Source organism: Haemaphysalis longicornis, unplaced genomic scaffold (genome assembly GCF_048455015.1).
Source record: "Haemaphysalis longicornis isolate Haplotype H1 unplaced genomic scaffold, Haemaphysalis longicornis Haplotype H1 scaffold_5, whole genome shotgun sequence".
Taxonomy (NCBI): domain Eukaryota; kingdom Metazoa; phylum Arthropoda; class Arachnida; order Ixodida; family Ixodidae; genus Haemaphysalis; species Haemaphysalis longicornis.
Window position 1 is genome coordinate 102,320,110 of NW_027526385.1, and position 72,089 is coordinate 102,392,198.

Consider the following 72,089-nt stretch of genomic DNA (forward strand, 5'->3'; position numbering starts at 1 on the left):
AGCTCCGCAACAAAAATGGTCCTTCGGAGAGTCTTTGCCGTCCAGGTCGATGCTCACGCAAGCACACAGTGCCCGTAAATAGTATTTGTCTAGTTGCTCCACTGTGATCATGTGTGTAGTATCAAGGCTCTACGCATGCACTTGTTGGCTGTCCGTGACTAACAGAAGGGCGACGCGGACCCCGTGTATGCGGTCCGCCCTGAGCAAAGGGCAGCGCCGGCATACAAAACTTATTAAACAAATATATCAAAGCAAACAATGTCGGCTCTTCCAACGGAGATTCCACAAGGTAGAAAGGAAGCTTGATAGTTGGTTTTGGCAGTACACTAAGGCAGAAGATAATGTATTTACTGTTTTTTGTTATGAAGTCTACCTCCAGTGCTATACCCCCATAGAAATCAAACAAGTGATTGCGTAACTTAGGTTTGTATTCACAACTCCGTCAGAAGCCGCTAAAGCTCCCTAGTTTTACCACGCAGAAAACTGTGTGCTTGATGAGATACCCCCAACTAAATAAAAACAATGGTTTTGCGACACGTTATTACATTTAGTACTCTATTAATGTATAGTTTGGACTGATGACATAGAGGCGCGCTGCGGAAGCATTAAACATTTTACAACGCAGAATTTATGTCATGTTCCTGGGAGACACTGCAATAGTTGAGGCAGCTCGTTTGTCGAGGCAGTTACCAGCAAACACTCCTTACCAGCGATTTATAGCAGAGAAGAGTACCTGTCTTGCAATGACGCACGGTCCAATGTCTACGCAGCTTTGCCTGCTCATATATGGTTTTGCCGGATATGAGCATGCGCTGTGCAGCCGGTTCCCTATTGGGTTTTGTATTGAAAGCGGTTTTCCGCTGCACTATACTTCTTTGTTTCCATCGTCGTCTTCATCGATAAAAAGTTTTTACCAAGAAATAATTGGTCGCCATAATAATAAAAATATCATCTTCGTCGACTCGCAAACTGTCAGAAGCTACGTCATTACCCTCACCGTTGTGTGGTTCGCGACACGGGAGATTGTTTAAGGTGATCAAAGTAAGCCAACATAATAGTCGCGAGTCATCATCATCACAATTGTCGGTGTCGGGAGGCCACTCCAAACTCCATCCAACTTCCGATTCATCCAGACTCCAAACCATCTAAATCGAGACCCCCATCCATCAAAACTGAAGTGTTATCGAGTAACAAATTTAATATTGTGCCGCAAAACAAAATCTTTTCCATTACTAGGGGGCAGCCAATCACATGCTCTTCTTCGTGCTAAAAAGTTAGCAGCTACAGCGTCAAATCATGAAGTCTTCAATCGTAGCTCAACACACGAAACCGGTTGCTTGGATCATGCACTCACTCACTCACTCACTCACTCACTCACTCACTCACTCACTCACTCACTCACTCACTCACTCACTCACTCACTCACTCACTCACTCACTCACTCACTCACTCACTCACTCACTCACTCACTCACTCACTCACTCACTCACTCACTCGGATGTCACAACTACAAAATCATTTCTACAGTCGTCGTGGTCTTCGTAGACCGATGATTCCCTAACAGTACGATTGCTGGCATACTCATTACGTGTGTCGTTTAGCGTGGCGTCGAAACAGGGGAGGTGGGTAGCTCTACCAAGTGAAGGTAAGCAGTTTAGAAGTAGCTCAAAGTGAGCAACCGCTGCCCCAAGATCCAAAAATACCTTTTGTGATTGCTTTTCTAGCTATTTAGTCGAATTCGCAATATGGCGTTTGGTTTCCCTGGCTTCTGACGTCGCAGCTACGGAAACAAGAACAGCAAGCAGCGGCGCCGGAAAAATGTGAGGGTGCGTCATTGCTGTGGGAACGAAGGTAGAGCGAGCTGGCTGTAAATAATGTGAAAACGTCTCGGCTTCGAATACACCAAAGGCTAAGTGACAAGATGGGATGCACAAGAAGCGGAAGTGCTGTGCCCTAAAGCCTCAGAGCAACGTTGACTACAGCAAAAAAGAGAAATAGAAACAGCAGAAGACTTGAATGTCGTTACGAAGGCTATTTTAGAAGTTATTTGAGGAGAAAATGTTCGGATACCTATGCTAAGTAATTGATGGTATTTTGTTCCAGAACCATCCCAAACCGCTGTCGTAATGTGGCACACCTTTGCTGGATGGTAAGACCCTGTCTGCCAACTTTTTGTTTCATATAATTGTTTCTTTGAAGCAAATTTTCATTGACTTCCTATAGTAAAGAGAAAAGACAAACAGTTTCTGATGGTAGGAAGCAGGCATTGGATACGTGTAGCTTGATTGCTTGCATTTGAATAAAGGTGTAGGCAGTGTCCCTATGGTGTGCGGTACATAGAGAAAAAAAAGCAAGCAGAACTTAAGCAGCCCACATCGGCTGTATTGTCAAAACTATCTGTCAAGAAAAACTCTGGTCGATTAGGTTCTCTAATTCTCAGCTTCTTCATGTTTGATATCTAAGGCAGATCATTTCGCCATTTCCTACTTTTGCGTGGAAGTGTATTGTTTCTACTATTTCTAGTTTAGAAAAAGTTCGCGAGGCAAATCTAGGTGATTCTTTATATTATGTCTACCGTTTGAAGAGTGAAAAAACGGTAGAACAAAACAGCGTTTACGTTTCGAGAAATTGGAGGTCGGTTCATTTAAATTCAGTATGCCTTGAAAAGAAGACTGTGCAGCAGAACTATGAACGCTGCCGCCACCTAATGCAAATGGACTCATTACAGCTATAAATGAGGTGACAGATTCACAATGCAGTTTTCAATCTGAGGGGCTAATTGACCTGGTGACAAGAAAATAAAAAATGAGTTGTTTAATGCATGTATACTTAAAACGTTCTGTTTATTTTACCAGCAAATATTTTTATACATTAAGCGTCGAATAATACCCCGTTTTACTGGGCAAGGAAGGAAACTCAGTAAGATGAGAGATTTCTTTTAAACCTTTTGCCTAATGATCTAGAAAGGCCCTTGAGCAATCTGATGTTAATGGAAAGCGCAGGCAATCAAACAAGAGCCCTGCTTGAGTGTTCGAAATCTATTCGCCAAATAGGTCTTCGCCTCGTCATGCTTTTCAATTCCGTTTTTCTGTATGGTACCGGGTGCAGCTTTATTGTGAGTTCTCGGAGTACTTCTTCCATGCTTTTAGTGGCGCCCGGGTGGATTTAGTCAACCTTGCTCATTATATCTTGAATGCATGGCACGTGAAGCTCTCCCCATGCAAGTGTTCATTAGATTCGCCCCATTGTGAAAATAACAAAGCCTTTGTTTTATTTCCTTGTGTAGTGCATGTTGTAGCCTCAGGTATGTTGTGTCCTCAGTTGCGCGTCTAGGCGTACTACGTTTTCAACCGACCTTCTAGTCAAGCATGGTCTTTCTTGATTTCCTACTTTTGGCCACCTGCACATGGGTGATACACATAGAGCGGAGTAATTGTTATACTCTGGCTACATTCAGATACGTCCTTTTTTTGAAATTTCGTCTACAGAAAAGTTTCACTACCATGTAAACCCCGCGAATGTTTCTCCCACAGCAGCGTTTGTTTACACAACCTTTCAAGAAACAGTAATGCCTTTACTTGTGTTCCATGAACACCTGTGATTCGTAACTATCTTACCTGGCTTCTTAAGGGAGTAGTGACACCAAACTTTATGTTCTTTTTATAGATTTAATCAATGCTTAACATCCTGGCGAACCCGAAATAGCACTTTAAATACTTGAGCGCGCGATTATTAGTTGCATTTACCCGCATAACTATCGCTAATTTTGATTTCCCGCGCTTCCAACCCGGAGGGCACGTGTGTGAGAATCACTGAATGACCTCCCCGTATTTGTGCGGACGTCAAAACATTGCAAAGGCCGGAGGAGGCGATGTTTTGACCGCCCCGCCACCGGAGCTGACCGGATGAGCTGCCTGACGGTGTTAGGCCTAGCATTTCGGCTGAAATTTGATGACCGCTTTCCATAAAAGACCTGATGGCGTCTTTTGTTGCGATTCTGGGCTTTATATCGGCTCGACTCCCGCCTGTGGAACTGTATTTTCGGCAAGAGTGCCTTTCTCGGCAGCGATTATGCCAGTAGCTCTGGCTACATGTATCACTTCGTGTACGGGCCAGCGCCCAATCACCGCTCGCCGGGCCGCGCACGTGAAGTGACGTCACGAGCTTCTGACGAGTGTTTCAGGCAGACGACTACGTCACTTTTTTTCTCTCACGGAGTGATGTCACGCTGATGTCCGTTTGCTGCGCACCACTCCACGGGCTGTTCTGTCGGCGGGATAAATCAGATCAAATTATAGTATGTTCCACGCACCGCAGGCCGCTCATATTTCAGTCTGGGTATTAAAGTTGAGTTAAGGAAGTGAACTGTGTAATATGTTAACTCCAAAAATTTGTGTCACTATACCTTTAAGTTAAATCAAGAGTTTCCTTCGGCGATGATCTTCTGCAATCGTACCCCTGACTTTGCAATTAGTCGATTTCTTACCGCCGCGACGTTTCTATAAAGCTTTATTTGCCGGCAGTCTCCCTTCTTCTCGGGTGATCTCGGGTGATCTTCTCCGGACTCAACTGTACCTCGCAAGTACCTGTATGACTAAACCTTTTTTGTGTGCGCTTGAATGACGTTCACGGGCCCCCAGAGATTGTAACATAGCCCGTAGTGACAAGAACGGCTTCGAATTCTCCTTCAATTTTTTGTAAAATATTGCTTGTGTGTACTATGTATTCACAAACGTCAATTTCAGTGTATGTTGCCTCACACAAGCTCGAATCACGATTCCTCTTTCTGAAAAATTCATTATGATTTTACCTTTCTTTTTTATGCATCTGTATGCAGTCGAGGAGCTGTAGAAACGGTAACGTTCGAACAAGCAAAGTAACGTTTTCATCGATTAAAGGGCCTTGTGAGGGTGTTAGGAAGAGAGAAAACAATGAAGTTTTTTGAGAGATAAAGAATCACATGATGTCTTACCGACACAAAACGTTTTATGCATACAAACAAGCACATACATGTGGACGTGCATGAGGACTCACTAACATCTCATCCAAAGCTACCTTTCAACCAGCCACAAAAACACGTAAATGTTTATGCCAAAAACGTAAATTTTTGGACTGAAATCAAATATATCTACAAAAGATTGATATAACGGTATTTAGCGTCTACATACAACGTTGGTACGGTACAACCGTAAAAAAAAGCAATGTTTATTGTAATTTTCACCTACGAGCAATCAATTATGAGGAGCCAGTAAGAAATCTTCCTTCTTATTGAAAATAAGCCAAGCACCGAAAGTTGAGCAGCTAAGACAGGTATCGATCCCGGCAGCGAATTTTGGAGAGAGAATCCTGAAGGTCTTCGTCGCGTACATTATTTTCGACATTTCAAGGTTTGTCTTTGACATGGTGTAGCTAAATGCCTGATTTCCACCCCTAAGCGCACTCTGCCACCAGGAATCATTTACTGGGGTGAACACTCCTTTGAAAATGAAGGCTGTGGAAGTGAAGACCAAAGGACGTAATCTAGAAAAAAAAAAACAACCCCAACAACATCTTTGTATTGTGTTCGAGCCCTCTTATGTGTCACTCAGTCCATACACTCTACCGGTGTTTAGAAAGACTGTTAGGCGAAGGCATTGGGGCTGGCACTCTAGTAAGAGACAAAAAAAGTAACGAAGCATAGAATGGCATCCGTGTGACTTTCTAGGCATGACCGGACGTTGTAAGGAGATTATCAATTCTGCTATGCTCTAATACAAAAAAGAAAAAAAAAATACAAAGCATTCGACTCGTAGAAGGTATGTCAGGCTCAAGAATACTTTTCTGCGGGTTGCAGCTAGACAACGTAGACTAAACACGATAGCTTTACTATTGATCGCGATCATCCCATGTTTACTTTCTTGCGTACGTTAGCATTTTTTGTTTTTTTTTAGCATTTTTGTCCTACCATAGGGAGCAGTATGCGTATAGAAAATCATATAACTGCTTAGAAAACCACATATGGCCAATTTATACAGGTTCAATTTCAGAAAATAGTACAAAATCCGTGGCGTAGTTTGATTTGGCACGTAGCAGTGACCGGGACGCCAGAACCAGACCCACAATATATTTTGGTTGCTACTGTAACATTGTAGACAGGCCGCGCGTGCAGCTTTCCGGTGACTTATGTTTCACAGATGTCAGACATATTAACATGCGTCCTGAGCGTCCCAAGAGAACAGTATTAGTTTTGAAAGATTGCCGTGTAATAAATAATAACTTATTCGGTTTTGCAAGTTGTTTATAGAAAGTATAGCATTTTAAAACACAAACCTCTTCATTCCCTTTGTTTTTTTGTATATTTTGTTTTTATATTTGCACAATATTTTGGCGTTCGTTTTTTAGCCAAAATATACTATTTACCAACATTTACTGCCTAGAATGTATTTAACAGCAAGCAGTGGTTCAATTTACATTACTATTTATTTTGTGTGTACTGCATTACACAAGGTAAAAATTATTGTGTCTTTTTATTTTGAGACCATTCGCAATTTTCTTTTTTTGGCGTTCCCGCTAAACTTATGGAGAAGGTATACAAGACCTTAGTCTTTCTTTATGACCTAACAAGAGGAGCTGAGTGACGTACCTAACGGCGTGAACAGGAGAGTGTCTTCATTTTATGATGGTTTATTGCTGCTCATTTTTGATTTGTGGATATACCTACTCGTGCTACCAGCTAATCTAATGATATCTGCCGCAGTTACTTCTAATGCGAAGCTCATGTTACCAAGAATACTAGTTACGAGGCTACAATGTCTTCTTTTACCCATAGTTCCAGCGCGGATGGATGGTGCGGGTAGAGTAGAACCTCCATTTTTTCTAGGCGAGAAGCTACATTGTGGTCGCCGAAGTGAGCCACAGAACTGTCTACAGAGCTCGCATCATGTCGAAATTCCGCGATAATATGCGGCACTTGAATGTTTTTACCTGCTTTGAAGGCGAAGGCACTATGTCTTCACCTGCCGGTTATACAGCTAATCGGAGCATGCCATCGTTGTATGTTTCATTTGTATTCTGGGGTCCTTTCTGTTTATATTTAAAGTACTTCGAATCCAGCATTTCACGTTGAATCGGCATAGTGTTGAAGGTAAATGACTCGCCTGCAAGCGCTCATGTCTAGGCTCCATTTTCTTTTTTGAAAATTTGGTTGGTTGGATGCGGCGTGCGCAGTTGGGGTTTTCGAAGCCAGACAACGCCACAATTCTTAGATAAACGTACCTAATGCTTTCATCATAAACAGCGGGTATGGACAGACGGACGTTCTAGAGAAGGCGTCTACGAAAACCTGCCGTGACCTGCCCTTGCTATGTCGCACAAAATTTTGCTCCGTATTGGGGGAATGTCCCAGGCACTCATTTGTTCAACTGCTCAGTTCACTGCTATCATACCCGGCCCTATGCACGCGAAGGAGGGCCGCATTGTCTTGCGTCAGAAGAGGAACTTGGTGCAACCAGGGAAAAATTGTCGATCACGCTTAACGAATTCAAAGTGAACCTAAAATTTCCATTCACGTATAAAAAGTGTCATTCCATTATGGTTTCGAAAATTCGAGTCCAAACCCACTCCGGTAGCATAGATCTGAAAGAACCGACGATGCCATTGATAGACATGCGGCCATTACGGTACAAGATTTGCCTTAAAATTTTTGCTCTTTTCCTTTTTGCCTGATTGTAAACAAAGAGCATCTACTGGTTCTGAAACAATTTTAGTTTTTGGGTGAGCTTCGTGACTGCAGTACTATACTTTCAAGCCAAAAAACGACTGCAAATAAAGATATGCAATTGTTTTGAGTTTTACCTTTACAAGCGTGAACAGGCCATGCTGACAAAGTACGAGTTTGTTTAATCCGTAGATAATTTATTTTATAGAGCACCCAGCGCTTGTCCGACAGAAAGCGATGGTTTGGTCGGTGAGTAGTAAAGCAATTTAAGCCATATTTAGATTTTTCAGCTGAATCTTCAGTTTATTGGCGCCTGCGATTACGTATCCCGGGCAAGTACAAAACGAAGATAAGTGGACTACGGCTGGCGCGAACGTGAAACGCTATCCTGCTGTCAGTCCTCTTACATGGGGAACAATACTTCTACGGAACGCTCTCTACACTTGCTTTGTTTTGACCTGATTTGTGCCGGGATGATGTTTGTTAGAGTTGCCAGCACTCGTCTCGTAAAAAAATGCGGTATACTGGACAAACATAGTCACCTAAAATATGTCGCTTAGGCTAGTTGGACAGCGTAAGTTGAATGTTCCGGACGGCTCTGCAGCTATAACCGGCATAGTGCACGCAGTACGCACTGGTGCTTCAACGTTTACGTGTCCGTTCGTAACTTCCATTGTTGGTCCCGCAAATCTTATTGCTATAAAAACATAGGCATTAAACTTAACGTCAAATAGCTTGTTCTGCAAGCCTATACACCTTGTTTATTTGCATTGAATTTTGCTGGCCGCAGCTAGTCGCAGAGTGGCTCGTAATATGTCACAGTTTCTAGTTCGGCGAATGGTCTAGTGGGCGCATGGCCATTGTCTTTTTTATTTTAGAGCTTATTATATAAACCTTGGCGTAAACATGCTGGGAGTGTTATACTAAGAAGGCAACCGTCCGAATGAATTAAACTTGCATTTGGTCTGCATGGCGCCTTCAACACCTGGTAATTTGGGAGTTGTATTTCTAGATTCAGTAACCCTTGTTGTGATGCATATTTTTATACCGTACTCAACTCGGCCCTTGTTTGCTGCTTCTTTGCTCCTTTTAGAGATACCTTAAAAACGTGTTTTTTGAGCAAGCCATCAAAAATTTACTTTCTTTTGCTGTTCCATTTCATTCCTTTTTACAAGCTGACGTTTTGTGCAACTGAGGTAACTGTTGAAGTTTGGCACACGGCGGCGGTTCGCGACACCTTGCATTCTTGCTCTGCTTTCTTTAGCTATACATCAATAAATCTGGTTTGATTTAAGGGCCACAAGAAAAGCCCCTCGACATGATTTCTGTCAGCTGCTGTTGCTTGCAACCCAGATGGAGCTGTGGACTTAGGCAGCCGCTTCAGCGCTATTTCTCCTATATTCAGGAACAATACTTTTAATGATATAAAGCACAAAGTGTCAAAGCACAAAAGTCAAAGCCCGTATACTTCCACCTGGCGTTCCGCAAGGTCCCCTTTTCTTGCCATGCAGCGATATGTATAAACATGCATGAAGCAGTGGAACTCAGTGAAGTTTTACACTCTCATGAGCATCTTCAGTTCGCTTGGTTAAGAGAAAAACGCCCTGATGCAAAATCATCACCGGATGCGTTTAAACCATGCTTTGGCAATTAAAAAGTATCTATTTAGGGCTATACTCGGGCACAACCTAAGAACGGCCACAGAAGTTGCCTCTGCGCTTCATCACCGCAGCCGGATGTTACTCCGTGCGGCAAACGTTCGGCGATACCGGAAATGTTAAGAGCATGGCACGGGCCTTTTTCATAATTTTGTGGACTTGGTATGCTTATAATCTACTTCAGGGACGAAAACAAACTACGTGAGAAAAGGCAGACGATATAACGCATTCATAGCAGTCTCCTTTTAAAGCACGCGTCCGTTAACTTCGTCCGTCGCTTAGGCAGAGTGATACCGTACATGAGCTACTTCCGTTCCTAACTTGTTCCCGAATATAGCACGGGTGAGTACGAAAACGCAAAAAATCGTGTTCTATATCCACAACAAACAAAATTCATGTACTTTGAGAAATTTTACCCCAGAAATACAGGAGATAATTTTTTTGCCTCAAAATTTGTAGCTATTCAGAGTACCAATAGCTGTCTTGCAAAAGAGGGCATCGTTTGTTGTGTAGTTCATGGTTTTCTTGTCCATAATAATATGAGCGTTACTCGTAATGATGTGCTGATGGTTATAGTTGAAACATGCTTTTATAAGTCTCGGTATTTCAAATGACTGCGACATCAGAAATGGAAGGTTTTACGCATTTAATTGCAAACTACACGTAGTGTTTTTACTTCGAAGAAGTACACCTTTACCAGCTCATCCGTGGCTAGGACTTTAGCTGCACAGTAAAGTTCGATGTCTGTCTCTCTCTCTACCAGCCCAAGAAATTTTCGTGTCCGTGTCAGCAGAAAATGCCAGGCTAAATGAAAGAAATTGCTGGCCCCCCCCGGAATCGAACCTAGACACGCATAGAGAAACGGTGCGAGAGTCCGTTGTCTTACCAATGCAGCTGCGCCCACACGAGGAGACGGGGAGGCAGTGTCAGGTTCGGGGACAATAGTAAATTACAGAAGGAAGTCAGGCGAGACTGTATTTGTATAACCCAAAACCCAAATCAAAATCACACAACTGACATAAATACACAAAAGAATAATATGAAACAATATAAATCTAGAGAACAAGGCAGAAACTAGCGAGAATGCAGTAGAGCGAAGGGTAAAGAGTTGAAACAAACAGGAAACAGTCAAAGTCCGGGAATGAAGGGCGACGGCAAATTACGGTAATGGAATGTCCACAATATGCGTTCGCAGCTGGAACAGAGTTGGCCTACCTAACGTCCCAGAGGCTCAGTCCTGGTGCGTGTCGGTGTTCCAAGGTCCAGGTAGTGTGTCGTGGCCGTGGCGGTGCAGCGTTCTCGGAGCTCGCGTTCCACAGTCATGGCGAACGCTGCCCTCTGGACGCGAAGCTGTCTAACCGATGCGCGGCGAGACGATTTCCTTGCGAAGACCTCCTGGAGGTTGCAGCCGTGGATGGAGGACCTCTTAGGGCACAGCACGGGTGTGATCGCACGACCGCCACGCATCCCGGTCATGCTCCACACTTCTCAGACTCTCATCCTCCTTAGTGTTCATCGCCGGCCGCGGTCGCTGGCAGCTTTTCATTGGCGGGCCCGTGAGGGGGGGGGGGGTGAATGACCGCCGAAGACGCTGATGATGATGGTGCTCGAGGGTTTTGAAACGTGCCCGTACAGCGTATTATGTTTATCGACATCGTCTTTCTCTTCCCTCCATGACAGGCAGGCGGTGTACTCAACGAGCACAACGGCGGCCCTACCCCCTGCTCTCATTCAAAGCCCTCGTGTGAAGGGCAAACCGCATAACGTATGGTAACGGCGTTCACGTCGTTTGATTTAGTGGTGAATGGAATGGCGTCTGGGGGAGAGAAACGCGCTTCTTGGCGGTGACGCATGAAACAGAAGTGAGTTGGGGTAGTGAGAGAGATGACGCCATTGCCACGCATGCCACCTTTCTACTTACCGTTCGCCATACTGTAACGACGTATTTTGGTCAACACCTGCCGCTACTGTAGCATGCCGATCGGAGTGAAGCAGTCAAGGCGTAGAAGTGTTAAAGTTAACTGATTTAAGTTACTGGTAACATTGATGACATTTAGCACATAAGAATCAGAACGAATACACTTGTTACATAAATGATAAATACAGTCAATAGATTAAGAGTACTTAGCGCGACATGGCTGACTGGATCTCGATCTCCCGGCGGGAGGGCACGACGATGAGCGGTAGAGTTTCTGAAGTGAGTCCTGGTGCAAGCCGCTCGTCGCCCTCAATAGCCGGAGACGCCGCATTATATTCGCTTCAAGCGGTCCGGTGGGGGACGTATTGGGGGAAAAAGTGCATCCTGCAGCGTGCGGACGCAGTGGAACAAGGCTTTCTGCAGCCAATCGGGGAGACGCTTCTTAGGTCCAGTCAGACATGTTCCCGCCAAAGTGAGAAGGAAAAAAATCAAACACAGATGACACAAAGTGCAAACTCAAAGGCGCCCGTTTCTGGCAGAAGAATTACTGGTGAGAATAAAGTAGTGCATACAAACTCGAAAGGGAAGAAGACAGGCGGTCGTTTAAACTACGCCGAGGGTTCCGGAGCACAGAAGCGGTCCGCGTAGACGCAACGGGGGTCGAAGGTCGGCCGACGGGCAAACCACGCGCCGGAGCCGTTTTCTCAGAAAAAAAGGGGGCCAGGGCTCAGCTGCGTCCGAAACGCTTTCACACAAAACACTCGGGAGGAAGACCCCCGGCAGCAGAAACAGAACTCGAAACAACCAGAAAACATCAAGAGACCTCTGCTTCGCGACAATCGATCATCACCATTTTCTTTCAGCCGTCGCTTCTGCGCTCGGACACTCAGTTACGCGGGCATACACGCCCCCGTGAAGCCAAGGTAACGGCTTCGGGTGTCACTGGTTTTATTCTATGTGAAGCCACGTGTGCGAATTCAAGTGACTGCGTATGGTACTCGTTGCGGGTTTCGTTTCCAGCTTTTCAGTAAAACCACCTTCACAGCGTGGCTTCTTGCTAATTTTTTACCTTCAAAGAAAGCCGTTGTTTTCCCCACCGCAGCAGGAAGTGGGAACTGGAGCCTATTTTTGTAGCCTATTGGGCGTTAGAGAAACCTACGCCAATTCTCACTTTCCGTTCATGGAAATCGATCTGTTTCTTCTAAAAAACACTACGGGAAGACAACCGTTCGCGGCAGTATAAAAACAATACACAGCGTTCATTTTTATGCTGGCTAGCGCTGAAGATTGTTTCACCATTTCGTCTTCCATATTTTGATATGCGCTAGACCTACTATGAAGCTACGATAGCGGGCATCGATCATGCTTTATGGGCGCGCCCCTTTTATTTGTCAGTGGCAAAATTTTTTGCGCAGCTTTCACTTTTCGATAGTGCGAACGCACGTCAAGAGCATCCACACGAGTCGGAATGCATTATTAAAGATCGGATACTCCCCAACCGCTGAATGCCGCAACAATAAAAATAGGGTGCTCCGTCTATGCCGAATGAAATGTTGCCTCTCTAACGCTATTTGGGTCGACTGAATTGAAAAGGGCGTTGAATTCTTTGCGGACATTTCTTCGGGGCATTTCGAAGACGAGTTCCCGATAAGAATCTGCTGCGCCAAGGGTATGCTTTCCTTTTTTTGACTGGTCGTTTGTAGAAAGAAACAACATTGCTAGTAGAGGAATAGTTGTTTGAGAAACCGCGACCCCACATTCCGCTTACAGTGTGCGTCTGTGGAACGATTGCCACAAGAATGCAATAACGACCACCAGAAAATTACCTCGGCTCCGTATTGCAGAATTCTTTGAATTCCCTGCATCGTTAGCTTTTCGGAGAACGTCGATTTGCTGAAAGAAAGCCATGTTTTTACGACGACACGTGTACATGCACAGCCACCGTATCCGATGCTTCAGCCTCTAACGGGCTTCTATGAAGGAGAGCTTGAGGAAGAGCTTGCGTTCGGGCTAGTAGTTATTTCATAACGCTCATCTTGAGCGCACAAAAAACACACGGACACAGAAGACAAGGACAAGCGCTAAGCACTGAAAAGGGCCCGATGAACTTGAAAGTAGTGGAAGACGAGCTTGCGTTCGGCATACTTGGTATTGCATAACGTTCATCTTAAGCGCTCAAAAAACACACGGACACAGAAGACAAGGACAAGACAAGGGTAAGTGCTTGTCCCTGTCTTCAGTGTCAGTGTGTTTTTTGTGAGCTTAAGATGACCGTTTGGGCTTATATGGTCTTTTTACAGAAGTAAATATTGTTAGATGATTTCATTACTTTAAAATTATAACTTGCATTCTTTGCATTGTCGCAACAATTACGTCGCAGCTCTTCATTTCTGAAGGTAATGTGCACATGGCTGAAAAAAATATTTGTGCATTTTTACGCCCTATGTCCTTCTCGCTTTAATGTCATGTCGCACTCCTACTACGCAGCAGACATGATCAAACAGTTTGATCGAGAACGACCGGATGGAACCAGTCATGAAAAAAAACACTTCTGCGGAATCTCATTGTTTGATGTACCATACTTAAGTACAGCCAGTGGCAGATGTCTAGAGAGAAAAACAATGAGTAGCAATTTATTTTTTCTAAGGGTATCAAAAATTATTTTTAATAAGGAATCATTATGCACCCCAAATACAGCACTAAGGTGTCATGATAATCTATTTTCTCTTAAATACTTCGAAGAGGAAAGGCCGTATTTTCTTCGCGCAGATATACGGTTTTAGCGCTGGCCTTTCATAGGAAAAAATTTCAATACTATGTAGTTTTAATAATGCAGTGGCAAGGACATCGAACTTTTAAAGCAGCTAAAGGTGATTTGAATTGTCCTCGGAGTATTCATAGCCGAAGTTTAAGGCACGGATTTTTTTTTGCCACCAACAGTTGTTCGACCGAGTTATGAAGCAAGAAAATCCGGCAGCCAGAGTTTGGTCACTTGGTTTGGTTCATGAGCTCGTATTCACTGGTCGGGGAGATGTGCGTGTGCATGTGCAATGCAGGCACAGATTGGATGTTGGTGGGATGAGCGCGATGAGCCTTCACAAGCGCAATTAAAATTTCCCTATCAGAGAGTGACACAAAGAGACACCTCGTTTACAAGAATTTTTTATATATGCATATACACCTGTCTATACATGAATATCCAAACTGAGGAAAGAAATGTATAAAAATATTTGAAAAAAGAAACGGGGAAGTAACAATTCGCCGCGATAAGCACCCGAACCCATAACTTTCGGTTACTTGTTCCATGCCTTTGCCCAACCGGGCAACCGGGCAGTATGTATTTTCTCCACTTTGGCGCGTATTTTTGATAAAGGGAAGCTTTCTCTGACTCAGTGATGGCATTCCATGCCCTACCATAACGCACTGCAAGAAAGCCAACTTTACACAACTGGTTATACAAAATGGTGATGATGATAATGCAATGTACATTAGGCGCATCAATAAAAAGTGCTTAGCATGGTCGAAATCGAACTTGGGTTCCTTCGCGTTATGAATAAGACGTCTATTCGACTGCGCCAATCCGTCACCGTAGACGTAGTTTTTATTTTGGATTTTGACTTTGACTGATGTTGCAATGGCGAAAGTTTTGCGTTTAACCCATTTTTCTTGCTAAATAAAAGGGGCTTTAACTTTTTTTTTCAAAATATTGTGAGCCTTTAGGCTGTTATAGAGACGGATCCACGAAAGAATTTTGAGTTTTCAATACGTGTAATGCAGCAGCCGTACAAACTGCATGCAGTCAGCCGGATGGTGTCACCCAAACAAATGAAGCAAGAATAAACTAGGCAAAAATTTCCCATTCTTGTGACCTCGTTTGTCTTTACCACTATCGAGTCAGAGCGAGGCAGCCTATTTATTATCTGCTTTTTCTGTTACTATATGATGTTTCTGTGGTGCCGTTCTTTCAGCCAGGATGCTAATTTGCGGGTGAAACAGTCTTAGGTAACGTTTTAGTTAAGATATCCCGTGCTATTTGTTTATGTGCTATGTTTACCCTTAAATCTTCTCAAGGCTGCCTGCGCGCACAGCAATTTGGACCTGTATGAAAGGTCTCACATGCGATAGCAGTTCTGTATTGTTTCCTAGGTATATTTTGCCTTTCGCCTGACACTTATGAGAAGGCGCGTAGACAGAGCTGGTTTTTTTTTGCAGCAGGAGGAGTCGCTGTAGCATGGAAAACGCGTATATTTGTTTCAACAACCTACCACCAAGGTAATAGCAAACGAACTCTCCGGAATATAAACACTACCGCATACCAGGCATCCTGCACTGAAGCTGGAAATACGGCAAAGTACGTTTGCTTTAGTAAAAAAGGCTGCTTTGTCTAGATAAAAATCCCACCACCTTTCAGAAAAACGTGAAAAAATTCTACATATTTCAATGCGGAAACAGACTTGCAAAAGGAAGTTGTAGTTCTAAGAAAAGCCTTTTAATAATCTCGACGGGAGCTCGGAGTTTTATGACGAGCTACCCACGATGATGATGACGAACAAATGCTGAATATGGTGGGTATGTAAGGGTGAGAGATTGGCCTCTTTTGCGGATGACAATTCGTACAGTTCAAAGAGTCTGATGATGCAACACACCCCTGAACACTAACGATATTAGGCAAACATAATGAATCAGAGGCGAATCTACGCCTAGCCACTTTCTGGCGACGTCGGCACGACGTGGCCAAATCTTGTTAGCGCGATTGGCGGTTGTCCCCCACAGCCATCCCAGAAGCGTTTCTCCTTCTCATGTTATACTATTACAGCGCGAAATGTAAAAGGTCCTGAACATTTCTCACGTATTCTGTTAAAAAAAACGTCTTGCGTTGCTGAAGTGGCGATGAATAGATTATAAAAAGGCTAGTTCTTTGAAATTGAACAATGTTGTATATCGCCTTCAAGGTCCCTCAAATTTTCGAGGTAACCAGCACCCTACGTGCGCAAGAAGCAATGTTAAAGCTTCAATCGGTGTTGCGGAAAACCTGAGCAGGTTCTCTCGGGGGCGCTTATCAGTGGTTATCTTTGTCCTTTGAACGTCCCACGTGTATCACTGAAACAGTCGACGCTATTTGTTAAGGGACTGGGGCCCGATACATGATCCTCTAAATGGCCGTCACCTCCACGTGCACTCTTTTGTTTTGAACAAAAGTGCAGGCTAATCAAAAATATAGATCTGTCAGATTGAAATCTACGGGCGTGGTGTCGTCCGGGCCAACCGCCATCAGCCTGCATTAAGGAGAAGATCAATAGTCCCGAAATCCCAATTGATTTGACTTGCTGACAGTGGCGTCTACGGAAGCTGCTCTCGCGAGAAATATTGGATTCCGATCAATGGCAGAGTAATAAAGGCAAACCGAGGACTAAACAATTATTAGGAATAAAATAAACGCATTGCTTCTGACACGTACGTGCAGCTCCGCACAATACATTTTCAGGACATTGGTTGTTTTTTTAAAGTCGGCCAGTCTGCCCCAAGAATGGGCGAGATACTAGCCCTCCACTCATACAAGCGATTCAGCTGGTGTAGAGTCCTGAAGTAGGGAAAGCTCAAAAGGAGTGAATGACTTTACATGATAGGTATATATTGAACGGCAGGGATTCAAAACAGCCGTTTATTGAAGAAAGCTAGCCGCAGAACAGCATACGACTCGCGAGAACGATGATTATGTACAAAAAAGATAGCAGCTTGGCGCCACTGAATGATGATTTAGGATTTCAAGTTGAAGTCGAAAACACTCTCTGGGGCGCCAAACACCGCTCACACTTATTTCTCCCTCCGTGGAGAGACTTCCGCCTGGCTGAACTCTATGATGTAACGCGGAGGACAAAGTGAGTACATCCTCAGTATAAGAGGTGTACTTGTGGCATACGAATCTCCAGTTTCTGCTTAGCGCTGTCAGAGTGAGCTGCGGAAGATCCAATCATCCGGCGCAGCTCAGCAGTGAATCCAGCCCAGTCTATGATGGATTTCTCGTGGTTAATAAGGAACCCCGCTTTTTGCCACTTTGCTGAGAGAGAATTTCACATTTGACAGCTTGGCGCTGTTGTGCCGTGGGTAAACATGCTGACTAGGTTGTAACTGCCCAGCCATTCCTCAAAGTCATAGCCGCGAAGCCCAGCATAGAAGGGTGGGCCGCGCTGGCACCTGGTCACGAAGCACGGGGGGCAGGCCCGACGAGCAATGTTTGCTGGTTTCGCTGTAATCGGAATGGCCTCTTGCGGTAGGCAATAACCTGAATGGAGCTCCAGGGGTGCACTCGGAGGGTTACACCAGAGGATCAAGTCTCACGATCCACCACTTGAAAGGCAGGGATTCGGAACAACCGTTAATTCAAGCGAGATGGCCGCAGAAAAACAAGCCAAACGCAATGACGATGATTATGCACAAAAGAGGTAGAAGCAGCTTGGTGCCACAGGGAGATGATGGGGAATTTACAGGTGACCTTGAGAAACACTGTCTGGGGCGGAATAACCACTCACAGTATCGGTAATTAAACCAACAGCTTGAATAACGTTCCTTAACAGATCTTACACCTGGTGTGATTTGTGTTGCTTATGTGCAGTGGGGTTTCTTCTAGAGGTTCAGCGCTTTGTTCAATTATGCTTTATACCTTGCCTCATCGCGCCCAATTTACTTTGAAGCCCATGTAACAGCAAATAAAAATGAAACCACATTTGCAATGGTAGTTGGTCGTCAGCGACGAGATGGTGTCTCGTAAACCAGGTAACTGAAAAAAATTTTGAAAGCTCCTTGGTGATTTTTTATACAGCGGGAGATATGAAGCTTTAAGAAGCAACGGTATTTTTGTTTATTTGGGGTAAACATAATTCATTGGGTGCTGTAAATTCCTATTTTCTAATTTCTTCACGGTATAATTCGATAGAAAATCATAACTGATGGATGGTGGTTGTGGTAACACGCATTTATTTTATGTACAAGGGATACAAAGACGCCATGTTACGCTTTAGCGAATTTTGGTGTCTAGGGGAGAGGGATTAGGTAATAGGAGTTGGGGAAAAAGTAGGATACATCCAATGGTACATCCAATTGGGTGTGGAATTAAAGGAAATGGTCAAGACCAGAGTCCTCGACGAAGTTTCGTAGAGCGACTAGCAGGCGCCGTTCTTCGCTCTGATTGGAACTGCCTGGATAAAGCCAATCATTAAGACTCGGTGGGATTGCCAATCCTACGGTTTTGAAGGCTTGTTCGCGACAGTCGGCAAAACGAGGACAGTCCCACAGGATGTGTGCAATGTCATTATTGGCTGAGCACCGCAAACACTCGGGGTCATCTAGGCTGCCGAATCTTGTGGCGCGAAAGTGTGGGGTTCTTGCCGATCCAGTTCTAATCCTATGAACGATCGTGTGTCATTTCCGGGGCCAATGCTGAGGTATGACTGGACGCTTCACTCCTTGAGACGCTCGTAGTTGCAGCTTCCTTTCCACTTTGCGGCGGGTGTAAAATTCCGAGCTCGAAGTAGGTGAAGGTTCCTCCGCTGTGTTTTCACACTTCTCCTCCGTCTGTTCATCCTGAGATGCAGGTGATGGCACTATGACCGAAGGAAGCTCAGGAGAATGTCCATGCTCAGAAGAGACGGGGTAAGCCCGGGTGATGCCGCTTTTCCCAGTTGATGTGTCCCTTGCGGCTTGTTGCGCAAGTGCGTGAGCCTTGTCATTGCCTGAGATTACCGCGTGGGCCGGTATCCAGAAAAAGGTCACAAGACGTCCGCGGGTCCACAGCGTGCTGACGCGTTGCCGGATATTTAAGATGACCTCGGAGGTTTCATCTGGTCGTTTTAGACGGCGTAGGACATTGATCGCGTCTGTAAGAATCACCGATTCTTTGAAACGTTCTCGCGTTTCTAGCCACTGGACAGCTTTCTGAATGGCTATCAGCTCGGCCATCTCCGGCGGCGTAAATAGAAAGAGTTGCGACCCCAAGAAGCAATTTTTTGTTACCAAGAATCACTCTAGGCCCTGATGTGCCTCAAAACTCACCATAGGTGCTATACAAAAGCTGTTTGAATTCAAGCAATGCAGATGATGTCACCAAGGCGTACGTGCTTATTGTGAATATTTTTTTTGCGTCTTTTCTTTATGTCTTTTCAGCACGAAAGCTCACTGAACATCACTGTGGCTAGTGTGCCCATTATGCTTAAATATAGTTGACAGTGAACAAAAGTGTCGAAGAACAAAAAGTAACGGTGAACAAAAATGTCATTGTCCCGTTAGTTCTATCTCATTTACAGCTGGCTTTAACTTTAACCTGTTAAGAAAAATAGAGTCGATATCTTTCTTACCAGAAGATGTCACCAGCAAACACATAAATTGAGAGAGTATGAGCAAACGAAGAATGCCAGAAAAACTCAAACATTCAGACGTTTTCATACACAAAACACAGCTAAGAAGGTGTTTTTATTTGCCATTCTGTTTGAAGTTTGTGCTGTGAACTGTGAAGTTTGTGCTGTTTGTCTTTGTGCTGTGAACCCGCGAAAGGTTTATCGTTTAAAAAGTACTAATTACCAAGTAAAAAGTACTAAAAGTACTAAGCGCTTCGTCCCGTTGTCTTTCTTGTCCAAGTTTTGTATTTGCGCTGTTTCCCATTGTAATAAGTACTAAGCAAGTTAAACATGAGCGACAAAAATAGGTGACGCCGATTTCAGCGCTGTTCCTCACGGTGTTCAACCTAACATTCTCGAAACATTTCCCCATTTCATACAAGCCCTCTGCTCAGGTTCACGCATCGCTTCGTCGGCGCAGCGAGGAACTGCACTGCCATCGTATCTTTAGTGTTACATATGCCTCCCAGGCTGTTACTACCGGCATGCACAGCTGTGCCTGTCGAGGCGTGAGTATATTGGAATGAGGAGGCAGAGCAATAAGATGTCCCGCGCCGAAGTTGACCAGTCTACAAAAGTACCCTCTTTCCCGCCAGTTCACTTTCGCGCTTGAGTGAACAGGCCTCGTTTCCCCTCCATGGAGGTTTCTACTTTCTCGCTTCAGCGGGTGCTTCTGGAGCCTGCGAGAATGTTCTCGGGGAGGAATTGGTATTTCGCAAATTTGACTTGCAGTGGTGGCTGCTTCTTTCATGTGCGCATGTGCTCTCTGGAATACTGCTTTCTATTATTTGATTCTTGCTGGAACTTCACCGAAACGCCTACTTGTAAAATCCTGGTGAGATTGCGGAAAATAAAACAAAGGTGGTCGTTTTAGGCTTCAAGTGTAGCCTTGCGCTAACTAAACACTAGACTACGATTCTTAAACTGTACAGTGCAGTCATAATTACGAATGCAACTAATTCAAGTCAGAATAGCTTTAAGGAACATGCATTGGAGTTAAAGAAATGCCCAGAATCATGAAAACACATTAGGTACGGTACAACACAAGTTATAATCGCACGCACGTTATTGGGAGCTTTTAGGCCAACGTGGTAGGGCGCTCTTAAGGGCGGTAGAAGGCAAGGAAACAAGTGTACGAAAAGCAAAGGTATTTCCTGTGGGCATATATGAGGATTCGATAAGCTACAAAGTCTGCAGGAGAAACGCAATTTTGTAAGTAAGTTTGAAGAAAAACCAGCGATTGAGAAAGCCGTGATTGTGTTTTTCCAAATAAACTTTGTGTGTTAGAGACAGCCTTTTCTCACGCTGTTTATAATAGCCCATGTGGGGCAAAAGAATGCGCGACAGGGGCAAAACAACTGGGGCAAAAGAATGCGCAAGGAGAACATGTGAAGGAGAGCAGAAAAAAGAGGACAGAACGAAAAACACAAATGGTCAAAAATAAATTTAGGCGGTTTTGAGATAAAAATCTCTCCATCTCCACGAAGGAATAATGATGAGAGGGGCGAAGCTAAAATGCCTATAGGTAAAACCGTGAAACATTCGCCCACACATCACATAAAGTCTCCTCATGTCATGCTTTCCACCGCTCCGTTGAAAAGGCCGTCGACGACGTCGATGTTTGGGGTGATTATGTAGGGCTTGTTTGGGACGATGAGAATTTCCACGGGTAAGTTGGTGAATTCGGTGTGTGACATTATTGCCCCCTTGGCCGTAGCCTTCTGCACAGCGTCTTGTGTCGCGTACCCCCGGTACGTGTCTTCAGCTCGCAGACGACGAACGACAACCTCATCTTTTTCCTCTCCTCCTTGTTGGGTAGCAACGAATGCGTTGAACGTTTGACCTCTTCGGTCAATCTTTGGTTGGCCACTTCCTAGGGGGATCCTCCCACAATCATCACCATTCTGCCATGTATGGCAGCAACGAGGGACGGGACAGGGCCCGAGAAAGAGTCTTGAGCTCGCAGGCGACGAACGACAACCTCTTCTTCTTCCTCTCCTCCTTGTTGGGTAGCAACGAACGCGCTGAACGGTATGACCACTTCGGCCAATCTTTGGTTCGCCAATCCCTATGGGATTCAGCAACAATCATCATCAATGTTCTGTGTACACTGTGCCGTGTACGGCCGGGACAGTGCCCGAGCAAGAGGAGCTTCGCTCCAAAAACAAAATCAACCGAAGGAACAGTTGAACATACATTAAGAGAGTTATACGAGGTCGAGAAGGTTTGTGCCGAGGAAGAAATTTTCCCCCTTGAAAACGATAACGATGAAGCTTCTATTACGGAAAATGAAATTAGCGCAGTTATTTCTGAATTATGCAGAAATTTATCCCCTAGACCAGATGGCTTACGAGCCACGTAAGTCAATGTCTATATAATATTCAAAAATTATTCTTTCTCTATCTTTACAATGCATGTATCAAAACACTATACATTTCATCCCGGTGGACGGCATCAACTGTAATCATAATACGAAAATGAGGAAATATTCTAGCAATCAACTCTATATTCGGAAAAATACTTAAAAAATAATACAGACATAATATATTACTTCTTAACCAAGAAAAAGCTTCATAGCACAAAACAATTTCTATTCGCTCATAACACGTCGGCAACAATTGCCTTAAATGAGTTCAAAAATGACCAAGCAAAATGACATAAAGCGGTATGTGTTGTCATCTCTTTAGACATAAAGAACGCATTTAGCTGCATAAAATCAGCCGTCATTGTAAACTTTCTAAAAAAATCAGGCTGTCCAATAAATCTGATCATTTCGACTCATAATTTTTAAAATTAATAAACTGATCTATAACATGAACAAATCGAGAATTCAATTTGATCTTAAGTCATGTTCTCCGCAGGGGTCACCTTTAAGTCCAATATTCTGGAACATAACAATTTTAGATCTCCTAAATAGCCAATTTTGTAGCGATGTAAATATCCAGGCTTTTTCCGACGTCATAACCTAAGTAATAAGAGGCAATTCAAGAGATAATATTGAGCAAAAGGCCACAGAAGCGCTCAAAATAGTAGAAAACTGGGGAATAGACAAAGAACTTACATTTAGCACAACAGAATCAAAATTCACTGTTATAGGTGACACGTACTTTAAAAGACCTCCGATTATCTAATTAGGAAGCAAAAATCTTAAATTCTGTAAAGAAATTAAAATATTACGCGTCTATCTAGACAACAAGCTCAGTTTTATCCCTAATATTAACTATGTAGAGGAAAAAGTAAAGCAAATAATAAAAAGCCCAGGAAAATATACAGCATACAAGAGGGGGCTTACGAGCAAACACCTACAGCAAATTTCTATCAGAGGAATAGAAAGGAACATAGTTTATGCCGCTCCAATTCGGTATAACAAACAGGTCGTAGTGAGAAAAAAACTAAGATGTATTCAAAGAACAAGCCTCATTAAAATTGCCAAAGCATTTGAAAGAGCATCCAATCCGGCCTTAAACATCATAGCTAATTTCCCACCAATTCATCTAATGATCGAAAAAGAAATCTAAACATTTAACGTACTGTTTGCCGGAAAATTGTTCACTTGGAAAAACCACGCTTTTACGGGAGACCAAATAAGTAATAAAGTAGATATATAGCAGCTGTATCCAGCAGGTAAGATATCTTTTGCCTGTCCTACTCAAGCAATTTCGCAGACAGAGTTGGCAGAAGTTGCACATGGCTCGCAAGATAAAACTGACACAGGAGCAGCTTTTATAATTCTAGATAAATCCGGCAAAATAGTAGAAACCAGACAATGCAAACTTCCGGAGTACAGCAATAACATTGAGGCAGAAGGAATTGCGATTTTAAAAGCAATTGAATACCTCCAAACTAGCTTCAAAGAAGGTAACGTACAGTTGCATATGATAGCCTATCAACCCTAAAAGCAACGAGCAATCCAAATAATCAGAACCCAAATATGCTTAGAGTTAAAGAAATGCTAAACAAAATAGAAAAGCAGGTCAAAATAACGTTAACTTACAATAAAGGTCACAGTGGCAATGTCGGCAACGAAAGAGCAGATGAAATGGTTAAAAAGCAGCAAAATATGGCGAAAAAATTAACTGGCCTATTTCAATACAATTCATAAAACAACAGCTCAATATTAACCTAAAAAAAACATCGGAATTTTGAGGGGCAAGAAGAAGGAAATGAAAGCTACACATACCAATGGACAAAAAATGTTCACGAACGTTCGGCCCACTTTCCCACCAACTATTATACGTCCCAGTTTATCAGTGGACACGGTAGAATTCCGTTTTATTTTCACAGGTTTGCCGTGACAAATAACATAAAATGTAAATGTAACCTACTAGCAGACAGCTTAGACCACTATTTACAAGACTGCCCAATAACAAACAAACAGAGAGAAGAACTTAATATCCATAGAAATTACCTCGCAAAAAGGAAACAAGAAGTAATAAAACATACAGAAACATTAAAAATTTTAGGTGAAATGGCAATACTAATAACCCTAGTATTCAACAATACTAACCCCTCAAATAGTTTGTCACAATTTTACTCACACGCAGAAACAAAGTCAGCGGCAAATAACGCGATAATAACTTTAAAATCATTTGTATTTATCTGTGTTCAATAGTGAGTCATTTTCTGCGTAATTATCTTGTTTAATTACCTTTTTACATTTTTTTTCGATTTTAAATCTAAACATGCAATTTCAATGTATTTAATTTACCCGTTATACCTCGGTGGTACGGGAAGGGGTTCTGTGCATGAGCCTGTTCAATAAAGCCGTGTTTTACGGAATGGCGTTCCAAGGAACGGCGTTTCTAGAACTAGTTCCTTTTTGGAGGAACGGAGGAACGCCCACATTCTAATACGGGTCCGTGGAACTGTAACGGTAACTCGTTAGGTTTCTGGAGGAACGGCAGGAACGGCGTTCCTTCTGCAAACGTTACATCGCTCGGAATGGGCGGTTTTTGATGCCAAGGCTCGAGTACAGAAATCCACAAATCGCTACGTCGTTTCTCTTCCTATATGCTGGCCAATTTGCCCCCCCCCCCCCCTTTCAGCGGAACTTGCTTCCTCGAATGTCAAAGGCAGAAGAACAACTACGCAGCGGGCTGGAGCTTGTGCTTGCGTTCATACCGGTAGAGCTTACGCGGCGTTCGAGGGGTGAATAGCGCTGCCGAGAGAATGCTTTTCACCTTTCATAGTTTGTGTGGGGAGGCCAAGATGCCCGTCTGGCCGATATAATTGTTCGCTGCCGGGGAAAGGCTTCTAAGTCCGAGCGGAGCTACAGGTACCTTGTGAAACCACCGTATATTGTCAGGGGTAATTACCGCATTAGTTCGCGTGAGCCGCGGGTGCGTTGTTGTCGAGGGAGTTGCTCTCGCTGTGAGGTCATTCGAAGGGTCACGGGGTCACTGGAAATTGTTCGGAATTGCAGGTTTGAACCGCTCAAAGGAAAGCGCGAGCTTGTTGTCGCCAGTTGCTTAATCCCAACCTTTAAGCTACCATGGATCCCAGACTGTTCTATGCGAGACAAGGCGACCAACGACATAAAGACAGTGCTGGCTGCGGTGACCGAGCCTTCAAGCGCAGATTTTGCCACCTCGTCCGCGCCCGATGATTTGTTTTCCTTTGGGCAGCAAACCCTTCAAGCCGAGGCACAGGATGAGTTGTCACGGTACCTGCTGGTACCAGTTCACTACCCGCAGTCGCAGATGAAGAACTTGGAGGGACTGGACCAACTTTTCGTTAAGTACAACACATCAGTATCCTCAAGCGCTTCCGTGGAACAGCTCTTGAACATTGCCAACAAAGTGTTGACAAAAAAACGAATTTGTGTGCCTGGCCCCAACATCGAGATGCAACTCTTGCTGAGTTCTACTTAGTTGCGACTATGCATTCTGGCATTTTTTCCCACTCATTGTTTTCATATTTTTTTCACTCATTCTACATTTTTTATCTTCTGCCATATCCTGTAACTTTGTTATGTACTTAACTTTTTCTGCTTGAAGAACCAAACAATCTGTCGATTCAGTACCACGGCACATAATTTCTTGTTTCCTCATTACCGTTTATTTATTTGTGCTTGCTTTTTTACTATATTGCGTCGCAATTGGTGCCGGCTAACTTTTTTTGTAGTATAAATGTTTTTTACGTGCGTGAATAGGTTCCGTGTTATTTCCTGTGCGTTTCCCTCATGCGTATTTCTAACCATCGCAACTGGTTCGTGCGTCGCGTCCACATACTTGGCTACCTTTGGTTGTTTCCTTTATCTACTGCCCTGATTGTGTTCCGCATACTTTTATTTGTTGTCCGTAATTTTCCTGTGTGACTACGCTGTTGGATTTTATTTATTCTTTCTTGTTATCGTCTTCTGACCTAAACTTGGATTGCGAACCTCGTAGTGATTACTTGTTCTGCTGTGTTTTGTTACTCGCAAATTTGTGCTGTGTGATCCGCAACGCTTCACTTTTGAATTCTCAGCAAACGCAAAGCTTCACTTTTGAATTCCCAGCAAACGGGTCTGTTAGGTATTTTTAATAAACTGTAACATTATATCAGCATTCCATAAAGGTCTACGTATTGTTTGTTTCGACGTGGTTTCTAACGAAATTAAGACATTTAATTAAGTTCCTGCATGTGAGGAAGCTTCTTTTCGGCTATCTGAAGCGCAGTAAACTTAAACCGCATTTGTGAGACCGAAGTGGGAAGTGTCATATAGCGCGCCTATAATAGATGAACACCAAAATCGCAGTTCGACATGTCGGGAGGTTGTCCGGTGCTCCTTAAAAAACCGTCTATGGGCGTTTCTTTGCATTATTTTTTACCTCCAGATAAACTGCTTCCGTCGGTGTTCATATTCTTATACTACACGTAGTTGGATGTAAGTTTTAAATTTCTCACATTATTTCGCCTCAGTAACCCGGGACCATATTCTAATTTAAAAAAATTAAATTTAACGGTAATGTAACGACACGATCCAATCTTCGAAGTGAAACTGGAACGCGTTTCTTTCGAAATAAAGGAACTTGTAACGAGAACTCGTTTAAAAATTGGGAAGGAACGAGGAACGGGATTTATTTCTTGTTTATGAGGAACGTGTACAACACTGCAATAAAGCTGTCCCCAGAAGCACTTGTTGTGCATGCGCTTAGTTTCTGTAGTAAAGGCCCGAGTCGCTGTAATGGGAAACTAAACTATATACGCAATAAAGAAAACAAGAACAAACAAGAAATTTCACCACAGTATGAAACAAATTTTGAATTTTATTTTACATTTTTTTATAAGATCTCAAAAGCAATGCTTCATGTTAAAAACGGCATTATCGCGCACGCTTTACATTGGAAGACTTGTTTTGAGAAATCCAAGAATGCACGGAAACTGCTAGTTATTGAAGTGCAATATATTTAGGGAGCTTATGTAATTGTTAGTATAAGAACAATATATTTTAAGGCACAAAAAGTTTTATCTGTTAAAAGGAATCATTGAAAGTACGCCGATGTAGCGAAACAGCGATAGCTTTGATAAGGTTGCACTAAATTTTATGCATCGCTTATATTATGTTAAACTCCGGTTCACTTAGCCTAAAAGGCGAGGTTCAGATGTAATATTCGGAATATTATAGTAATTTTTAACACCTGCAAAAAAGGAGGAAAACGGGACATTTATATTCCGCCACCTATCGTTTAATTAGGGCAATGTCAGTCTACGGAGGCAAATTTTTTGTGCGTACATTTCTGCAGGGCTTCTTGCTCTCGCTCTAGCAAACGTATTGCAGACAGCATATCTAAACGCGTGCGATGAGCAACGTTGAAAAGCAGACCCCTCAACCATGAATCATGTCCGCGATTCTGGTACGCGAAACTCGGGAACTTGTTCCAACTCGGGATGTTTTTTCAAGTGACTACTTTCGAAAGTGCAGTGAATGCCAACACGCATGAATAAGTGATGGCATACGTATCTCCAGACTTTTCATTTGCACGGCACTGTGGACGCAGGTGCTGAGAGTAGGCGGAACAAATACACCGCAAAGAAAGAATTTTTTCATGCCAATCCCCTGGAGCGTCGGAAGTATTCACCGCGAACCGTCTAGGCACTGCAGGCGCCTTTCTGCCAGGTCCACGTTGGGGATTATAATGCTGGTGAAAGGCGGTAGTCGGTTGCTTGGTTGAAGCTACCCGTCTTTACTTCTAAAATGGGGCGTGTTTATATTGCGCTGGAATTTGATTTACGCTTATTTTTCACAAGATAAAAACCTAACTGCAACGCTTTCCACATATAACAGCCACGTGCAAGCAAGCACGAATTCTGCAAAACATTTGGGAACTCTGAACGCACTGCGCTGCTTTTGTTAAAGCGCCAGGTATGGCAACAATCGGATAATTTTACGACAGGGTTTTTTTCCTGCCACGAGAGCTTCAGATGTGATAAGTCACTCTGCACTCAAGGAGAATCTAGGTGAAGCTGAATTCAAAGATGTTTGGATTAGCTAGAGGTGTATTATCTGCATGCGTAGACTTTGATATAGTGTCCATCCGAAAACCTTGAACGGAAAGCTGTCATACAGAACGCGGTTTTAAGTCTTGTGATACGCCCATACGCTGATTTATATACGGCAGAGATCTACTGAAACTGCGGTCGGTGCTTCCTGTTGCCTGTACCAGGTTCTTCAACGGAAGGCGGTGATGGGGCATTCCGTTTATATAATCAATTTATATATCCTTGGTGACTAGGAAAGAAGGTAATAAATAAACAGTATTGGTAGTGTTGCTGCTTTCACACTCTTAGATCCGTTTCCCTCGTTACTAGCTGTTCATCCGAGCGTTCCTGCGTCCGTAGCGAAAGAAGATTTAAGAAAGGGGGCAAAAGCACCCACTTTATAGCTGATTACTTCGAAGCCTTCAATGTGTGTTTGCTTTGCCGCACTCGAAAACATCCCCGCCTTTTTAAAGGTGTCTGGCAGCACTTACCACTTACTATTCGGGATGTATTTTGGAGGAAATTCTATTGTTTTAGAAATCTCCTCCGGGTATTGTCAATATCCGCTCCCTATCATAAAAGCCACGCGAGAAGGAACTCGCGTATAATCGTTCTCTCTAAATTAAGCCGTGACCTAAACGACGAAAGCTGCGCGCTCATTTCCGTAGAGGGGGGGAAGATTGTGATGTTCTCTTCGGCAGCCTTCGATATAAAACAAGCCGGTGATTTTTCTCTTTTTTGTGCAACGTGGCGAAACCGTCTGGTTTCTTCGCAACCGTCTAGTGCAGCAAAACTACAGGCATTAGTGCCGGCTCGCAAACGCACGCTGAGTTTGGTACGGCGTTCTTGAAGCGATATAACCTTGTTGTCGAGAAGTCTCGTTGAAAGGAAAGTATTGAGTTCGTTACTCAAACTCTGCGCTCACTCACAACACACAAAAAAAACTCTAATACTGTTCGTACAGGTTAAGCATACAAAAGGTTGGTGCACAGGGCCGACGACGGTGAATCGTCATAGAAAGTTTGAGAAAGCACCCATGACGTTCACTAGCAACAGCCAATGGTACACCACCGCTGTAATGACGTAATTTCAGTGGTGCTTAATAAGGTAAACAGAAGAGAGCTTGAAATGGGGCTAGTTGGTTTCTTACTCGGAACATTGCTGGCGCTAGGCGGGACAAGAACGACGAGTTGTGTGTAATTCGTGTAAATCTAGTTGTGTGTAATTCGTCGTCCTTGTCCCGCCTAGCGCCAGCAATGTTCCGAAACAGAAGAACGCGGTTTTTCAGGTTTTTCTATGTATTTCACAGCAATTTGCAAACATACCCCTTCACATGCACGTGTAATACTTGGTTCAAGTACTGCTTGGGGTGTAATTAAATGTCGAGCAAGTGTATTTTCACTGGTCAAAGAGTGGTGCAGCGTCACTTTAAACACCTCGCCGATGGTCACTCGGTATCCGCCTGGCCACGAGTTTAATTAGACTTCAACTTTTAGACTTCAACACAAGGAATTCGAACCTACCGCGTTTATTTATCGTTAATACAGCGTTAGGAAATGCAAAGCCGATAAAGGAAGAAGGAAATAATGCTAAAGAGGAGCCCTGACACCACCTATTACACAGACACCCCCGCCATGTCAGGACGTGCATGGCGCTCATAATTCCTTAGAATGGGCAATTGGGAGAGTTGGGGCTGGTTCATGACTGAAGTAACAGTGCGCACGGCCTGACGACAAAGAAATGGTACAGGACGAGCGCTGGCACACAAATAATTTTTAATTTAGGAACATGTTAATTACACACTAAAACTAGTGAACCAGGACGCGGCGTCCGACCGTTGAAAGCAGCCAATGAGGATGCAGTGCTTCTGGGCCCTACGCATGCAATTAGATCATATAAAATGATAGAGCTCAACTGATCACTGTTTGCTTGAAGCGGTATGTTACGTGTTATCTACGAGGGAGATTTCTTTTTCTCTCAGCGTATTCGAAGGGTGGGATATGCACCTATCTCCCATCTTCGCAATATTGAATGCCTCGATCACTTCTCGGGTCGCGTCGTCTCGTCACTGTGCGAAAAAAGCAATTTGTTTTGTCAAAATTAGTTTTGCAGCCACATTCCCGGCAATGCATAGAGAGAAGCCCGTGCGGGTCATTCTCAGATCATTCCTTTAGTCCCGTCTTTTTCACCGTCCGTGTCTTTCGTTGCGCTAAATCTTATTTCTGTGGTCTTTAGTACAGGGTGAGAGGCTTACGAAAGCTGGATATCTAGAACGCCTGTTACTACGTACCTGTGAATGCGTTGTGGCATGGGTGAAGCAACCCATCTCGCCGGCCCTAAAAAAATCCACTACAGCAAGGAAAAGCGCATAGTGCTTCCCTGGGTGTACCGAATTTCGCACGGACTCAGCAATGTTGCAAAGCGAGGCGGCATGGGCTTTGTTCTTTGAGCGCGTATCAAGCTAAATGCCGTCAGCCCGGCTGTGGAAAGAAAGTCGTACCACCACAAAGCGAGCAGAAAAGGTGCGGGGTAAATCACAAAGCACCATGGGTGCAGTGCAACACGGTGTAGTGTACAGCGTGCCTCTGAGATGCGGCCGTCAGCACGTGGGCTAGACGTGCCGTTGTTTGAAGGTGTGCCTCACGGAACACAGGGGCAGCATCGAGAATGACACGCAGCGGCAGTTTTACATGCATTGCCGGAACTGTCGCTGTAAGCCTAAATTTAACCAAACAAAAGTGTTTTTTTCGCACAGAGACAGCACGACGCTAGAAGTGATCGACCAGTTCAATATTGTAAACTTTATTGACGTCTAAGGCGTATCCCGGCCTATCTGTGGTAGCTCTATGATGTCGGTATTTCCGTTTGCTTCACCCATCTTGTTTTGTGAAGCCGATGAAAAGCAGCAGACAAAAAACTTAACATTGTTGCCCCTACTGTGTTGCATTTAGGAGCAGTATTTTTTGGGAGGGGGGGGGGGTATGGACACGAAGACATACCGTTATCGTGATCTCCCCGATGTTTGTTTAGTGTTTCATTATATAAGTGATCCTTTATTCCAGGCTTACTGTATCCAGACTTTCGTCCACTTCCTTTTCAGATAAGAATCAGCTCTTCATCAGATCTATTAGATAGGAAGCCCGTGTATTGTGTCTCTTAATGACTGCAATAACGGGAACTGTCACTCGGTTCTTACGGCCGCCTTCAGCCTGTATTCTCAGGCGCCTGAAAGGTGCAAGATTACCGGCCACTGTCTTCAACATGAAAGAATAAGACTTGATTGATTGTGCCCTGCGAAGGGCATGGCCTTCTATAAGGAACTTCTCATCTCCATTCTACTAGTGTCAACAATGGCGCCATCGATTACAAAGATACGCCATTGAAAGAATCCTAAACGATCCTAGAGTGAATATTAGCAGACACTAGTTTGTGTAAGGGAGAGGTAACGATAACTTCTGCTAGTGCCTTTGATAAAACACAATACCTTATAAAAGCGTTTAAAGGCAAACTGTGCTGTGCTATTCTTCTCCTTGTTTTTGTTTGGTTAGTGGTAGTATTGAGAGCGCCACGTGGAAGATATGTCGCCGCAAATGAGAGATGCCTATATGGTTCAAGTCAATGCACCATTCCAGTAGCCCATCTATAGCAATAGTCATTGAGATTGCCACGTGGAAGCTTGAATGCTTCAGTAAGTGGTTGATGCATATCTGGTTCAAGTCAATGCACTTTTCCAGGAGCCCATCGACAAAAATAGCTTATCAAATGCCACAGGATGCTACACTGATGATGGGAGTGATGTTTATTTTTTACGGCGCAAGGGCATTATGGCAAAAAACGTTCAATACAGTATTCTGGACACGAGCCTAAATATGAAGGCGTACAGTTGTACAGGGCCGTGAAAGCGGGCAAAAAAGTTTTGGGAGGTGTGGCTTGAATAATAAAAACAATAGATTACGCAAAACCAGCACAAAGACGATTTATGAGAGTAGCCGTATCAGAAGGAGTGTTGCAACTATCCTCTCGAGCAGTGCATGATACTCGCCTTTTTATAAGCTTACGAAAACAGATATTCAACGCCATTCCTGATATAGGGTGGTAGTGGAAGGTGCACCTGGCGGCTCGCTAACAAAAGAATACAGCAAGTATACAGAAGTATGCAGCTTAGAGGAGTACGGGAAGGGGTTAACTACTCTGGTTTTGAATATGACGACAGCTGATGTCTCTAACTGCTGGTTATCGGCGTGGGATAGAATGCACGTTTAATTTTCTCCTCCATTACTGAAAATCCTTGTCTTTATATTATGCAGCACATCTTATGAACGCCGTGGGGCTTTTCACTTAAGATTTTGCGTTGAAGATGCCTATTGGGGCATGCGAGAGAAATTTGAGCATAGTAACTACAGAAGAAGGAAAGTGCGGTCATCATAATAGCGTAATATATGGAGAACTGCGAGTTGTGCTTGTTGGTATATTTTAATGATGGGAACAGCGCAAAACGAAGCTTGGACAAATAGACCACGGTACGAAGCTCTTCGTCCCGTGGTCAATCTTGTGCAAGCTATGTTTTGCGCTGTTAGCTCTGATATATGACTAACAAGAGTGTTTGACTAATCGTATAAGTCATTGTCTCTGAGAGAAGGAGAAAACCACGCAATCATAAAACAATTGACGGCGATGGTAATGAGAGCACACAATCGCAAAACGGTACACATTTTTGCTATGAGTGCTATTTCTGCGTAGATGAAATATAAATTGTCGTATCCCGTGGAATCTGTGTGACGTGTTCGACCAGAAAAGACGCGAGCAACTACGATAACTCCGCGTGGCCTCAAAGAGGAAGGCGCTCGCTACAGGTGAAACGATTACTATTTGACACCACCGCAACCGTTATAACCCGGCCATTAGGCTGAAACGTATATCGCGCTGAAAACTAGATAGTCAGATAGTCATAGCAAGAAAAGGGGCATAGTATAGGAAGCCCTGCAATTGAACGCTCATTTATTGAAAAATAAAATTTTAACACGAAACCAGAACACACAAATTGCGCAATTGCGCTTTAATAAAGAAAAATTGTGACATAGCTCTACACGAGTATCAAAGTGTAAAAAAGTGACTCCGAATGTACCACAACCGCGCCCTTTAATATATCCAGCAAATATATTCTTGAATTTTGTATTCATATTTTTGTGTTCGCATATCATTTGTCAATGAATGTAGATTACCGCTTTGCTGAAAGAAATATGTAATTATGTCGCATTCTGGCTGGTCCGCAGAATCCTGCGTCTCTTTTTATTTTTAAACGTACACAATGTTGTTTTAAGCGACGAAGCTTGACAGCTCAATAGCTTGGCCCCGCTTTGGACTTATAGCGTGTGAACGTATAAGTGTACAGTAATCGCCATTATAGTGACTTCCTGTTTATTAACGAGTGATCTCCAGCTTCTCCCAGACCTGAGGAGTTCACTGAACAGAAAAATTTCGAGGCTCATTTTTTTAAAAGAGGTGACTGCATGTCTTAAATCTCAAGAAGAAACGACGGTGGGGAGATTGCTGTCCGGATTATGGAGTTTTATGGGGAAAATGACAGCAAATGTTACGTTATTTTCCTCGTATTACGAGCGTGACAATAACACTCCTTTCTCGTGTCGAAGGGTAGTGTGTTTTGCTTTTGAAGGAAGAACCCGATCTTTATCCGTCTTTTCATAGGAACAACGGCGCTTGGGTGCCTTCCTCCGTGGCCGCGGAGTGTCAGTTTTTGAAAGTGCGGTGCCTTTCGAGAGTAAAATAACCCCTGCCTCATTGGTGTCATCGTTTATGCTTTAGCGATTTTCTGTAAACGTGGAGATAACCCTGAAGGTCCCCCCCCCCTTTCTCTTAACATACATTTAGCTTTGAGTACCATACAGTATGTTTACCCTATAAATATGAACAGCGTTACATTGCAAGGCCCCAACGAACGTGCTTTTAAATGAGAACAAAATATAGCAACATGTTTTTGCTAAGCGCACACGCGTTGAATAACTATTTCTATACAAGCTGTAGAAAAAAGCCATTCGGAAATTTGCTTATTGTTGTCTTTAGTTGAGTAAGAACGTAAAAGCAATAAACCAAATATAAGCGCATTGTCCGCGCCCTAATGCGCACTGTTGCCGCAATACGAAAGCTCTATAGATTAGGCAAAATTAGAATAAAGCAGGGCGTGTGATGACTGGTTGCAGTAAAAATGATCATTTTTGAGTATTTGAGTATTTGATTTTATTTCTTGGTAAAACCAAGGGGAGGCTGAGAATAAAGACGGACGTGGCCTGACAGAGGCCTCAGCCACCCGATTTAGTGTGAAGGCGGTAGAAAGTTTTAGTACCCTAAAGCAGCGTGTACTATGACTGGTTTAAACAAAAACAATTACTTTAGTGTGAAGGAGGTAAAAAGAGTCAGTAGGCTAAAAGCAATGTCTACGCGGGGGATGAAATTACATTGAGTAGTACCGAATTCACGTTGAGATCCCATAGCAAGGCGGAAAGTCAATGGGCAGCAGCGAATCGAAGCACGCTTAACCTCAATATTTTATGGTACGCTAGGAAGCAGAGCTAATTGAATGCTTGGAAGCAGGCTGAATGAGGAAACCGCCATCCTCCAGGAAACCCGGTTTGTCTGATAGGCGTTACTTTCGCGACACAAATTTTCCGCTGCCGATTATAGCGAATAAAATGAGAAAGACGGAATGTAGGAGGCTTCATACATCGTATTTATTTGATTTATTTGATTTTTATTTCTTGGCAAAAACGAAGGGGAGGGTGAGACAAAAGGCAAACGTGGCCTGACAGAGGCCTCAGCCACCCGATTTACAGCTTGCATAACAACACTTCTGTTCACAAATTTAAGCGTGATAGCACAATCGTAATAGAAAAATAGCCCAAAGAAAAGTCATTACTACATTTCGTAATAGAGAAATAGCAAAAAGCAACGTCATTACTACATTTCGTATGTATTATACAAAGCATAGGTCTCAAATTCACAAAGGAATCAGACATTAAATGTCGTACACAATTGAAAACGCCCATCCAAATAGGCACTGGCCATGTTACTTGCAAAGAACACTGGAGGCCCAAAATTCTTGCAAAACGGAACTCAGCCATAGTCTTAACTTCCGGATCTTAACCTAAGCCGTAGTATTAAATCCTCGCCTCTTTACCGCGCAAAAGACCCTGAATAAAAGTGAAACATATGGGAGCTGTAATTACCGCCAGGACGACACAGCGAGCCTCAGTCTGGAAACGAATGAAGCCCTTATCCATGACCCACATTTTCATTTCTGAAATGTTGCTAAGCGTAATAAGCAATATTGTTTGCATCTGCGTCTTCCCGGAAGTGACAGCCAGATTTAAAACAACCTAGAAGTACGTGGTGCGCTATCATTGTGTAGTGTATTGAATGTATTGGTAAAGTTACTTTGTTATTTGCAGACCATACCTACCTCATAACCAGGGCTGATTGGCGATAAATACAACATACAAAAAGGTGCAGTAGATCCCATCTTCCTAATTCCTTTGTGCAGTGGATCGAACCACTCATTTCTTCACCCAAATATTGTGTCACTGTGAAGCTATCTGACGGAAAAGGATCTCTTACGCGGCACAGAATTGCACGTAGCTGGCACGTAAAGAGGGTCATACATAAAGAACGACAGGCATTAACGCAGTACTCATTGGCCGCTGGCCGAGCTATGGAACTAAGGCTTTCCGCAGTGATTCTCTCGTCCGGAGCGAGCTAATACGTGAGGAGTCAGATAACGGGGGTGTGACGAGTAGAGCTTCTCACACCATTTTTCTCTCTGCCCTAGTCCGGTGGGCGGGACAACGTGGCACAATCAGCATGGGTTGTCTGCTTAGAATGCCACGTTCGTTTTTGTGCTCCAATATATGCGTGTTTTGACCTTGGGGCCCATGGGGACTTTCCAATAATAAATGGTAGTTATTGGAACTGCAACTATCATATCTCATTCATTTAAAAGTGCCCGCAGGTCTGATATCAAGCAAAGCAGCTTTCAAATGAACATCACTCGCGCTGATTTAAAAATTGTTAAGTAGATGTTTTTTGGTAGTTTTGTGTTACATTCTTGGTACCATATTTTAAAAGAATTTTAAAAGGATGTGAATCGGTAAGAATTGAAACAGATCGATCATTCCTTTATCATGGTAAAAATTTCGTCATTGGATGCATTTATCGTTCCCCGTCATCTTCCTTCCGTAAATTCCTGCTCGAATATATGCAATTGTATGCCTACCATCACCTGAAAATAATGGCGTTCTGTTAGTACGTGACATAAACATTAACATACTGGGCGCCGAATCTACTTGTATGCTGCTTACACCGTCTGATTTTGTGAACTTGGATTTGAATCTCTGATACATGCACCTACAAGATGCGTGCAGAGTGGTCCATGCACTAAAAAGGCGATCTCTTAGTGCAGTAAAGAGGCACTAAGATATCGCAGCCTGTGGAAACACCTATCATTGTCATATTTTATTAGCCCAACATATTCAATATCAAGCCATTCGCAATATCACCAGGGGCCATCCTTAATCTAGCACCCAAGTCCCATTGCTTAATTATAACGTCTTATTGGTTAAAAAGCTGTTTCAATATAATAAAGCTTAATATGTTTTAAGTACCTGTGTTTTCAATTGAATTTTTATTTTATCAACCCAACTTTCTTAGCGCACCCCAGCAGCATGAACTTTGCGTCAAATAGAAACTTTTTACTGCCACCTGTACATACAAACCGCTAAATCACTACAACTTTGTCGGCAATGTAAATTTGGAAGAGTTTACCCGCCTACTGTGAAATTATATATGTTCGTTTGTCATTTAAATCGTCCTAAAGGAATAAATTGTTGTTCTGTAATCGGTATTGGGTCACTTTCTTGCTCATTTATTCTGAAGGGTAATTGTATAAGCCGACCTTGTTTTGTCTTTTTTTAGTGGTGAGCTTTTCCTATTTTTATTGTTTACATGAAATGAAATCACCCTTGTTATTTTTTTGAAAGTTTCATATTTTCCCAGTGTTGCTGCAATCTCTTTTATAATTTATACCATGGGACGTCAGTGACTGTCACTGACCCGGTACAGTCACTGACTTTAAGAACCTTGTCTGCAGTGCTTTTACTTATGTGCTTTTCTTGTGCACGTCAATGAACTCCTTCCATCTTTCCTTCCTTCTCACAGCAGCTTGCACTGTGGTGGTAGGAGAAGTTTTGTGGCATAGCTTCCTTTTAATGAACCATTCCGCAGACCAAATCCATGCACCGATTGCATAAGCAACGAAGTCGCTGATCCACCCGTGTACAGTTCAATGTGGTCTGATTAACTGGTGTGGATATAATCGAGGAAAAAACGTGTCAAGTCAGATGGAGGCATCGACGAAATTTTATCTCTTCCAGGTGCAGTGGTGCACGTAACGCATGCCGTGTACAACCACGTCGGAGTATCACACAACTTCGGTCGGCGTTAATTAGACGGCAAGACGTGCACCACGGGAGATGCAGAAGTGGCAGCCAGGAGATGAGCGAAGCATCGAGAAACAGGGCCGAGGCCTGTACGGAGCGGTTATTCAGAACAGGGAATGGTAGCAGAAAAGCACCTTGCTCACGTAGGGTCCCCGTTGTGGAGGTGCACCCTTGGAAGGCCCAGGCATTCGCAGTGCTCGAGCTTGCAAGCATTCCAGATCCTTCTTGTTTGTCCCCGACCCAGCATGTAAAGCCGGAAGGCTATTTCGCAAGACGCCTGCGAAGAGCGCTTTGTATCGCCGCAGGAGTGCTGACAGTTAGCAGTCCCAGGTGCTTGCTGTCATTATCGGCAAAATGTGAACGAACCAAAGGATCGCTCTTTTTGTCGCCTGGTGCGGGCAGCGCCGGAGAGGGAGTGGTCGATTGTAATGCCTAGCAGTGGTGGTTTGTTAAAGCACCAAAATCCATCACACGCGTCGCGTAAGTTATGATATAAATGTTTTTATTTCTTTGATACATTAAAAACCTCACTTTGTCAATTTCTTTTTCTGCCCCACAAAGGTTTATAGTGCATTTAGCACCAATAATAACAAAAGAAGAAATGGAAGTTCAGCCAGCAAACTTTGTCGCCGCGATAAAAAATTCCGAAATTTGAAAACTTTTCGACAGCGCGATAATCTTAGAGTAAAAAACGAATGCTTCTGGATAAAAAGTTCAGAAGCTTTAAATAATTTAAATAATGTTGGTGCTGCTCACTAATGCAGTATCTTTCTGTTCAACGTAGTTTGATGTGGTTATTGAACGGTGGCTTTACTAATTTCCTTTCTTAAAAGTTGCCGACTGCTGCTGCATTAGACAAAACATTAGGCGCAAAATAAACATAGATGAGTATAAATTAAACAAAATCAATTTCAATCACAAAATTGCTCCTGAGAGGTGCTGCTCCTGGTAAAATACATACATGAATACATTTAGTTTTATAATAATTGTAATAAAGTGTGGGAAAATTTCTGTTTATAAACACTTTTTACCTTTTTACTTTCTATTCTGCCTAAAGGAGGAATGGTGTAATTGTAAAACCGTGATACGCAGACAACTGAAATGGTCATGCTAAAACAAGTAACCTAACTACCAACTGGAAGACACTTATAAAAGGCAATAAACACCACCCCCAGGTCAAGTACTGCTGAAAGGATAAAAAATTTGTCGTTATATAAGCGCTGGAAACTTCCTGTTGCAAGATAAGAAAGCGAAATCAAGGTTACGCCTTCAGACATGCGACAACGAAAGGAACTTGTGTGAACGCTGATTTAGCGAATTACCAAATTAGCCTATTGTTTTAGTCACGTCAGCCGTGTGTGAAATAAAGCAGCTAACCTTTAAAAAAGCCGACGAGTGGGTGATACCGAAAACAAGAAAGAAGCGCGAGTTTAACGTTGATGGCATGCGGAAGGGCGTTGGCGGAGCCTTGACATGCAGTGAGGGAGTCCATGGTGTAATCGTGTAAAAGGGGGCCGCAACAGGCGGAACATTCGGTGGCGTACTCAAGGGGGAGATTCATGGGAATCGCCCTTCTCATAAACATTCTAATGAACGATTCGCGAGCTTACAAATTTCTATTTCTTGTAGAGCCGAAAAGGGCACTAGTGAAAAAAACAGTTGAAATGATCAAGCTACTTTGTGCTGCTGCGGTATCTAAACAATAACATTTTATGTGTACACCATTCCTGCTTATTGTCACTTCTTCGTACACTGTAGGGTGCACATTCTAGGTGAATAATCCAGTACCGGGTGTTTTCGGTTCAGTTTATTAAGCAGAACTTCCACGTGGGAAGAGGGGTGTCAAATATAATGTCGTTATTTGTTTACGTGCGGGCAGCGCTTTGGGGGGAACGAATTGTAAGTCGACAGGAATACGGGTGACACCTTTGCATGAAAATGAATCACCGAGGGGATCAGAACTTGGCACCAAGGTTCCCATCGGCCACGAGGAAGGTAACACATTCCATTCAAATTACCTTCTGCGGTGACAGACTTCACTCTTGGTAAGGAGTACTATTGGTAAGGAAGGAGTAAGGAGTCTTTCTCCGAAGTGCGCATCGAACTACGGTAGAAAGGGCTGCACAACAAAACAAATACATCTTAGTGATAAGTTTGCTGCATCTGCAAAAAGTCCAGAACGTTGGTGTGCTTCTACAACCGGATGCTCTGGGAGGATGGAGGTGATGTCAAGTTAGAATGAGTTCTTCCACAGAGGAGCAGTAGAAAATTTGCGGCATGTTTGTTTGCATTGCTGCACCAAGAAGAAGGCCCCCTAATAGAAATCTTTCCTTGAGAGCATCCCAAGCAGTCCTGTCGAGATTGGCTCGAAAAGAGTACACACGAGATGCTGGGAAGTACCCAAAGCTTTCTTTCTGCCCCTTGCATGGCAGCATGGAAGAAGGAAGAGGGGGTAAATCAGTGGTAGAGTTTGTGTAGTGGTTCCTTGGAACTCCTGAATTGTTTTGTTGTTGTTCGTTTGCTTCTGTTAAGGTCAAGTGTAGTGCTAATAGAAGTTCTTATTTCCCCCTGTTACATCAGCGGGAACACTAACGAGGTTGTCAGGCAGCTTCAGTAAAGTGCTCTTTAACGACAAATGTTTCTTTTTTCGCTTATTGACACAATTACAAATAACTCAGTAAAATGCTATATTTATTTAAAGAGGTCGAAAGGCCGCCATGCCAAATTCTTTTTGCCCTTCTTGGCATTTTGTTTCTCTCTACCTGAATTTGTATAAATTAAAAAAAAATCTCACCAGTTGCGTATTCTTGTTGGTGCCTAATAGAGCAATTAGAAGACCATTACACCTATAACAAAATTGTGATACGTTTCGTTCTTAGAAGTCATAATACTTGAAATTTTGTGCAAAAATCACCCGCAGAAACAGCCCACTTATTTTTAGAATCACTCTGGACTTGGGTGTGGGAGAAGTCATAAACTTTAGTTTATTTTATGACTCATGGGGAAAATGATCTGGCATTCAGTATACATATGACAAATGACAAAAGTGCGTAGTTTCAAGATCAAAGCAAAAGAAGGGTTAGTACATGATAGTATTACAAATGTGTCAGGAAAATATATCCGTGAGCACGGGGTAAATGAAATTTGAGGCGAGTAGGGAATGAAGTAACAAGAAATTATTATGGAAATGAAATTAGTCGAAGAATCCGTGGGTTTCAAATATTTTTTAGCTTATGAACTGATTTACTGGCTAATGAGTAGAACTGGTCAAAATTATCAAATGCACCCCATTAGACAAGAATTGTAACGGGGCCAATGTTTGGCTTAAAGGCCAAGTACGACCAAATTTTCGACAACTTAAAATTAATGTCACACAATAGTGCACATCAACGAAGTGCGAAATGCAAAATACTGCGTTTCCAACATTAGCGCCCATGACGTAAACGGCTGGCGACATTGGTGTTTCGGAAGCGAAACTGAATAGAAAATGCGAGCATTACAGCGGCCGGACGTGACGTACGTGAGGGAAGGGAAGCGGCCGCGCCAGAACGGGCGGCCGTTCAGAGCCGCCTTCAAATGCGCATGGTGGCGTCGCACTTCGCACTGTTGTTTACACCGAAGAACCTCCCCTTTCGTTTACCCAAGAAAATGTGGTTAGGCGCTCTTCCGACATCGCGTTGCTATTAATCGAGATGAAGTGAAGCGCTCGACAGTTATTTTTCCACCAAAATAACCGCCGGAGTAGCCACCCTTGGCAATGCAAAAAAAGCAGGCCGATTTACAAAGTAACTGCTCGCACGATATCGAGAAACAGCTTTGGTTAGCATGCACCTCGGCTATTACATCACTCTTTTTGAAGGACACAAACCACACTTGGCCAGAGATCAATTTATATTTTTACTATACATGACGTGCAAACAGCTTTGTGAATTGCGGCCCAGTATTTTTCCCCTTGATGCACATCGAAAATCGAAATATAAAAGTGATCTGAAGCTAAATGATGCACTAAAACATAAAAAAAGTTATCTGCCGCTGTTTTGTACTTTCACCAGAGACGTGCTGTTGAAGACATTTTACTTTCAAGTAAACTAAATCTGAAGCTCTACAAAAGGAAATACTTCCCTTATAAAGTGAAAAAAAAATCAAGTTGATTGTTTAGGAGAGGAGCAGTTTCGTTAGCTTGCGCACTTCCCGAAGACGAAGGCCGATATTTGTGTGCATGTATCTGTTACCAGGAGCAAGGCTGATTATGGTTTACTGAGCGATTTAAGAAAAAGTCGCTCAAATGTCTATACGCGCGTGTACAACAACTCCAGTTAGGTCGTCAAACATTTCTGAAAGGTCTAAGGGATGGAGGTGGCGTTGGGCCAGCCCAAATATGGCAAATATTGGACGTGGAAGTGCAAGTGGTCAATAATTCATAAGAGAGCCTTTTTTGCTGGGATAGATGCTATAAGAATGACAAATGTAAGACAAGTGCGCGTCTGCGCCTTTTTTAGGCGGGGGAAGGGTAAAATAATTTCAATAAAAAAACTTTTGCTACCTACAGAATGTTTGCAAGTGCATGGGTAGTTTTGTAGGCTTCTAATCTTCAATTTTCCATTAAAAAAAGTGGCGGATATTGTTACTTTTAAACATTTGTTGGTGACGGCGGTAGAGCGTGGCGGTTTGCAGAGAAACCCCGAGCGAACGCATCCCTCCGCTCAGCGGAGCGCCGTGCAAGTTCCCGGAGAAGCGCGAGCTCCACGGGACAGCTTCCCCTACTTCCGTCAGGGGCCGCTCGGAACTTGTTTCGGCGACGCCCCGCAAGGTGCGAACGTCCTCTGTTCTGATGTACTTTGAACGACGGTACGTTGTGTTATCTCGGCTTACGAAGCTTAGAATTTCCCCATGATGATTTTAAGAGCATAGCCAACCCATATGGATCAAATCTGTGGAAAGGAAAGTTTGAGGGCGGTTGGCATTTAAGGAGTGTATAAATTTGAAAAAAGACGATAATAGTGTCTAGACGAATGCGGGGCGTAATTTTACTGCACTTTCTTACTTGCATGCATTTGCCCTTCAGGCCTTTTTTACGATCTATGTGAAGAAACATAAATATACGTACACTCAAAAATACACACTCTTAATTGGGCAAATGAATATACAGCCGTGTCCGCCAAGTTGCCAGAAACAGGGCTGCGTGAGATGCATAAGTCGAAAAATAAATGTATTGAAATAGTTTTGAAGAAGGTTACCATATATTCCGGGAGCTATTCAATGATAATTGAAACATTTTTTGGGACTACAGATCAACACAACGCCAGCGCTGTTAGGCACCCGCATTTGTGGTTCTGTATAAAAAAAAACATGAAGTTTGTTTGGCTGAATGGAGTGATGTTGAACTCAATTTCATTACTTTTGCTAGTACTAAAAGTGCCAAAACATTCACCCGACATCTTCTGCTTGTGCTTTTCGTGGGTGGTTGCAGTTTCACTTACTGATAGTTTGCTGGTGTAACTACATCGTTTCGAAATATTCCTAAGCCATTCAAAAGGCTGGACCATTTTTGACCAACTTTGGCGCGAAGATTATGGCGTGTTGCGAAGTTACTTTTTGTGGCACAAACATGTAATCGGCGCCGTAGCTTCCGAAGGCGTAGAGCAGGGGTAAGACGCCCCTGTTAAGCTCCTGTGCAAAATCTGTGTAGATATTCAGAGACACAACCAAAGACAAGATTGTTTTTGCTCTTTTACAGTGAAGAATTTTCTCGTACAAAAATTCCAATAATTCAAAGAGTCAGAAGAAATTTAAGGGCATAGATCTCTGAACAGCAAGCTCTTTTGTGTCGCAGAAATAAACTGCTACGTACAGGAGCCCACACGATTGCAAGTCCTTGTCTTGAAAAAAGAACGTAAAAAATGTGAGTAGAACTTGTAAACGATACAAAAAGCGACAGTTCAAAGGGCCACAAGCATTAGAAAAGTGCCTTAGGGTGTATCATTTCACGCCCGAAGGAAGTAATACATAAAACGTTTTATAAATATAGTTTAGAAAAAATGTCGTCCTTAGTTTGTGCACCTTTTTCTAAATTACGACGCTTCTAGCTGAAAGTACTATTCTATCTCAAAATTTATTGGCGACTTTTCGATACTCTTAGGCGGAAATTGCATGTGAAAAATTATCAGCTTGATATCGTGCCTGTTGAGATATTCTTGAACAACGCAGAATGAAGTAAATGTTGAATGAAAAAAAGGTGTTGATACAAAACTCGGCCACACAATTGCAGATTTTATGTAGCCCCTGTAGAGTAGAGAAGGCTGAACGTTTCTTAAGCTTCAGCTGCTTTCCTGGTGCAAAAACAATTGTGATTTTTTTTCTTGTCTCATGGCAAAACAAAGTTTCTTTGGCTGGTAGTACGGGCAACTGAATACTCAAGACCATACCAACCGAGGCTATATTAAAATAAAATGAAGTTATGCTACGAAACGCTTATACGAGTACATCGGGAACTTTACAGCTGAAGAAGCACTATGGGTGGGCAGCCACGTCAAATGACGAACAACCTTATGCTTCAGTATTAGGGAAACATTAGGCTGTCAAATGGTGCAATGATAAACTGTCGTAAAATATGATTCATTCCACAATGCTTTATTGACAAAAATTGAAAAACACATCAACGGCATCAAATTTGGGAGGAAAGCAACCTGCAAAAAAGCGTTTTGTGTTTTCGTATGTGTAAAGGATTGCTGACAGGAAATTTTTGTGTTAAGATTTATTGGCTGCTATGGGTGCCTACCAGCCCACTAGCCGTAGAATGGCAGATTAGGTGGTCTGTCCCAGCGAGAAACATTGTTTACAGCCGCGTCTATCGGTGTCAGTTTTGGTATTTAATGAAACGAACACTGAGAAGGCCGCCATGACAGGAGGGCGCACTTGACGTCATGTTCCCGTCACACTACAGCCGGTCTCGAGGAACGCGAGCTCGTCTGGATGGCCGTAGACGCACGCACCAGGACAGCATGACGTCAGTCCCGAAACCATGACGTGATGCACAAGGCAAAGCAGCGCCCGCCAACAGCGGCCAGCGTTTTGGCAACGTCACAGAACAAGAGCTCCGGCAGCTCGGGACGAGGAGCTGATGCCGCCTTGCTAATGCCCATGACAAAAGGAAATCCTTTCTGAGCTTTCTGTGGCGTTAAAAGATTTAAATAGAGTTTAAAGTTGTCATAATAGAGTTTAAAGTTGTATTGTATTCGCCTTGACGCGTCAACTGATGGTGAGGTTTCTCAAAACAAAATGATAGGCCAAGAACCTGGAGAAACGTCGTCGTTGCTTCAAGGGCTAAGCTCACAAAATGGCACGTCAAACACATGGGTTTCCGAGACAAAAGGTGTATAAACGCTCCTCAGGGCTTCGTTTTAGAAAGGCCGGGCTTTGGAAAAGTGGAGTAAACTACTCTGATTTTATTTCTTCGGCCTTGTCTTTTCATCGATGATTGCCCGCTGCACAATGAATATGCCCGTCTTTCTTTTGCGCTAGTAGACTTCTTTTATAATACGTGTCGTGCACTACTCAAGGGTTTCCCACCTGTCACACTAGGCTAGACAGACACAAAATCGAAGCCACTCCTATGTTGTTGATCTATGCGTTCTAAGCCAAGGGGATGTATAAAAGGATGGAGAGTGTCGAAGGTGTATTTGCAAGATTGGCAACTAGCACCCAAGCTGGGTAAACAACCCTATACGGACGTCAGTGTCAGGATCGTGGCGTTTTAGAACAGAATAGGGCCCCAGATATTCTGATGCGTAGCAGGATTTGGTTTGGACTGAATGCTCAGGTATTGGTAGTATATTTAGAATTTCTTTTTCTAAACGAGTACGACGAACATTACCAGTACTTTAAAATTGTGGTCCTTTCAGTACTTTTTTCGTTATTCCCACAAATAGTTCAACTTCGTCCTGATAACATTGGTTGGTTGTAGCATTGCCAGCGCCGCCCAGTCAGTGAAGCAGCAAAAGGTTGTTTGGGGTATACATCTAATGAGTGGATATTATGAACGCGTGCAGTATATTTTTTCCTGCAAGAAAAAAATAACATAAACCAGTAATGTAGAGCTTTGTAAAATCTACGTACGTCCAGGGAAGTGCAGAAGAGGAAAACAATGGGCGGGTTAGACAACGCGAACGATGGGGCCAATTGTTCATAAGGAGCACTTTATGTCTACGCTTTATACTATCCTACGTGGTTTCCTTATAGAAGCGCTTGAATGCTTCTCGGAGCTTTCGTTTACCCACACAGAAATAGAACATTTGATGACATACGTAATTATTTACAAAACCTACAGCCATTTCTCACTCGTGATTCGATGTGAGAACGAATAGGCTTTCTTCTAAAAATGCTACTTTGTAGAAGAGATAACGCCCATAGGTTTCAATGACTACATTCAAATAAATAAAGAATGTCGTTGTAAGCCATAAAGGGATTTTGTATTGTACCTATTTTGTGCACGGGTTCGCTTCTAAAGCGAATTGAAACAGGAGCAAGCTTGACCCGATTGTTTTCTTAAAAAGCATGGTAATTTGTACGCAACGCATGCACATCTAGACTTCGGTGAATCAAGCTAAACTCTGTTGCTTTTTGTCAGGCACGTTATGATAATATCCGCTCTTTCCTACACTTCACAGGATTGAAAGGCATGCGCTGTCACGGAAGGTCCGAACCACTCCAGAAAAAATAAAAGAGTGAGCCGGGCTTCAATATTACGGAAATATGGGCCGGTAAGTGACCCAGCCCTTTTCTGATTGAAAACTTTGAATGATTAGTCCTTAAAACAAAGTGATTTTTTTTCCAAGCGAATACAGAAAAAATGAATGGGTGGTTCTGCTCGAGCGTGAAATGACAAGCGCACATCTGCCACGAACAAAACACATCGCTTTGTTTTTGTTGTAGTTGTGTTACTTATTTTGGTGTACAGTGGAAAAGAAGGGCTAAAATTGCCTTTGAATGACAAAAGTCTCTGGTTGCCACAACTAAACACCCGCAATTTTTGTTGTTTGAAATCAGAATTTTACCGATTGGATTGACATATCGCCCGTAAGTTTCAATTGTGGGCTGTAAAGTGACAAGGGAGCGAGAGCGAGAGAGAGAGATGAACTTTTTTGAGAGACGAGATTTTGGGAAGCGCGGTCTCCACGGGTTTGAGTTTAGTGGCGGCTCTGGCAGCTCGTTCCACCAACTTGTTTGCAACCTATGGCAGCTGACTTGCCCGGGCAGTTCACAGAGGACTGCAAGAAATTAGTTGTGGCCATAGGAGTTCATTGTGACACCTACGTCGGTCTAAATGATATGTTTAGTGCAAGTTACCGAAAAAAATAAATCAGTCTTCCACGCGATACATCAGCCCCGAAATATGACAAGAATGTTCTGCAGTGCTTTTCAAAACCATTTGGTGAAATAACAATTTTCAAGCGGTTATGAACAAAAACGTCAAATCACTGAAGGAAAAATAAAATGCGATTAGAAGAAATTATGGAACGCACTGAGTTTACACCGGATGAAAGCTGCAGAACAGCGCAATTTGCATTGTTGTAGCGCGTCAACCTTTTGTTCTTTTTCAAAGCTCCTAAAATCAAGTTCTATGCAATGATCAATTTCGTGGTAAAGCTGTTTAAAGATTGTAACCCAGTTTGCGTAAACTTCCTCTGCATTTAAGGTAACACATGCTGGTATGCCAGACGCAAACTTGTGACGAGGTTGCAGGCAGTGTTCGGCTCGCCAAAAATGCTGGTTTCGAAACCTTAAAGGCGCCTTTATAGCAGGAGCCTGATTGAAGACCTGCAATTTTAGGAGGAACAAACTTGCGAGGTCTGCTTTATTAGCCGAGCCACTCACTGCCTCTATGCAGCCGTACCGGAGGTTGATACGGCGACAGCTTTAATTAGCTCCGAAAGGCATCACTAAGCTACAGCTCTGAAAGAACACAGTTTAGTTTTTGGTTTATTCTATCAGGTATATCAGCGGATACATTCAGTTTTACGTTTCTTAGTTTTTGACAAAACATGACCTTAAGGGGTCGTGAAGAAATTTTCAAATATAATTGCATTGTTCGCGTTTGAAAGTGTGGGAAATTGATATACAAACTATGCATAGCCGTTTCATAGCACAACGCCAACAAACAGTTTAAAAAATACAGTGATGGTCTCTTCAGAGTTTTCATTCTTAAGTCGTAAAATGACGAAATGATAAGCAGTTATGCAGGCTATAATAGCTCTCCCTCGCTGCTCAACCTATCGTATTACAACGCGCTAGAAAACGGTCGCATACAGCTACAACCAACGTTACTACATACAAAAAAATTTAGTGACGTTGACTAGAAGATTCGTACAAGAATACATTTGCCTGACACTAAATGGGCGTTGTGTCGCCTCTGACACGACTGATCGACACGGCCGAATACTCAGTCAACAACATTGGGCACCTGCGACAGTGGCGCATGCATGAATAACCACGCCTAATGTGAACACGGTATTTGTAAATTGCTTCAGCTGTTTTGTGCTAGTCTAACTGTCGTTCTGCTAGTTGAGATACTTGCTCACGCTTGCCAACATCAGTAAATATAGCCCCTAATATGTGAATGACAAGAACATCTTAACCTGACGAAGTGGATGACCGATACCTTAAAATGGAAATTTACTACACGACCACTTTCATCGAAAACACTGTTATTGGCCTCAAATTAAAACCAAATAGTTTTTATTCTTTAAAAGTAAAAACAAGGAGTGAGAAGAACCACCGCTTAGTCTCATCATTCCTGTTCTCCTGCGATAAACAATTTTGTTAATGTTGCTTTCTTAGTTAGGTATGCTCATCTATTGCTTGCTGCAGAAGTGTTCTACACAAAGTTGGCGGCTAAAGGTCCGAATCAATTAGAATTCATGAAACAGTCGCGAGTGCAGGAATACAAATACGAAACAGCTTTATTGCGGCCTGTTTCGATTGCGCACGAAATATACATCTGTGGTTGAGTGGCTAAAAACTTTTACTCGCGCGCAAGCCAGCCCTGTGTACGCTTCCGCCAATTTGAATCGCGTGCGGTTGTTGTTGTTGCTTATTTCAGCGAATTTTGGTCCTTTCATACAACATTGGTAAGATCCCGAAGAGAAGTGGGCAAAATAACGTGAACGACGGCAGAAATTCACTGTGAAAACAACGAGCAGTACCCAGTTTTGCTACATTGGTTGCCAGGCAACTGAAGTGGTCGGCCGCCAGCAAAGTGGATACAAAACTGTTAATAACAACAAATAAATATTGCGTTGATTTAAAAAAATGTTTACGACACGATTTACGCAAAAAGCTTCTAACTCTCTGATGTTCCTAACATGACGTCACATCTGGTTGTGCTGCCGACCGGGGATATCGCATAGTCGCTTGAGATGCCCCTAAAAACAAGCATTTCCAAGACACCTCCTAAATTCCAGAAGCCATGAATTGCGAAAATATCTGGCAGTTATGTTACCAAAGGACTGCTCAAGCAAAAATAATTACGAAACATAAATATATTTTTTCTTCACAACCTCTTTGAGATTTATGTTTTCAAGTCACGCGAAGAGTTTCCCAAAATTCTGTTTATGGTACTTGCTGTGGCTCTTTCTGTCCTGAATGCGTGTATCTCATTAGAAAAATCCTCCGTAAACTGGTTATGAGGATCTGCTATTTTTTCACTTTATTTCGCAACTATAACTCTTTCGGCTAGCGCTCGTTATCCATGTGCTCTGTGAGAAGAGGACCAAAAAAACAGCTGTTTGTTTAACACCTCGTCTATAGAAAAGGTTCTGAATGATCGCTGTTGTCACAAAACAAATGGATGTACATATATATACGCGCCACGTCAGGGAAGGTTAAAATGTGGGGGCGATCTTCAGTGCACTCATTTACTCTGTTAACGTCGCTTGGCTTCCTGTCACCGTCGTTGATCCTCCAAAGTACCAACGTTGAAGCGACAATGCCATCATTCCTGTAAAGGTTGGTTTTCGGGTTTATGGTCCAAACCTCCACCTTCGTGATGAAACGCGCTGGTGGCGGAGGTACGGGTAGCTTTAAATCAGCTGCGGATTTGAAACGAGCGGAAGCGAATCAATAAGAGGATATACGTGAATGTTATATGCCTAATGATAAACATACATAAAATATATATATATATTTTTTTCAGAAAAACAGAACATGTGTACCTTAATAACTCTGCCGTAAAGGATGCTAGTCAGACCGACTTTTTTGCACATTTCGCATTCTCGGCAGAAGATTTTTACGTTAGCCAATACTTTTACAGAAACTGGAAATTTTTTGTTAGAGGTTAGAAAAAAACCTCAGTCCCAATGCACTCATTCGTACAAAAAGCTGTTTTTTAAAGGCCAGGTCCCTTAGACGGTCAGGGTGTTGGCGTCTCCTGTCGTCGTCGTAATCACCGTTTCATGTAGTCACTGTAATATAACACCGGGACACTCGCTAAAGCCTCTCAGTCGAACGCTTCCTAACGCGTACCAAAAAACACCGAGACACTCATTCACGACTCGCGCTAGAAAGCTTCGTGCTTCAAAGATATGAAACTTTTACAGCAAAGCAGTATACTTCTACTCCCCCCCCTTAAGGTTTATTCTCAGTTGGCAAAAAGGGAAAGGCGCCAAGAATACACTCATACACTGCATGCTTTGCTCCCATCAAGGATTCACGCTAGTGAAAATGGACCGGGCTTTTTTTACTTTTTGCAGCCACAGATGGGAAATCCTCAAACTGATCCTAAACAAAATGTTCAATTTTATGTCCTAATTTTTTGTCTCCTGCTTTCTGGTCAGTCCTGAACAAAAATTGATCTGACGAATGCACCGTAAGCGTGCATCTCCGAAAAGCAAAACGTGCTTTTAACTGAAACATGTCGGCCAAGCAGTTGGAAATGAATCTTAATTTAGCGGTGCAGTTCTAAAGACGTTGAATTTACAAGACATTCAAAAGACCTACGACATGTGGTATTTACTCAACACGTCATAGAGAAAATATCAAGTTTTTGTTTGGAATGATGACTGAGCAGCTTTTTATGCTCTTGGGAACGGGCGGGCACAGATACACAGCGACACCATAATACGCAATTGATAACGTTGCTCCCAAACGCGTATCAATACCAGCAGTTCCCATTTTATACTTAGTGAAAAATCATTTTGGCGGCCAGTATTACTTCTCGAGACGAGGGGGGCCATAAATGATAATATCCTCAGCCGTCGTTATCTTACCGCTGATCAGTCTGCATTGACAGAAATAAAGAAGATCGTAGTTTTACGCTCTGTAGAGGAAAATAATGGATAAAAGGCTGAATTAATTATTCTTCCGCTTGATAACCTGAAGGTGAAAATCAAGCTTACAATGTCTAGCAGTCACTGAATATGCATGCAGAATACTTTACACTATACAATATATAGCTCGGAACTTCACGAATGGTACCTCAGGCTTCTTAATTTAGTATAGAAAATTCAATAATCAAATTCTCAGCGCCGTTCAAGCCTCAGATAAGAAAAACGATAGCGGCTTATCAAAACGCTGCATATTTGAAAGAGCATAATTTCGCTCGTGCGGTTTTTTTAATTCAGGGTTACTTTTTCCCACTTTAACGTGGTGCTCGCACGCAAACTGTTATGATAGCTTCTTTGCGTTGTTCTTCAAAAGCATCAGTTTTTAAATCAAATATGTGTGAGGTTTTTGTACCGAGTACTGTTGACAACCATGAGCCATGATAGCAATTGTAATTTTTCAGGCATTAGACGCTGTAATTCTCTCAATAATTTGTGGTGGTGCCCAAACAATTTATTAATAGAAATGTCCATTCCAAAATGTTTTGCATTGCCGTGTTAACTGAATGCGGACGCAGGTTATTTTATACATTCTGCTTACTCGTTCAACTTGAGCCATCGGCGGTTTACCGGCGCTGCGAAGCCAAGTTATTTTCACCGCTATTTATCTGCGGGGAAATGCTATAGAACATTCTATCCGCCGTCGCAGACGAGTATATTTTGCCAACGGAATCACTGCGCTCGTTTTTAAAGGAACCAAAAGCAAACTTAAGAAGTGAAGTGGCCCGATGTGAACACGGACGGTATAACTTAGACAAAAAAAAGGACTGCTTGAAACACGGCAGCATGAGATGTCCTATTCACAGTTCCAACGCCCAGGTGACACTCTGGTTTCCTTCTCTCTGGCTTACGATGCTCTGGCTTTCGTCCGGACCATCGACGTGCTAAGCTCGCTGAGATCACCCGGTTATTGCACCCAAAGAAGGTTGTCTAAATTAAGGTGTTAATGAAGGTGCGAAGCTTTTTTACTCGGTATGTAAATTCTGCATCACAAAGTGCCGTTTAAGTGCATCACAATTCGCTATTATTGTTTTGGGATAAAACGAGACACACAGTTGGATATTGGTAATGTTATCTGTTAATGTTTATTTAAAATCCCAGCATCCCTGTTTTTACAGAGAGGAACTTCAAGACGCACGAATTAAAAGCAAGAAAAATTTCCAAAGTTACAGTGTCGAACGTATAACAATTATTCCAGACCCCTCACCAACCATATTTAAATCTTCTTTGATGATCTTTAGCGAGCGCAAGCACAGCGCCCGTACTTCGGCGAGATGAAAGCCGTCACGCCACCCGCAACAAAACGAGACACTGAGCAGCAAACTAGAAGCATGAAGCGAGCATGCAATATCTCATCACGCCCTAATATAAATGCGAACTATCACGCTTCGCGTCCCCAGTCTCACCCTCCCGGTGAGTGCCGCGAAAAACAGACGCGCGGAACAATCTTAAAAAAATTGCTGGTTTACCTGAGGCACCCAAACATTCAATCCAACAAACGGTGAAACGAAGCAGTATTTCTGCATAAAATACTTGTTCGAAGCTATGTTAACCGACTGCCTTTTTGAATAAAGTGAATATGTGTAGTTGTCGGAAAGATGGGTTATGCAATTAAAATGGTCTACGTCAGTACAGCTTGTCAAACAGTAGACACATAAACTGTGTTATATACGTAGAGAACTGTCGAAGAGAGTGGTAGTCCACTTATAAAGATTAAATCAAGCGCGCCTGCTCCGTGCCTGATGCAGCATTCGTTGTGCGAGCAACGTTTCTTAAAACTTTGTCAGAGCTTGCCTTCGAATCGGTAGCTTCCACAAACAGGCGCTTGCTAAGCAAATGCGCCAGGAGCATTAGTTTTGAAAGGAAATTGGGATGTTTCTAACGCTGTAGAAATAAATTTTGAGTGGTTTTCAAATACTGTAACGGTATGAACAACAAAGAGGGGTTCTTGTAGAAATTAACTTTTATTAGACCGAACTTCTTCTCCGCAATGACCTAAAGCAAATACAAGCGGAAGAGAAGCAGTTAGCGAAGTAACGTACTCAGACGAGTGTCGTCCAATCGAATGGTTCAGCGTTCTCCATGTGACCATTTATCTCTCAGTGGTATTTGTTCCGGAACCATAGAATTCCAACAATGTTGGCAATCAAAGAACGTTCTCGTCTAGAGACGACCAGGTGAAACACAGTGCGACATGCTTCAGTTAATGGTGGTCTTACAAGTTTGTCCGGTGTTTCCGCATGTGGAGCACTGCAGTGCCACAAGCCAAAGTAAATACCTGGCGGCAAAAAAGTCTGTCCTGTTAGCCCTGATGTCCTTTGCTAGTAACTGCTACCCAAACAGAGACAACTTTTTCGGTCATGTGGATTCAATGCAGCGCAACCGTAATGTGAGAAAAGGCTCCTTTAAAGTAAAACTTATTGGTAATTTAAAATCTGATTACGTCAAAAGGCATATTACTTATACCACTGATGAATGCGTCCTTGCTCGGCCATTACACGCATAACGCAGGAGCCAAAATATTGACTGTAGACGAGAAAAAATAACGCTACATACAAGAAAATGCTACCCATAATCAATCCCACAAAACTGAATTTATTGTTCATACTGTAGGCATTCTCATAAAGACAGTTCATGCAATACATTGTACAAAAAGGATGAAAAAGGGACAACATATTTACGGAGTTGGTGGTACGTCGTTTGCGTTCAAAGAGGCACAACTTGAATACGTGAATAGCGTTTGTAAAGATGGGAATGGGAAGGGTGAAAACTGCTACTCTTGTATTAAAACAAGCAACTTGCGGCAGGTGAAATAAATCAAACTCAGCGAACCATAGAGTTATAGTAGTATATTGTCGTTGAAATTCTTGTACGATGACCAGCGCTTTCGGAAGTACGTGGTTTAGGTTGCAACGAAGATATTTTTTTCTTTGATTTCTGTTTTTTCCACCAAGCATGTATTTAAAGAACACCTCTTCAGAAAGCCTTATGTTTGCCGTGGGATCAATGTTCTTTTGAGCACTGCGACACTGCCCATTTTTCTAAAATGTACGTCAAGTGATGTTACCATGCGTTCCGCAGAAGCTACGTAAACAAGAGAAAAATATTATTGTGGACGCACCGGCTTTCAATACATTTGCATAAAAGTAATTTATGACTTCCTGTAGGCATAAAACGACGGCGCGGGAACACGAAAAACCTTTTTCCGTTATTGGAGGAGTCTAAGACGGCCAGATTAAATCTTCTCCAAGTGCATTGGTTCTGCCGAGTTCGAACCCTTTTTTTCTCGAAAAAAATTATTATTATATTTGCGTTCATGTCTCTGTACACTATGAAACTATAGATACGCGACGATTATTAGCAGTTAAAGGTAGTTAGCCCATTGGCAACAACCGGTCGAAGAAAATGGCAGTATGCCTCAAAACGCGAAATTTTATGTTACCGCTGCTGGTGGCCCTTCTTGTTATATCGATAACTATTTAAACGTGCATAATGTTCAAAGAAACAGCATAGTTATTCATTATGCCTACTGCACTTTTCAAGTTAAATACATCAGACGGGATGAACAACTTACGAAAACAAGAATATAGAAGCACAAACAGCAATTCGCAGCTGTAGGGTAAACAAATGTATCAAATAAAACCATGCGAAAGATAATTCTATACAATCTTAAGAGCCTATTTTGCAGGGGAAAAAAAATTTCTATCACACGAAGCCAGCAAGTGTAAAATGCCATTCGGGCAGTGAAGAGTGGTTGACGTCAAAAACAAATATAAGCATGAGTGTTTTACCAAAGCTCTGGAATATTTAATGTTGTTGCTTGTGGTGTGAACGACAATCGTATATGGCGCATCAAATATTTTAAGCGTGTGAAAATACAGTGCATTAAGGTGTAGAGTTTTGAGTACTCCCAAGGGCTGCCAGCGTATGGTAAAGTAATAAAAATAATACCTAAAATAGCTAAATTGTCCCAGTTATAATAATGTCAAATAGATGGAATGGCTTTTTTTGGTGCGAATGGTAATTTTTTGATTTGGATGCTATCTTAGCTCCAACGACAAATCTACGTTTAAGTAAAATAAGTAAGATGAGTTACAAGTTAAGAGCTTATTCTTATTTCAAACTGCATGCAAATACACTAAAGGTATAGAATTTATAAGGTGTTTGTAACAAGACATATATGAGGACAAAAAATGCGAATAGTGGTCATTCTGCGAAGGACGGTGCTTCATGCTCAATCATGCGACTGTTTCCTAAATACTGCTCGCCGTCTAGTTGTCAGTGAGTTTAACTGCAAAGAAATGTGGCTAAAGATATTTATAAGACTGCTGTATCCAGTGGGAGATATGAAACCTGACTCTCACGCGTGTGAATTGACGGCGCTAACGTTGTTACTACTAGTTACCAATCTTTACACCGTATTCAGAGACAAGTAGTGTGATCAAGCTTAACCTGAAACTACAATGCAAAAACACATGATGATGCGATGCGAGAAGTCATTACCTTTTGAGCTGCACCATGTCAGCCCGAAAATGCGCTTAGTAAAGCGAAAGGAGCTTCATGTGAAATGTGGGACTGCAGAAGATGAATACAGTGCATCATATAGTTTTGGTATAGTTAGCCGTAAAACATGCAGAAAATCGTTTATGCTTGTCCCGGTGAACGCATATCCTACTTTTGAACCGAGGTTGGGTGTCAGAGATTTCACGCATAAAGCTAATTGCGCTCTAGCAGTAGTAAGCTGCTTTATGTAGCGTCGAGTAAATCTACGATCATATTGAGGACAACGATTATTTCCGAAAATATAACGCTGTGAGTAATAACTCGCACAACATGGTTCATAGTTAGAATGTTTTTGTTGTTTTGCGAGGTGTTATAGCTAGGCATTTGTAATGACAATGCTAGTGTTGTTATATTAGTTAACGCGATGGAGTGTCCTGAAGAGCAAAAAAATGCATTCTAATCAAACCAACCAAGAATACATGCAGTGCTTTGACAAAAAAAAACAATATATATATGAAATTGAAATTGGACATTCTGAAGTTGCCAAGTTTTGCAATGTAACAAAAACTGCGCTTTTTCTGCAGTTGGAGGTGGCCTTTTAGACAGTTAGTTGGACTGATGCTATAAAGCTAGAATAATGTTTTTAACGGTCCGTGTCAGTAACCGACTAACAACAGTGTATGAAGCTTAGCACTAAGAAATATAGTGTATATATAAACATGTTTTTTATCTAAGCAAGAAGCTGAGAGAATGGAAGGCAAAGCCTGGCAAACTGTCAATTTTGGGGGGGGGGGGGGGCGGGGGAATTTATGCGTGTGTACGTGCGAAATAATGTTGCTGGTAAAGAAAAGTATTACAGTGTCCGGGAGACATACCGAAACGACGATCTGTATAAGCGAAATATAAAATCTGAGGTAGAGGTTTATAATGGTGTAGGAAGAACATGTGGGACTGACATTAGCATCTGATTTAAGCTATTCCGTATGAAACACGAGCTGACACTGAGTGACTTCTTAAGAAGGAAAGAAATGGGGGCCTTATATACCCCAGAGAATGAGGCTAATAAAATGGCATGATCGTATACTTACATGGGTTCGCGCGCACGTGCCGCCGGCGGCCGACCGCGGTGAGTCCAAGTAAATATCATATGTGGGGGTACTAGTGCGCTGTCGTTGCTTCAACACAGCTGGCGCCTTTAAGGTGACAACCTCTTTTATGCGCAGATTATTACGCCATGTGCCTGGGAAGTTTACCACCAAAGCTGTTAAAGGGACACTGAAGTGAATTTGTCAAGCTCCCGTTTTTGCTTGCACTGTGTAGACTGGCTCAAATTAACACACTATTCATCGTTTATCCGGTTGACAAATCGGTAACTATTTTACAAAGCGCGAAAGAAGAAAAACGACTATGCGCGGTTTGCGGCGGCCGCACCAACTAAAGGCTGTGACGTCAGGAGAGGGGGGCACCGTGATTGGACGATACCCAAGGTTAGCAATCAAAAGTTTCGGTTTCGGTTTCGGTTCTGTAAAACCACATGCTTGACATCTGATGGCGTTGTTGGATGGGCATTCTCGATTTCTCAATTATCGCCGTTCCGCGCTTCTGCCATGTTGTCGGCTGTCACATGTCTAAGATAAACCTCCCAGGGCGGCTTGGAATCGTAGAAATCACTACACGAGGCCTACGCAGTGGATGAACGCCCTCCGCGTCACCGCAGACTCTCAAATGCCATGCGCTTTTCCCACATATTCGGAGCTTGCCTCACTCATGTCATGCTTGACATCTGATGGCGTTGTTGGATGGGCATTCTCGATTTCTCAATTATCGCCGTTCCGCGCTTCTGCCATGTTGTCGGCTGTCACATGTCTAAGATAAATCTCCCAGGGCGGCTTGGAATCGTAGAAATCGCTACACGAGGCCTACGCAGTGGATGAACGCCCTCCGCGTCACCGCAGACTCTCAAATGCCATGCGCTTTTCCTGCATTATCGGAGCTTCCCTCACTCATGTCTGTTCGTAAAAAGCTAGTAACACCAGGCCAAGGGTGTGCTGATTCAGGCCTGGGCCCACTGCCCGCAAGCAGTCGGTGCTTGTGGCAACAGCACGCCAACGAAAACTCGCTAGCGCGTCAGTATGCGCGCGTTCTGCGATCTCGCTCGTGGAGCTGTGAACGTTACGGCCCAAAAATGGTGAACTCAGTTCAGAAAACATCGGCCGCATACGAAAAAATCAACGTACAAAAAAAAATACATGTCCCCTCGGGGATTCGAACTTGCGACTTTCAAAACAAATTCCAGCGCCTCAGACCGCTAGGCCACGAGTCGGTGCTGGTCGGTTTGGATATATAAGGTTTATAATGTATGACCAGTTTACACTTTTATTTATTTTAAGCATTTTAAGTACTTTATGTGACTATTTGTTGTATATCACTCCTGCAGTAAGTGTCCCCCAAACGTCCACAATATCTCACGTCTAGCAATTGCATTTCTTTGACGGAAAAGCGTTCGCAGATGTGCGGTCGTGCTGCTGACCGCTGTGCTTGTTTACCCAGCGCAAAACCTGCTTCCTGCTCCCTAGTTTTGCGCTGTACGGTAAAAGTTTCAGGTGATTTTATTTTCTTAGTACCTGTATTGACTTCGCTGACTCTTCTCCCGCCTTCAATTGGCCTTAGATTTTCCTACTATATAGCGTAAAGTCAGCGAAGCGTCGCATGTGCATTTGTGCAGCGCTTGTGTGGAGTGACCCGGACTCTGAGTTTGACACAGTGTACAAACTAACAAAGTAAGGAAAGGCACATTCTTTCATTCACAAAGGTGTTGTGGCTTAGTTTCAATTGAGCGAGCGAATAGCGACGACCCGTCGGCGGCCGGCGGACGAAACGCTGGGCCGACTGACTCGATCGGTAGGTTGGCTGGTCGGCGAACCGTGCAGTAGCGCAGCCATTTTCCAGCTCATCTCCTGCTGACGTCACACGAAAACGCCACAGAAAATGGGCGAGCGTAAAGAGAGGAGGACAGCATTTTCGAATTGATTTTTCTACTAAATAAATTCGCGTAAACGCGGCCAGAGTGGTCGAAACAATGCCTACGGACTCCGAACTACAATTTGCGCTAGTAATCCCGCAATGTTTACAAATCACTTCAGTGTCCCTTTAAAGGCTTAGTACGCGTCATGTGTCTATACATTATACGTGCGTCGTCCTAGTGTGCAGAGAAATTCACATCCACCAAACTGAAGCTTGCAGCAAATCCAACTTTTTGGTCAATGAAATGTAGCTGTAAGCCGAATAGGGTTATCTTGAAAAATATTCGCACTAAAATTGGTTGATAAAACGAATCTATTATTGGGCATAATTTAATTTACTTCTTATAGTTGTTTAGTTTTCAGTGAAGTTGCAGACTTTACGGAATTCGCGTTTTCTGCGAACACATCGCCGTCAAAAGAGGAAGTATAGTCACACAAAACAGCTGTAGCTCTGTTTTTATGAAAACAACTTCGAAACAAATAACATGAAAAATAGGCGCTATAACAAATGCGGGAACATATGATGATGCGATGCGAGAAGTCATTACCTTACGAGGTACACCATGGCAGCCCGAAAATGCGCTTAAAACTAAGCCACTCCGAAGATTACGTAAATTCATACTGCAGTTGTAAATTTTGTTGGATTATCGCCTGCTGTGAATAATTGATTTTGTGTGGGAGGGAATGGAGAGGCCTTCGTTTGTCTTCTGGAATAAATGTCTAGCTCATACAAGTTTAGTTCAGCTAACTCAGTTCGAAGTATGTCCAATCGCAAATTATAAACAGCGTGTGCAGTTCATGCAATTCTTGGAGTGCGCCCAGCTCTGTTCGCCATCTTTATTCACAGAATGAAAATTTCACTTTGACATTTCCTGAAACATGCAACATTCTGCTTTACATTTTATCTTTCGGAACAATAATCTCCTGAACCCAGTTACTGTTGCAGCGCGCCCTAAACATGCACTGAACACGACGACATTTGTGAATCAACCTACATAAGCGATTAGGGTAAGGTACATCTCGGCAATCTTATGCATCCTCGGGGAGTGCTGATGGATATTTGAGAGAGTAAACTTCTATTTCCCATGCAGCGAATCTACGCACACACATACTTTCCGTGGTCTCTCTTTTTTCGAACGTCTACCGCAAATGTCGGGAAGAAAAACCACAAGGTTAGAGGCCTCAGCAGGACTTCTGCGCCGAAATAGCGCAAGGGCGCCTGCCAGCGGTAATTTCTAGATGTGCTCCGGACGGAACCTGCATCTGACATCGGTGAGAATGCGTACAAAGCGGTGCTGGGCCGACGCCTATTTGTATGCTTCCTCTTCTGGGTGTCCAGAGGCGCCAACGGCGCGAGTCGTGAAAGGCAGAGAGCTTTTAGGGCTTAGATCCGACAGCACGTCCTTGGATCTGAGTGAAAGTTCATCTGTTTAAGCAAGCTTTTTTCGGCTGGGTTCATGCATGGGAATATTGCACGGAGCCGCTGTTTTTTGCGCAAATTTCTCAAGAGTAAATAAGGGCTGTGTGCGCTATCACTCGGTAGCCAGGCTACTCTAAACTTTTCCGAATTGAATCCCGTGCTTTGGAACCCCTAGTAATCACAAGATGTTTTAAATATTTTGTAGACTGTATACAAGGAATGCAGAGCTCTCTTGCAACTTTACGTTCGGAAATGCTCTAACGTAAAACTCATTGCTTTGACGATATCGTAATTCAAAACCTCCTACGAAGGTCTCTCCCAGGCGTGGGACCGGAAAAAAAATACAAAAACAACACCGAAGACGTCTGCTCTCTCGTGTACGCTAGCGTCGTGGGCCTAATCAACTTCCGAAATTTTTGAGGGAAAGCTTATGCGCACAATAGCATCGCATCTAGAAGAATAATCTGGAGCATACGAAATCTCTTTTAATGTCTTACTTTTGTCACCTTTCAGAAAACAGAACGGCCTGCACTTAAAAGATTGCTGTTATTATGTCACAGTTACCTGCATGTTGTTCTCCGCCGTGTACCTCGTAGCGAAGGAAGACACAGAATTTATTTCGCCATCAAATCAACAGTACAAAGGAGTGGCGGAGGGGCGTAAACGAAACTGTATTTGAAAATTTCTAACTCACCCCAGTGCCCGGTATTAAAAACCTGTATTAAAAACATGTATTGCCTGCACGTGTCAGTAATTTGTTGGACCGTATACCTGTTGTCTGTTGAACGTCTTACGGCAGCTGCGTCAAGAAAAAGAAAATTGCAGATGGATCTACTCCCAACTTCGTGCACGCTACGAAAATTTGCAAGCAGTCATGTGGAAACATTGTTCGGTCATAACGCTTTGACCTAGACAACAAAAAATTGTTTCAAAACTGATTCTGCACGGTCCACTGAGTGCAGCAATAGTTTAGAGCATACAAACCCAGACTTTTCTTGCCATAATCAGAATATTTTTACCACACATAGGTACTGTTTTCTCTAAAAACTGATTCTCCAGCTCTTGTCCGGGAGCTCATACCCTGCGCATGCAGCTCACCAAATGGGTTAGATTGATCATGCTTTGTTCTTTTTCCGTCTCTCGCTCGGTATCCTTCCTGTAACACGTTTGATCCATCGACTCTCCGCTATTTGCATTGTAATCCCTACACAACTCTGCCTGTTTTTTTCTTTATTTCAACCAGCGTGTCCTCTGTTCGCGTTGTCTCTTTTATAACGTCGTAAGTTTCCACACAGTTTTTTCTCTGATGGACTCCTATAGAAAGCGGAAAGCTGCCCCTGCTGACGTAAAAGGTTGATGACAGGTTTTGCCGGGAGTATAACGTGATCAGAAAAGTATCCACATTGCAATATTTAGCGCACACTGCTGTCTTGACACCAAAGCGATTTATTTTTTTTCTCTCTTGTAATATTTTCTTTATTGTATAAAAAAATTAAGGTGTTCTTTCTGCCGGGGCAGTATTAGGGAAACGATATTAGATATTAGACATTAGGTATCAGCCACATATTAAGGACAAGAGGTGAAGTGTTGACGCTTTACTTTACTACCCAAACTAATCCTTATATTGTCCTAAAGATTAACTACAGCAACCACCATGGGTCAGGCAGTCCTCGGGAATAAATTCCCTGGCTTCCTTTTGTTTGTGGTTGTTGTTGAAATCGCAATCTTCCTTGATGAATCACCCACCACCGTGAACATTAAACCCCAAGAACTGGGCCTGCGTACCACTTAGTGCACTCCGTACACTAGCAGAAGAATCGTTTATATACCAGCTGTGCAATTGTTCTCCTTTGTAGCATAAGAAAGACATCCTACAGTGTCCACGTAAATGTATTTATGAATGAGCGTGTTCGGTCACCTATGATAATTTCTAATTAGTCACTTTCTCTAGGGCGTAAGGCAAAATCTTGTTAAAAGGGAGCTTTAGTTAGCGCGCTGTGACCTAATGCTCTGCTCAAGGAAATGCATTTTGCGGTGGCTATTACGGATGTGTTGTGAGCCCAAGACACGGTTTCGATTCCCAGATGCGGTGGCCACTTTTCGTTTGGAGGCGAAAAGCAAAAGTGCCTTTGTGTTCGATATTTCCGTGCACGTAAAGATCCCAGTTGGTCAAAGTAAATCCGGAGCCCTCCACTACAGCGCCCCTCGTGTGGTATCGGCGCATTAAACCTCACTAAAATCAAGCAACCAAACTATTAAGGATGTGTGCGTCACCATGAATAAGTCTCCTTTCTGCCTGATGTCTATGACCACCTGACCACCGCCCTCGGGGCGTAAACCAGTGTCCCGGTGTTTTTTTAGTACGCGTTACGTTCTAGCGCTAGGCGTAAAGGAGGTTCCTGGTGTTTTAGCACCGTGACTACAGTAGACCAACGACGATTACGACTACGACGACGCACAAGACGCCAACAGCTCCTGCTTGTGCGAGGCTTCGCCCCTAATAAGCACAATGATCCTAACTAGCATTAGGTCTCTGAGTCAGACAGCAGCCTACGCGTGAGGCACCGGAAGGCGTTACAGAGTTTCTGGTTAATCTGAAACATAAAATGTTTGCTGTGGACGCAAAAAATCGCCCATTCATTTAAGCCCTTTCTGCGAATGTCACTTGTCACAAATAAAACTTTATGGTACGATTATTGCTCGTATTTATTATTCAAATGGATCTAAGTGCTAGCGCAAAAAAAACGAAACAGATTCGACCACAAACACACCATATGAACTAATTGTCAATATTCAATTTGTTTCTCGGTTACCCTTAAGTCCGGTGGTTAGTGCCAAAATATTGGCGTTTGAAAGAAAATAATGCCGCCTAATACCATTTTCACCATTACAAAATTTTAACATATATTTCGAGCTGTTCCTATTAAAATTTGATTAATAGATTTGATTGTTTGTAGGGTTTAACGCGCCGACGCAACGCAGGCGATTAGGCGCGCCGTAGTGGAGGGCTCCGGAATAATTTTGACCACCAGGCGATCTTTAACGTGCGCCGAAATATCGTACACACGGGCGTTTTTTTGTTTCGCCTCCATCAGAAAAGCGGCCGCAGGGGCCGGGAATCTCACCCGCGAACTCATGTGCATCATGCGCCTTAGCGACTGAGCAACCGCGGTGGTTTCAAAATTCATTAGCTGGCAGACTGTAAATTTCAGACGCGAATAAAATCTTCGGTTCGTATTTCCGGAATTAAACAATACTGACCGAGAAAACTGCCCGCATGTGTACAAGCGCACACAGTGCACTTCTACTGGCGCTAACAACGGTATTCCCCTTTTTATTCTTGTAAGTTTTAACATGAACACCATTCCAACTCTGCGACAATGGGTAAAATTCTGTGCCACCTGCAAAGCTTTTGAACGCCAATGCGAATAGCGCTTCGTAGAAAAAAAAAGAACCTTTGTATTTTGACCACACTTTGCGTAGGAGTAGAAAAATATATCCCAAACTCAGTAATGTATCTCGGTCTTCGTGCTCGCGCTCGAACACCTTTCCGTCGTAAATATATTTAAGAGCAAAACCAAGACATATGAGATGCTCCTGCCTCCGTAAGAAATACAGTCTTACTTTCATCGTTTACTATCGGCTGGCTCGTAGCACCTAAAATGATAACGGAGATTCGTAGGGTGCCTTCGAGACTACAGCCATGTTTTTTTCTCATATGGGATTATTGTTTCTGAATGATAGAGTGGATTTGAAAGGACTGTCTGTAATTTGTTTATGTAGGCACATTCATTTTTCAGAGGGTGTGGGTAAATATTGTGGTAAGGATCTCACAGATGGCCTTGTTCCGACATAGAGGGAAATGGTCCGCCTACAAGAACGCAAGACGGTTTGAGTTACGCTGTAGACCATTGCTGTAGATATGAAGAAAGTAAGACAATAACACCACAAAACATGACTGAATAGGTAAGTGTTATTCGAAACACATTGAGAACATTTCTTTCAGAACACAGCGGCTCCTGAAGGCTGTTCTAATACAAGATTGCTACGTCCTACACAGCTGCTTGGCCTTTTCGAAGTTAATGCTTTACAAAATCCAAGTTCCGACTTGTGCTCGTGTTTTCCCCGCCTTTTTCAGATGTTTGCAGATCTCTCATTTCATTACAAATCAAACAAATTGCCGCGTGCAACTTGAATAACTATTCTTGGAAATAGGAAGAAGAAGGCCATAAAACATCATAAGTGTTTAAATAACTCGCCAGTATACAATACCTTTATTGCGCGCGTTCATTGGAGTCTCTTGCTGCGGCAGTACACATTCGTCCCATATTGAAAGAGTACCAATTTGCTCCGAGGGGTTCTCTTGCTTTTACCATTACGTTGGAATCAAAGCTAAGAATCAAATACAACTGGTAACCTTTTTATAATAGAATTCTTTGGTAGCTGTTAGCGCTTAAATAGTGGACGTGGCCATGTAGAAGTTTGAAGAACGAGCGCTCAAAAACCCGGGGAGCGCCACACGCTTTTCCAACTGCTCATGGGCGCATGAGTGCGGCAAAACCAGGGCGCTGGCAGGTTTCAGCGTGCGCTTGAATTCTCGAGGGCATGCGCCGAGAAAATAAGTACGCATGTGCTATAGGTCATTTCCCGCATTAAGTAAATTATTTCATGCATTAATTACTACACTATCTTAGCCCTCAGTAAGATGGCAGAGTAGGGTCTCAGAAGTACTCATCGGCACGTTGACGGGAAACTCTTCCCTGTTAGGTCGTCAAATGTATGATTACCAATTATTGGAATCCCTTATCGCATAGCAGTTGTCTGCCCGGCACTACCCTCCATGTCGACTTGGAGGTTTGCAGGACTTTTTTTAGTGTTGTGTACTCGTTTGACCAGCAAACGCATCATTATAATACCAATATTTACGCAACCAGAAGGGAAACTAGGATTTCAGAGCGTATATAATAGTTATACCATTTTGGAACATGTAATTTAGCCGTGCTCTCAACTTTTGTTAAAAGCGTTGTTTTATGCAAGCTAGTCAAAAAGGTCGCACTTAATTCGGTAATGGTAAGGATTTACATGGAGTGAAATGTCTCTTAAGAATATGATAGTTTGGCTCTCATCGTCAAATTGTACTTAGGTACTCAATTATTTGCATTGCGCAGTCATTTATGATAACTGTTGTGGCTCCGCATATTTGGGTTAGAAATGGCCGTTGAAAACCCACGCTAACCCCACTGTTTCCTCATGCGTGCGCAAATATAAAACTTTCATTTTCTACTTAGTGCTACTATTTATAATGAGTAACTTGGTACTAATACCTTCGGATACCGAACGCCGGCCTCAAACTTTCCGACTGGGTTATTTTGCATAACGAACGAGACTTCCCCCACCTTAATAGGTTCCTACCCCTGGATCCCGCTAACGAAGTATTCAGCCTTCGAACGCTTTCTCTGGCGTACGGAACGCCTGTGCTATCTGTTATATGTAAGTACGTCGGCCTTTTCAACAACTGTTTTGTGTTCTAAAGACCCCTCCTGTGTTAGGGATGAGTCGGGCGTCTGATGTGAAATGGCTGAGAAATTTAACGTGGCTTTCTCCCCTGTAGGGGTGCGAGCATTAATTTACTTTTTGCGATAGGTGGTGACTTTTTTAGGTCAGCTCCGTAACATAAACTTTTGTTATATCAACCTTTCTTGCTTTGCGATGGCATTACAATTCCGTGTGATACTAAATAATGGAAGTTCCTAGCGTGTGGCTCTTACACCAATGACACTGCAATCGGCACATCTATCTTGCGTTTTGTGTACAAAAGTACGACTCTGCGCTTGCCTCCAAGTAGGTATTACAATTTTTTACGAACCAAAAAAACATTCAGGGTATAGCCCTGTGAAATGGACGATTGATTCTGACAGGGTAGTGAAGGCAGTGCTAGATTATACGTTTCAGAGGTGTGAACGAGCCATACTTTGTGACCAACCTTTCAGAGAATGTACATAAAAAAAACCGCAAACTCTGCTAATCTCTGAGTTAATGTGACAAATCTTTCAGAGAGCGTACCTCAAAGAAAAGCGAACACTCGGCTAGCCTCTGAGTTACTTTGCAGTCAGTTGCTTCTGAGGTGCTTGGTCCAGCGAGGTTTGTGTCATAAAAAAAGTTGGTCTTCTAGCAGGTTGATGAGAAGATATATAGCGAGCTGTACGGTGCGCGGAAGTTTTTGCATTTCACATTTCGGATCCGTGCTTAATGATTTGACGCATCCCTAAACACACGCTAACCCACAAGCAAAGAAAATCGAGGTTCAGTTAGTAATGAATGGGGAATTTAAACCTAGATATAATTAGGTGCGCGACTGGCTTGGGTTGGCATAGGCACTCAATAATGGCTGTGTCATTAGGTGTTTCTGAAGAACTCTGCAAACAGCCTAAGGGGTGCTTATTATCGGGTATATCACCCTAAATATTCAGCTATGTAAAAAGCTTTAAAAATGTTGGGCACAGCTACTCAAAATATGTCGAACGTGTAAATTTGGAAATGCAATTGGTCACGCGATATTGGAAAATCACACAAGTGGCAGTAATTTGCACGAACGCGGCAGCGTCAATTATGTTGCAGGATTGCAGAAGATGAGGGTTTGTTTTGCTTTGTCTCAAGAAATATACTAATGCCATCTTAAGCTAACTATATTTTCGCATTGGGATAGCAAGTATCTATAGAAAATTAGAAGTTTGTAACAGATAAACTGAAAAGAGATACGTTTCCTCAGACCTCTTTTTTGTGTTGTTAAAAATCTCGGGCTTTGAATTTTAGGTTGTGTGAAATACTATTTTTCAAGTTGTATGTCCTGAACTGTTTGGACTATGGAAGGCATGAATTCATTGTTAGTATTCGTGAACCTAGGGAAGATCTAACACTGGATTTCAAACTATGTTATCACTTTCACATGGACAGTATATCCGGTAAAAATAAAAAACACTAATCAGGCAGTTGTGGCAAGTGCGTGGACAGAGCACGGTTCTCTTAATGTTTCGTGCTTCGCCATAATTTCTGAGTCACCCATCCTCGCGCAACATGGTGGCATTTAGGGGGAACCTGTGGGTGAACTCATTAGAGCCCCTATTTTCTCCCATAAAAAGCTTGAGGTGACGTAAATGCCCCCCCCCCCACATCTTTATGTAAAATAAACGATTTGTTTCAAATTCTTTTCAATTTGCAGCGTGCGCGCACGGCGCTACGTGTAAATACTTCCGGTTTTTCTCCTTTTTGAAACTTTTTGAGTCATCAGACGGGTTTTGGACTCCAAACTCAGTTTTCGGAGGCCTGGTGAAACTGCGCAATTGTTTAACCCTTGTTGTTTGGCGTACAAGCCCACTGAAGGAGCACCGTGGTATGCCAACAACCGAATTTCCAGTGAAGCGAGAATTCCGATACGAGGCTGAGCTCTTTACGGGCACCGAGCACAGGCTCCTAACACCACTTGTTTTTTAAACACAAACTGCTACACACACTAGCGACGAAACTCCTAAAAGATTATCTACTCAAAACAGCTTTCAGCATGATGTGGCAGATGCTCAAAGCATGTTAGGGAGCAGTTTTTATGGAGCACTGAACCCGCCTAGTTCGGGCAGTGCGCCCCCCCTAACCCGCACTAACGATTTGCATAAGCTAGTTGTTTGCAGAGTTTCAGCCTGACCCTACAAAAACTTTAAATTGGCAGGTGCTTGCTATGCATAACTCGGGTCGTAAGTTGTTTTTATATAGTTTCTGCTACCCAACTTATAAGCTTCCTTTGTAAATGCCATAATACAGGACAAGCTCCCACGGGTTTCCTAGCTGGCTCTGGGTTGTTGACAACTGATTAAGCCATGAATGCGGCGTCTGGTTTACTATTCGTCCCTATAATAAGGCTTTCTTTATAATTGTGCCTAAGAAGGCGGTACTCATACCGAGGTAAACGCGCCGGTGTTGCACGCGTGCTACTATGCACACAAGCTTTAAGAGTGTTATGATAGTTTCCTGGATGCCTCAAACTTACGTAAACGTCATAAAATTCTCAGCAAACATGTGCTTACGAGAAAAGGTAAATTCACCAACTCACATCATGTACACAATCTTCAATCAAAATGTTTGAAAAAATAGAGAAAAGAAATGGACTACTGCAATCGGACTTTATATCCGCGAGCGGCTCGTTTTATTCGGTTAGGCAAGAAAAAAAATGCGTGGTGTGGCGAAAGGCAGGCTTGAATTTGGGGGTGGAATTAGCCTTCCCTCTCCCATTTTTTCTATACAGCCTTTAAAATAACCATCAGAAATCAATTCGGTCCTTTACAAATCTGGGCCTAGCGATGCCTGTCGCAGTTAATTATTCACGGCAACATATAGATCGACGGAACGAGAACGAGGGCAAGTGAGTAGGTTCGAATATTCAACATGAGTCATCAGTTTTTCTCTTGTAACATACTGGCCTCAAATCCAGCTCCTACGAAAAAGGTAGTTTCAAAGTTAGGGAATCATCTTTCTTTTTATTTCGACCACTATCCGCAATTTCATCAAAGGGCTGCTTCAGACACGCCTTCTGCTTTAACCGTAATGAAGACAGGAAGGACAAACATGCTCTCGGTACAATGCAAAAAATATGGCGTAGCACGCTGTAGCTATGCAGAAAGAGAAGAGGTGCCTTATAAAAACGTAAAAAATCACAGCCTGCGAGAACACTTAATTAGTTCATTCTACTAATTGCCTTACTGACACTTACAATTTACGGGTACTTCCAAAGTTAGCGGAAGTCCTTTTCATGAAACCTCAAAACAGTTCTTTGTAGTCGTTCCCCGAAGGTGCTTTGTTTGTTTGTCAGCGAAAAATTATGCAACCCAATTGTTAGGCTTGCACTCAAAAACTGTTCTTTTGTGGGAAAAAAAGGTCAACAACTGAAAGGGAAGTGCTATTATAAAAGCGAACGTTTGAGCCTCTCATCGATGATGTCCTTTCGCGAAAATGCACTCCAGAAAAGCCAACTTCCGCTGACGATGATGGTGATCGTGGGGAAGTCTAGAAAACCTAAACCTTTCCCTGCGAACCTTTCCGATATGTCCGATATGCCCTATCCGCTCAAAGTAATGTGGAGCAGAGAAAGGAGGTGACACAGGCGTGCGACGGTGAAAGCTCCGTGTTTACGTTGCAGAAATGCTTTTAAAAACAATGAAAACATCCCGACCCTCATCAAATGTTCTTAATTACTGTATAGGCCTAACCCAATTTCACCAAAAGTTTCCTGTCATTGCCACCATCATCCCTTTGGCGTATCTGTCCTCTTTTTATAAACGTATACATTACTAGGATCCTGATCCGTGAACAGTCTTTGCTACTTGGCATATATACCTCTGCACAAAGATAGGTAGGTCCAACGCTTCGACTTAGAATGCGCAAAAGAATGTCCCTTATTGCGCGTCAATTTGGTGGTATTCGTTATAGACAGTAGCGCAGAAAGCGTAACGTAACTCATAGCGGAAGGCCAGCACATAACGTGTTCTCAGTGTTCGCGTAGCATCTGCTGCCGCAGCTCCGTGCAAGTGCCATTTTCAGTGACAACCGCATGCTGGCACTAGTTCATTCCGCCAAGCAAAAGGACATTGTGCGGGCACATGCTTTGCTTCTCACTGAAGTGAAACTTTAGAATCAGCATGCTCAAACTTATCATTGATGGCTATGAACATGGCTCTGTAATAGCTTCTATGTCGAATGTTACAAATCATGCATATATATGTAGTGATCTAGAGCCATGTAGATCCACTTGTGTTGAAGCGGAGTGCTGGTCTCCTCCCTCCAAGACCACGGATTATGAATCCGTTTCACCCAAACCTTCCCAACGTTCTTGTATCCCCGTTTACTCTACTTCTTTCAGCCTTACAAGAATTTCAGATTATTTTATTGGCCATTTTTGTGGCCATATTTTGGTCAAAACGAAGCGACATTGTTGACCTGCCCTGTTAGAGCTGCTTTTTTATTAAGAACAAAGACTTCTTTTTTCTAGAAGCTTGTGTGTGTGAGTACTCTCCAGTGTTTGCACAGCAGCCGGGCATTACGGGTCCTCATGGAGATGCTGTCGCATGAATGTGTGGACACCTGGGGACCTCACTTGTGACACTGAGAATACTGCATTGTTGGTTATATGAGTACGTAAACGTTAGTTATAGGTATTTTTGAAAGCGTGAGAATAATCGTGTCAGAAAAAAGCTGCTATGACTCTTTATAAATACTTGCAATCGCCACAAATATCCAAGACGTACCCACAAAAACAGTGCAACCGCTCATTGGGCAATAAATTTTGTTGATTAAGAAAGTTTAGATCACCAAACTATCGCATAAAAGCTACATTAAATGTTTTAACTCCGCAAAATTTATGTCTGTCAACGCACGTTCTTTTATTTAGGTAGAGGCACTTTCATGGGTACAAAACATTTCGGAATAAAAGCGTCCCCTGCATGGTCTATCTCAATATTTGCACTTTGTATGAAAGTATGTAAATCATTAGGAAATCCTCACTCTAAAATAAAAACTCCGTTTCTCACGAACAAACCTTCGAGAGACTCCGTTAATGTTGCGCAGCTATAGCCGGTTCAGCCTATTATGTCTTTTTTTAAACATTGTCATTGACTGAGCACGATGTTGATCCTGAATTACATTCATTAAATTTCAATAATAAACGGTTGTAAATTGGCGAGTAGAAAGAATGTAGATTACTAATTTGCTTCTTGGAATGTGGGATTGTCCAAAGTGTTTATTGAATCGGCTGAAATAGGCACGAGAGCACTATTTATTGGTAGCCTAGCTTTTTCCAGATGTTCATAACGTTAGTAATAACCAGGCTTGCGTTGTCCGGAACACACAACAATTTTTTTTTGCTCGAGATGTTTGTCTGGAATTCGTTGTATTTTTAATTTAACAGTGCGGAGCTTTTGTTTTTCCTCTATGCTGCCTTTGGAAATTGTTTTTTCTTGTGTGCGGTATTTACAACCGTACAACCGTACTAAACTTTCCTTGAAGGGTTTCTTTACTGTGGAGATTGGCAAGCAGTGCACTGTGCTTTTTAAGGTGGAAACTGGCTCTGGGACTATGAAGAACTTGAAATATCAAGTTAATGATTTGTCTGCACAGATGAAACTTTTCTTTATTTACATATTCTGAATACAGACGTGAAAAGTGCGGAAAAACACGAGCAAGCATGTAATTAGCATATCCTCTCAATATCACACAATTTGCAGAAGATAATAGGATGGGTGTCACTTTTGCCCCATGGGAGCATCTTGCAAAATATGTCGGCGATTGGCTTGTTGGCGATAAATATAGATTCAATATTCCCGTTATATAATATACGCAATCACAAGCGGCTACTTCCTTCTTTAGAGGAGCAGCCGATGTGCGCTTTTTGTGGATTGGCTGTGGTGGCTTCCAGTGTAACATGCCACCGGCAACCCACCGTGTGGTCGTCTATCTCGCTCGCGTGTCTTCCTTCGGCTCTGTTAAAAAAGCGCGTTGGTCGGCGCACACCCATATTGGTTTAAGTCGTTGTATACGCAGGGACCGCATTAGACGCGGTAAATATACCTGACACGTACGGGTGCGGTTTTACTGTGAAGGACTTCGGAAACTCGATAAAAGCAAGAAACGGTGCAACGAAAATGGCAGCTTGAAAATCGACCCTTAAAATAATCCGGTGTACGCAGAGACGGGCTTCACACACGCGCAATTAAAGAGACGAAGTGCGAACAGCACGAAAGCAGTGCTCCATTCTAAACAGTTTTTTTCATCAGCCCTAGATCACGGCTGCATTTCACTGTGTAATGAATAAGCATGTTTTGGCAGCTGAGGCTGCAGAAAAGACTCCACAAAAGTTCTTGTTTTCTCTGCAATAACCATGTGCTTCACGGCTGAGCGTAAATACTCCACTTTGGCAACAACAAGCCACACATTCTCGAAGCGTAGTGTAGTTGGTGATGTCTCAAACAAATACGCACTATGAGGTTCGGCGTAAGCTAACGGAAATAACGGCGTCCGGCCATAACGGCAATAACGGCTATTGGCGTCCGCCGTGTCCTGGTCGACGACGATAGTTTGGCTAAAACGACAAGCCGAT